The sequence below is a fragment of the Mustela lutreola genome, chromosome 16 (genome assembly GCF_030435805.1).
Source record: "Mustela lutreola isolate mMusLut2 chromosome 16, mMusLut2.pri, whole genome shotgun sequence".
Classification (NCBI taxonomy): Eukaryota; Metazoa; Chordata; class Mammalia; order Carnivora; family Mustelidae; genus Mustela; species Mustela lutreola.
In genome coordinates, this window is record NC_081305.1 from 49,198,181 (window position 1) to 49,267,025 (window position 68,845).

General features: G+C 54.8%; 3 protein-coding genes and 2 long non-coding RNA genes across 9 annotated transcripts in view; 2 read left to right on the plus strand and 3 right to left on the minus strand.

Moving 5' to 3' along the window:
- Window positions 1-2,195: 2,195 nt before the first annotated feature.
- On the minus strand, window positions 2,196-6,025 carry ZSCAN5B (zinc finger and SCAN domain containing 5B). The gene is made up of 4 exons (XM_059151199.1): window positions 5,642-6,025; window positions 4,071-4,277; window positions 3,199-3,349; window positions 2,196-2,641 (listed from the first exon to the last, which is right to left on the minus strand). Exons 1-4 carry the CDS (start codon window positions 6,023-6,025, stop codon window positions 2,196-2,198), a joined length of 1,188 nt encoding a protein of 395 aa, XP_059007182.1.
- A 9,315-nt stretch (window positions 6,026-15,340) lies between these two features.
- LOC131818217 (uncharacterized) lies at window positions 15,341-23,463 on the minus strand. 2 transcript variants are annotated; one of them, XR_009348727.1, is made up of 6 exons: window positions 20,540-23,463; window positions 19,486-19,608; window positions 18,292-18,340; window positions 17,700-17,920; window positions 17,103-17,180; window positions 15,341-15,893 (listed from the first exon to the last, which is right to left on the minus strand). It is a non-coding gene; the product is annotated as an uncharacterized LOC131818217 (long non-coding RNA). The 2 variants fall into 2 exon arrangements; XR_009348726.1 differs by having other exon boundaries at window positions 17,700-18,340.
- Window positions 23,464-34,476: 11,013 nt separating this feature from the next.
- Window positions 34,477-50,762, minus strand: ZNF444 (zinc finger protein 444). 4 transcript variants are annotated; one of them, XM_059152430.1, is made up of 5 exons: window positions 50,622-50,762; window positions 46,002-46,179; window positions 44,967-45,293; window positions 37,612-37,696; window positions 34,477-35,725 (listed from the first exon to the last, which is right to left on the minus strand). In XM_059152430.1, exons 2-5 carry the CDS (start codon window positions 46,002-46,004, stop codon window positions 35,133-35,135), a joined length of 1,008 nt encoding a protein of 335 aa, XP_059008413.1. In that variant the 5' UTR covers window positions 46,005-46,179; window positions 50,622-50,762; the 3' UTR covers window positions 34,477-35,132. The 4 variants fall into 4 exon arrangements, with proteins under 4 accessions (XP_059008413.1, XP_059008415.1, XP_059008414.1 ...); XM_059152432.1 differs by having other exon boundaries at window positions 46,002-46,078; window positions 50,622-50,760; XM_059152431.1 differs by having other exon boundaries at window positions 46,002-46,150; window positions 50,622-50,730.
- A 17-nt stretch (window positions 50,763-50,779) lies between these two features.
- LOC131818212 (uncharacterized) lies at window positions 50,780-55,986 on the plus strand. The gene is made up of 2 exons (XR_009348718.1): window positions 50,780-51,891; window positions 55,387-55,986. It is a non-coding gene; the product is annotated as an uncharacterized LOC131818212 (long non-coding RNA).
- A 6,689-nt stretch (window positions 55,987-62,675) lies between these two features.
- Window positions 62,676-68,845, plus strand: part of ZNF787 (zinc finger protein 787) — a 21,796-nt gene continuing 15,626 nt past the window's right edge. Inside the window, exon 1 of the mRNA XM_059152429.1 lies at window positions 62,676-62,839. The gene's annotated coding sequence lies outside the window, so the exon portion shown is untranslated. The remainder of the gene's footprint in view (window positions 62,840-68,845) is intronic.

Sequence of the window (68,845 nt, forward strand, 5' to 3'; positions counted from 1 at the left end):
TGGGTTTTTTGTGGGGTTTCTTTGTGTATTTTTTGTTTTTGTTTTTTTTTTTTTGAAGTTGGCTCCAGCTTGCTGCCAGATTGGGAAACTGGACTGCAAAGAACCTTTGGGTGAGGCTCACTGGTGGGCATCCCTATGATTAAGATACATGAGCAGGGTGTCCCAGGAAGACGTTTTCTAGGTCTGGTGAAGGAAATCAGGCTTCATCGCTAAGACGGAGAACGGCCTCGTGGACTCCGCTCCAAGACTGCTCAGGGCCTCAAGTCTGGAAGAGACGCGAGTCTGCATGCGTACACTGGGTCACGTACTGGGCACCTGCCCCAGGAAGGACCTTAAACCCTCCTCCCTGGAAACGGGACTTTTGTAAATGGACCCCATGTAGGAAGGGACAGACTCAGAGCCCTGAAGGTTACTGGATCCAAAATCTGCTTTTCTCAAAATCTCCCAAGAGCAGAAGCATCCGTATCCCTTGGGGATTTCTTAAAAGTGCAGATTCCCGGGACATCAAAAACAAGAAGATCGGAGAAACTCACTACCAAGGAGTCTGAGTTTAAGGAGGCAGAAAGAGAGGGATCCTGATGGTGGTGGAGGGGGGCGTAGAGACATGGGGTATTACAGGGAAAGCAAGGAAATCAGTCAAGTGCCAGCCTTTGAGCGTTAATAAACCAGTAGACAGATGTGCCATCCTAACACACAAGGTTAATAGAGGAAATGCTGTGGGACACAGGTGGTCAAGAAAATGGATTCTGAAACTCAAGTTCCTTAAAATGCAGGTTCCCAGGCCCCGCCCCAGAGAGGAGTGTGCGTCCTTCACTGCCGGCTTCACAGAGCCTCCAGGCGATGTCTGTGTACCTCAGTTAAGGTGACCTACTAACCAGTGGCTCCGAACGCTTCTGGAGTCCTGTGGGAAATGACAGGTCACCCAACTTAGCAACGATTCATGGTGCAGAATACAAAGCGGTTCGGACAGGCAGAGCACGGAAGGATTTTAGGGCCGAGGAACTGCTCCGCGCGAGACCCTCACAGTGGGTCCCCGTCCTGCGTTTGTCTAAACCCAGGGAAGGGGCAACACTGAGTGACCCCTCAACCCTAGGCTTGGGGGACAATGACATCAGCAGTGCCTCATCACTTTTGGCCCTGGGAAGGTAAGGGAAGAGAACGGTAAGGGAAGGACGTGGTAAGGGAAGACGATGGTAAGGGAGGACGTGTTTGTGTGGGGAAGGGGCGGGGCGTCCTCCGGGAAAATCTCTGGACTTCTGCTGTTTTGTGAATCTGAAGCTTCTCTAAAAAAATGTCTTTTCTTTTTAAAAGATTTTATTTATTTATTTGACAGAGATCACAAGTAGGCAGAGAGGCAGGCAGAGAGAGAGAGAGAGGGAAGCAGGCTCCCTGCCGAGCAGGGAACCCGATGTGGGGCTCGATCCCAGGACCCTGGGATCATGACCTGAGCCGAAGGCAGAGGCTTTAACCCACTGAGCCACCCAGGTGCCCTCTTTTTATTATTTTTTTTTTAAGTTGCTCAGGAATATGATAAATAAATCAGAATGTGTCTATACTTAAATCGGGTCCGTCTGAAATTCAAACTTCACTGGTTATCTCCTATTTAATCTGGCCACTTGGAACACCTGGGGGGCTCAGTCCTTGGGCGTCAGCCTTCGGCTCAGGTCATGATCCCGGGTCCTACGATCGAGCCCCCATCGAGCCCCACATTGGGCTCTCTGCTAAGCAGGAAGCCAGCTTCTCCCTCTCCCACTGCTTGTGTTCCCTCTCTCGCTGTGTCTCTGTCAAATAAATAAAATCTTAAAAAAAATAATCTGGCCACCCTACTTGGACCATCCCACCTTATAAGGAAATAAAGGATAACAGGAAGACAATCTGCAGCAACAATTTTATTAGGAAATGTCGAAAATAAGACTGGCCTTCATTGCGAGAATAGCAACATAAACCAAAAAGCTTCCAACAATGGGACAATGGGACACGATGAGACGGAAAATGAAAACCAATAGGGAAGACATCATCGTTCCAAGATCCTCATAATTAACGTTCACAGGACAGCTGCTATGTGTCCGGAAACCTTGTAAGTGCTCGAGATGTCCTGTCATTTTTCCAAAATCGGGGACAAACCACCCTTAACCTCCTTCTTGGGACGGAAGGGACTTGGACCTGGTCGCCTTGTCTGCGGAATCGTCAGGAAGTCACTTCATGTGGGTTTTTTGGTGGCGTTTGAAAGTTCCCAGCTGACGAAAGGTGCCGTGGCACTCGGGACACGTGTAGGGTTTCAACCCAGAGTGGGTGCGAAGGTGGACGTTGAGGTTCCCCTTGTGGCTGAAAGCTTTCCCGCAGTCCGCACATGCGTAAGGCTTCTCCTTGGTGTGGACCCGGCGGTGGCTCCGAAGGGTGGAGTCGTGGGTGAAGGTCCGGTGGCAGAGCTCGCAGGAGTAGGGCTTCTCCCCAGTGTGGATTCGCCGGTGCACGCGGAGGTCTGAAGGCTGCGTGAACGTCCCCGCGCAGGAATCGCATCTGAATGGCCTCTCTCCCGTGTGTGTCCTCCAGTGAATGCGAAACTGAGATTTATAACGAAACCCTTTCTTACAGATGCTGCACACGGTTGGTGTCTGTCCCATTGGTGTCTGTTCCGTGGCTTTTCCCCCAACAGGATGGACCGAGCTGGACACAGGTTGAGCTGAGACTTCTCCTTTGTCCAAATACGGGGTCCCTCCTTGAGGTACTTCTTCAGAAATAGAGGTGTTGTCCAGTTTTCTTCTTTTGGGATTTCTTGGGCTTTTCTGAGAATCTCTTCTGTTCTCACTCTGAGGGGAAGTTTGTCTCTCTGAAACGTGGGTGGAGGGTCTGTTGGCGTGCACATCTGTAATACGGGCTCCTTCTTGGAGATTCTTTCCACCCTTTGCCTTCATGGAATCTGTTGAAAGAAAGATTAACACACAACACTTAACAAAGAGCATTTTCAATGATACCAACCTCCTTTGGACCAAAGGCCGCTGTGGGTTGAGAACTTCCCATCAACCAATGGACCTGGGATAGGGTTGTACGTAGGACACTGAGGACAGTCAGGGATAGAGAAGGATTGGTATTTCAGGGCTCTCTTCCCCCAAGAGATGTCAGTGCTGGTTCCCCACCCCCACTTCCCAGCTGAGGAAGAGTCACTACCTCCTCTGAATTCCCATTTTCCAGGCTCACCAGAACCTTCCAGAAGCTGAGGCTCTTGGAACTTCAGTATTGTCCTCTCTTCCAGATCTTCCATCAGATTCTCCTTCAGGTTCCCCTTGGGTCTCAGATTCTCCTGCACACCTTTTCTAGGAATGGTCTCCAGCAGGAGAACGTTCTGTGCCTGGCAATAGGCAAACACATGTAGTTGCCAACGTGCCTAACTTGGGGCATGGGAGGCTCTCATCCCTGTTTTCCCCATCCTGCCCATCACCCTAATCTGAGACACCAACTCTCTCAACATGACAGTGTTGTGGATGTGCCCACACTTCCTTTGGGCCACTCATCACTCCCTCTCATCAATCATGCCCAGCGTGCCTTTAAATCATGTCCACATGTCACAGCCCTTACACTTAATTCTCTAAGCACTTCTCAGGTCACCTGGCTTCCTCTGGCCAATTCGGGAAGCAAGGTGGCTCTGGGTCCAGGTGTCGCTGCTCATCACTACTGATATTTTGTGGGATGATCCCTGTTTGGGGCTCTCCTGTGCATTGTGGGATCATAGCAGCGTCCCTGGGTTCTGACCACTCGATGCAATCCCAACCTCCAACCCCACCTGCATTCTGACAACTGAAATGGTCTTGGGGCATTTGCAAAAGTGTTTTAGAGACAAAAACGACTCCAGGTGAGAACTACTCCCTTAGGCAGAGGGACAAAGGCTGAGGAGTCTTCCTTCTCCACAGAAGCTCAGAGATGTCTACAGGCTCGATGCATCCATGGGGATGGGACAATGGGTGCACTTCTGTGCTCTGCCACTGTCCCAGTTATTCCACAGCTACACCCACCACCACTTCTAGTACCTTCTGCCACCGCTGTCTCGAGATCGGGAAGGGCCTCACACTCACCTGCCCGGCTGACGGCTCGTTGACTCCTGGCAGATTCTGCAGCTCTCTGCTGACCTTCTCGCTGTCCTCTGGATGTGTCTCACTCACAGAAGATCGGGGCTTCTTGGACAAGTCTGCCACAAGGTCCATGTCACTGACCTCTGCTCCAGCCATCTGAGCATCTGAACTTCGTACAAGAAATTCCTGTCCTTGTAAGGTGACTATGGTCTGTGAGGGCAAGAGTCAACCAAGATCAGACTCACTTGAACCAGAACAGAGCTTTGAGGCTCCCTCAATGAAGATACTGCACACTCACACTTTGTTGGAATTACTGGTTTCAAAGGCAGGCTCCCAAGGTGGTAGGGGACTTACCCGCCCTCTTGTGTTGGACAACCACCGGCCTAGCCACAATATCTAATCAACATCAACACCTCCCCATGTCCCAACCACCACCTCAGCTAATACTCAGCCCTCAAGAGTCATCCTAAGGCATGCTTTATCCACTCCTGACTTCAGCACTCGAGGTGGAGCACGGTGAGAAATCAACACCAGGCCCTGCTGAGACGTCACACGTGTGGCTTACATCTCACTCAGCCTGTCTTAAGAATCCCCTTATCTGTCATTCCAGATGACCATCTTCCAGTTCCCATGGCTATTTTCCCACCACATTGTCGAAAGCTTATAATTCCCGTTCTCCACTCACCCCTGGAGAATTTCATCACCTCCCGGAGTGCTCAGGGCAAGGAGGACTGCCATGTTGGATCTAACTCCCTCCTGTCCACTTACAAGATTACCTACAGAGCTCATCTCCCCATGGCTGTTGCTACACCAGGTCCCATTTCCCTCCTAGATCCTTCAGACTCTTGCTTTTTCTACAAAGCCTACAGGTGCACGCCAACCACCACGATGGAAAATGTTCCCATGTAAGGTCTTAACCTGGTCTGGAGAGTCATACCTGTGAGCTGGAGGGATATCCGGCAACCACCAGAGATTTTTTGTTTTTGACTTTCCCAACTGGGGGTGGTTGCCTTTGACATCAAGGATGGCGCTAACACTACGATGCCCAGGAAAGCCCCAAGGTTGGTCCATCTCAGTGTCACTAGTAGATTTGAAAGACCCTCGTGGAGTCGAAAGCCTGCTGTCCCAGCCCCCTTCCTTCCTCAGGGTCATGCCAGGACTCTAGTTACCATGGCAACATAGCTCATTAGGTACTTCACCCAAGTAGGACCACTTTTAAGAGGGTCTCTGGCGATATTAAGAATTGCAAACGTAATGGACTGAACTGGTTTCCAGCTCCTTCCTCCTGGAGCCCCTGGAATGCCCCTTAGGCAGCTGTCCCCACCAGAGGTCGGGCAGGGTGAGTGACAGTAAAGTTCGTAGACTCCTGAAACCGATCAAATGCCAGTGACCTCTTTCTCCTCCCTGTCGTGACAGCTGGAAATGTCTCTAGACACTGCCGAGGGTCTCCTGAGGGGCAAACCGTCTTCCCAGCGGGAACCACTGACCAAGAAAGCCCCCATGTCCTCTCCAGTCCAAGGACACCTGCAGTTCCCACACCAGCTCCCCCTTCCCATCAGGAAGGCCCTGCTTACCCATGTCTTGGGGGTCTTGTTGCTTCTCAGCAGGTCCCTCAAGTCCTTGCAGCTCCGCATACCACTTTCCTTGACTAGGACCTGAAGCTCCGGGGGCATGGAGATCAGGAACTGCTCCAGCACCAGCGCGTCCAGGATCTGCTCCTTGGTATGAAGGTCTGGCCGCAGCCACAGGTAGCAGAGCTCACCAAGCCTCCTCAGGTCCTCAAGGGGGTCTGACGTCTCCGAGCTGGTGAAAGCCCTGAAGCTCAGGTGCCACGTCTCACAGTCGTCGTCTTGTGTCCCGTCAAGGGCTCCTTGCAACAGAGCAGACCGTGGCAGCTCTGTCTCCGGGCTGCCTTGGGGTTTCTCCTGACCCCCTGAGAAGTTCTGGTCTGTAGCCATATCGACCGGAGAACTTTCCGGTATGACTCTGCAGACTTTCTCGAAGCTGGTGCCTAATTAAGAGCCACCTAAAGGGACTGACTCCAGTTTTCTTCAGCAACAGACGCGCCGTTCATTCAGGTCTGTGGGGTGGGGCGGGGGGAGGAACCAGATTGGTTTAATTTCTTACCACCCCCTTCCCTCCAAACCCTTCACCCCAACACTAACACCGTCCCCCACTCATCCAGTATTTAATTCCGTGAAAAGTAACCCCACTATTATTTTTCCAATGTTCACATTTATAGTAAAAGGTGGTTCACATGTCTGAAGGGCCCTTAGATTCTGAGCTCTAAATGTACAGAAGCGGGCTCCGTTTTCTCATCTGTAAGTTGAAACAATATCATCCTTGACTATAAATTATATATAACTACGTGTAAAACTCCTATAATTAAGGGGCACCTGGGTGGCTTGGTGGTTTAAGCCTCAGCCTTTGGGTCAGGTCATGATCTCAGGATCCTGGGATCCAGCCCCAGGTAGGGCTCTCTGCTCAGCAGGGAGCCTGCTTCCCCCTCTCTCTCTGCCTGCCTCTGCCTACTTGTGATCTCTTTCTCTGTCAAATAAATAAATAAAATCTTTTTTTTTTTTTTTTAAAACCTCCTATAATTGAATTTTAACAATGTCAGTCTTTCTATCTTTCCACCAGGACAACCTCCATGGCAAAACTGTATTAGTTAAAATTCTGCAGAATACAGAGAAATATTTACAACCTGAGAATTTCATGTGGTGTGGGGACATCGGAAGTATTAATCTATGATCGTGCCCAGACACATTTCCTTGTTGGTCCCTGGATATTGCTTTGTTCCAGGAAGAGGATTCGAAAGAACCCTAACAGGATTAACAAATATTCCTTACTGTCGTGAGATACAAACAACACAAAACTCACCACTTCAACTCTTTTAAAACGCACAAGTTTGCAGCACTATCACATTTGCAATGCTTTACAACATTCATCTGTGTCTGGTTCCAGAACTCACTCATCCCATGCCCAAAGGAAACTCTGTCCCTCCCCCTTCCCTGGCCACACCCACCCCCAGGGGATCTGTTAATCTCTTCTCCCTCTCTTTGGGTTAAACACTTAATCTCATCCAAGAAAATGGATTAAAAATCCAATGCTCTTTGAAATTTTCAAAGGCCAACGGTCAACCTGAGGATGGGGTGGAAGACTGGGGGGTACTCGGCAGGGCACTGAGAGCCACTTGGTCCTCAGGTAGAGAGAGGGGCTTTTTTTTTTTGAAGATTTTATTTATTTGCCAGATAGAGATCACAAGTAGGCAGAGAGAGAGGAGGAAGCAGGCTCCCAGCCGTGAGGAGAGCCGGATGCGGGGCTCAATCCCAGGACCCTGGAATCATGACCTGAGCCAAAGGCAGAGGCTTTAACCCACCGAGCCACCCAGGAGCCCCGAGAGAGGGGCTTTAATCATGGCTGGGATAGTAGGTTGATAAAAAAAAAAAAAAAAAAAAAAGGTCCATACTCAGAGGTTTGATTTTTACCCTGTGGACAGCAAACACCCAGCGATGTGTTTTTAAGCAGCGGTGTGGGGCATTCAGAAACCTCAGGAGAAGCATGTACCATGCAGAATTCAAGGCGAATTCTACACATTTGCCTAAAACCCGCAATAATCAACCTTTTCCCCTACTTCGGCTCCTTGGGGAAGCCTGCTCAGCTCAGCGCTGATTCGATCCCATATTGTAGCTTTAATTAGCTGTTAGGCAAGTCCACCAGCTCTCGGGAGACCATCATCCTTCTCCATAACACGGGATGAGAAAACACACCTCTTACCCTGTCTGAGGGTAAAATATGAGGATGCAGAGAGGACATGCCTGGCACGTCTTTACACAATGGCATGACCAACATTTGGAGCCATGATTCTCAACCAAGGGTGACTTGCCCTACTCCCCTGGCACCTTAGGACACTGGGCGACATCTGGAGGCATTTTTGGTCATCACAACCCGGGCATGGGGGAGGCAGGTGGTGGGGGGACACGGCTAAAAACCCTGCAGTGCACGGGACAGCCCCCAACCCCCTCCCCAAAACAAAACAACAACAAAATCACCTGGCCAAAAATACCATCAGAGGCTGAAAACCCCTGGTTCAAAGTACAAACCTGACATACTGGGGGGTCAAATCACACCACAACCATTCAGAGTTAATTATGGGGTATATATAGGACAACTCTTGCTTTCACAAGACCTCGGAGCAAATGTGTAGTGGATGCAGACCCAAATCCTCCTGGCACCAACCTCCATCCACATCCCAGGTTCCCAGCACCCAAGGACATCCCCAGCCAGTGACTTGCCTCATTCGCGTCTTTGCGCCGTCCTGCCTCGAGCCTCCTCCAGCTAGGACTGGCTCTCCCACAGAGCTGTGCTGAACACACAGCCGCTTATATAGGGCTAGAGAAAGCCCAGAATTCCAGTTACCTCAGCAGCCCAAAGATTAGTTTAAGGCCGTGGAATGAACCACTTTAAGGTGGCCGTGTGGATCATATTTCCCACTGAAACTCCATCAAGAGGAGAAAAAAAAAGAAATTGGAGCACCTGGGTGGCTCAGTGGTTTAAGCCCCTGCCTTCAGCTCAGGTGGTGATCTCAGGGTCCTGGGATCGAGCCCCACATCGGGCTCTCTGCTCAGCAGGGAGTCTGCTTCCCCCTCTCTCTCTACCTGCCTCTCTGCCTACTTGTGATCTCTGTCTTTCTGTTAAATAAATAAATAAAATCTTTTAATTAAAAAAAAAGGAATTTATTAAATAAAATAAATTGGAAACAATATTGGTTTTCCTGGTCTACTGAATTATTTATCCTATGCCTGAAGCGTTCAAAGGAGTCAGTTAAGCACTTTGGGTCAAGATTTTATTTAAAATGAGCTGACAAGGCAGGGCATGGGAAGTAGGTGTTTAGAAAGCCAGAGGTTGCATTTAAGTAGAGGAAAGTACATCATATCCATTTTGCAGGCCGAGTGAGTATTTCCTAAATGCCAAGGGCAACACCAACCCGTCAAGCCAAGAACATGAGCAGAGCTGGGAGGCTGGTATCAAACGGGTGATTTTATTTAGTTCGGGGACGCCTGAGGAGCTCAGTCAGTTAATCGTCTGCCTTTGGTTCAGGTCATGATCCCAGGTTCCCTTGGGATTGAGCCCCAAGTTGGGCTTCCTGCTCAGTGGAGAGTCTGCTTCTCCCCCCTTTCTGCCCGCTGCTCCCCCTGCTTGTGTGCTCTCTCTCTCTGTCAAACAAATTCTTTGAAAAAATAAAAAATAAAATCTTCGGAAAAAAAATATAGCTCAAGGAAAGCTCTGACATATTAATTCTAAAGTATTGAAAAATGAAAAATAATTATTGATACGTAAGAATATTCGTGATTTTTTAACTCATATTTTTCACTGTCTTGCGATTAATGCCTTCAAGCTTTGCTCAAACTGGGTTAAATCACCCATTTTATATACATCAATTTACTCTTTGATACAAACAGCAGAAACCAGACAGAAGCACGCAGACGCGGCTCTGCCTTCCTTCTCTCCCAGGGTGGGGAAGGTGGTTTTGAGGCTTCTCTGCAGACCTGCTTGTTCCCCTGAATTAGCTTTCACAAATCCTGAAAAGCTGTAACAGTGGGTCCGCCTGTTACCAAGTGAAGTTTAATCAGGGTTGGGCGGATCTGGGTTACAGTTTTGGAAGCTCTCAGTGTCCATCAAATCATAACCAATCCATTCAGATCGTGAACTTTTTTGTGTAACATTTCAGAGGAATCGGAAGGCTCCTGGCTTTGCATGATTCTTGGAGCGCAAGGGAGTCTCTAAACCTGAGAGTGTTCGTAAGCACAATGGGGGCTTTCTGCCCACCCAGACTCGTCCCTTTCGTCCTGAGACCAGCGCATGGGAGACCCGGCACTAAATCTGATTCAGAACCCGACCTCTCGCCCCCTCACTGGTGCCTCTTCTAATCTCTCCGGGACCCGGACCTTTGCAGCTGCTTCCGCAGTGGTCCTTTCTGCCCTCCTGCTCTTAAGGGCTGCGTTCCCCATGGCCCTGGACCATGTGACCTGACCCCAGCCTTACACAGCAGTACCCCCTTCAGAACTGACCCACGGTTTGCTGAACACGGGGAGGAGAAACCTTGTCCTCAGCACCCAGAGGCCTTCAGCATCTGACCTGAGGATGCTCTCCTTCCTCAGCCCTCTCCCCAGCAGCCTGGCACGCTTCTGCTCTGGGAGTCTGACCCCTCGGTCATGCTCCATGGTCTGGAATGCTCTGTCTGCCCCTACAGGGCTGTTAACAGCTTTGGCCCCGCAAATGCTCTGTAAATACTGATAAACAGATTAGACACACAGACAGACAGACAGACAGATCGTTCACAAACAGATGACATGTCCAGGATTCTGCACTTTCTTAAGATCTCATTTTTTCTGTGACTGTAAATGACCTCGTATAACCGAGAATGTGCTTTTCATGAGGATGAACATTTGCCGGGATAGAAAATGATAGATTTACCTTGTTTTCCTTCAATTCCTGGAAGGTCTTTGCTGCTCCGTCGTCCACACTGTGTCACCCAGGAGAGCCATGTGAGCCTTCCTGCAGAAGTGGTCTGGGTGTCTCTCTCTCTTCAGGCTTTTCTGAAATTCATTCTTTTGTGACCGGCTGTAGATTTTTCCTGTTCAGCCTGAAGAACACCACGGGTCCAAGAGCTCTTTCATCTGTAAATGTGTGAAAGTTATCTTCCTGATTTCTTACTAATATTTCTTCCTCCCCCTTATCGTGCTCCCCTCAAGTAGGGCCTGGCCTCTTAGTACTTTCTCGCTTCTGGAAGCATCTCTGATGCTTTGTTCCTCCTCTCTAATTTCTGTTGTGTCCACTCTGCTGTATTCCCACCTGCCGTGTTCGTTCAGCTCCTGCATGTTTTTCTTAACTAATATTCGTTGAATTCAAAAGTTTTTTACCTTCTTATTTCATGCTGCTGATTTGTGTTTATTTCTATTCTATTCCTTTGGACGCCAGTTCTAACACCCCATTTCTGAAGGTAGCTGTAATCTAGCTTTTATATTCTTTGTTGACTTTTTACATTGGCTGTGTCATGGGGTGCCTGGCTGGCTCAGTGGGTTAAGCCTCTGCCTTAGGCTCAGGTCATGATCTCAGGGTCCTGGGATGGAGCCCCGCATCGCATTGTCTCTCTACTCAGCGGGGAGCCTGCTTCCTCCTCTCTCTCTGCCTGCCTCTCTGCCTACTTGTGATCTCTGTCTGTCAAAATAAATAAATAAATTCTTTAAAAACTAAATAAACACATTAGCTGTGTCCTTGTTTGGCCCCATGAGTTAGTATCCTGAACGACAGGAGAGCTTTTCAGTTCTGGTGATTCTGCAGCACCTCAGCGATATGCAGAGACATGTTTGCTCATCTCAGCTGGGGAGAGGCTGCTCCTGCTGTCCTGTACGTAGAGACCAGGGAACTGTTCAACACCCTGTAACGCCCCACATAGTAATGATCCCAACCGAAACATCTGCAGTGCCGAGGCTGAACGCCAGAAGAGGGGTATTGACTCTAGCGGACCAGCTGGCGAAGCCCTGTAAGCCAGAGACCGAACTTTTCCAGCCCCAGTGCCCTCAGTGACAGATTAATCCAAATCTCACCCCCTTTGGTAAAATCCTACCAAGTAAAACCTCAGATCTGGCCCCAAATTTAAGCCCCCCGGTGGACACCAGAGTAAAAGGAAGCCCTTGCGACCCCTGAGGATCTCAGCCAGCACTCACGGGAAAAAGTGAGAGCAAATGAACCCCCCAGGGCTTTGCCCCACCCTCGGGTCATTTGGTCTGAATTACTTGGGTTAGGGTGGGGCTTCACCAGGATTTTTTAGCACCAAGAGATATGGAATATTATTCAGCCTTAAAAGGAAGAGAATTCCGTCACCTCTCAGGATGGGGCAGAAGCTTGAGGCCGTTATGCTATGTGAGATAATCTAGGCACAAAGGGGCCGATGTAGTGACTGAAGACAGGAAGGGGACTGCGGTGGGGTCCTGCGGAGTGGTCCTTTAACACAGGCAGAGTTTCAGATTTCAAGAAGGAAAGCCCTCTCGCGTTGGTGGGGATGGTTGCACAGCGTAACTGAACTGGACACTGAAACGTGGTTTCGATGGTACATTTCAGGGGCATCTGTCTGGGTGGCTCGGTTGGCTATGGCATCTGATTCTTGGTCTCTGCTCAGGTCCTGACCTCAGGGTCCTGGGATCGAGCCCCAAGTCAGGCTCAGCAATCAGCGCAGGTCTGCTTCTCCCTCTCCCTCTGACCCTCCCTCTACCGGCGCCCTCTCTCTAAAATAAGTGAATAAACCTCAAAAAAAAAATTGGTAAATTTCATGTTACATGTATTTGTCACAATTTAAAGGTTTCTTTTAATAAAATTTTTTTGAGATTTTATTTTTAAGTAATCTCTACGTCCAACGTGAGGCTCAAACTCACAACCCTGAGATCAATCAAGAGTCACATGCTTCAGGGAAACTTGATTAAGGAGCGACCACAGCCCCTCTCATTACTCACGTGGGTCCCTCCTCTGATCTCTGGGCAGGCAACTGTCTCCACTCATTAGGGTTCAGTCATTCGCCAGCACGTGTGGAGGGTGATTTGCTCCTGGAAGGAAATCCCTCTCTTTTTCCAAGGACCCACCCCGCTTGCCCAGCCTCCTGTAGGGGAGGTGTGGGGGCAGCTCTAGGACTCTGGTACAGCCTCCCCCTCACTCTGCACACAGCCTACAGCCTACAAAGCAAAGACCAGAGCAGGGAGAGGCCCTTGGTGGCCCTAGCTGTGCAGTGGGGGGAGGGAGGAGGCAACTGAGCTGTGCTCAGAGCCTGGGCAGAGCACAGTCTCCTCCAGCATCAGCCCTCTCCTTCACAAGCCGGGAGATGGAGTAAGCAGTGACGTCTAGCGACAGGACTCTTGATGCCACAGTCGCTCTGGGGAGTGAGCGGCATCCTGGACCGTCGGACCATTGGGTACCAATGGCGCTCCAGGAAGGAAGCTGTCCTGGCTTACATCGGGATATACAAGGACATTTGGATTGAAGATGAATGATGGGGAATCTCGTGGTATGAATATATTGCGATATGAGCCCAGCGTAGTAGGCATTAGGACCAGCTCTCTCTGCAGGGCTCCAAGCCCCTATCAGTAGGGGCGAATTTCCAGCACGTGGACAGGACCCCATCCTTTCTCCCTCACCTCCGTGCTCTCAGACTTATCATCTGTCCTGGGGCCACAAGGGCTGGCCTCAATATATCCTTTACTTATGTTTTTGTCCATTTCCAAAAGAAGGCTACACCTCAGCCCCCAGCCCCCAGGCATAACCTGACTCTGGCTCTCCCCTATGGCAATACCCCCTTGCCTCCCAGCTCCTGAAATGTCTTCTCCCAGGAAAATTATCTCACTCTCAGCCTCCTCTGAATGTCCTTCAGGCATTCACCCTCCCTCCCTGGAGGGCTGAGCTCCTGCCTCTGATGTTACCATTACTGTAGTTCTGGGATATTTCCATACCCCGTGCTCTTGGCCCCATGACATTCTCTCAACCCTCTGCCACACACTGCGTGAACACATACCCGTGAATTTGTCACCCCAACGACCAAGTGCCTCCGCCATCTTTAACCCCACCTCACTTCCTGTTCTCTCCCTTGTCTCTGAATGTCACTGGGACCAGCAATCTATTGAGTCTCCAGAGCTCTGCCCTTAGACCCCTTCTCTCCTCTTCTCATCATCTAAGTACTGACAGTGCTCCAAATTATACACCCAGTCTGCCCCTCTCCTCCGAGCTCCAGATCTGCACATCCAACTCCACGCCCCACCCCCAGCTGCATAACCAGTAGTTATCTCACGCTCACCGGGTCTCAGATTGAACTCCTACCTGCCCCCTGCACGCTTCCCATAACCTTCAAGGGCGACCCCCTCCCTCCATTGCATAGACCAAAAAGTAGGGATTCAGCCTCGACTGCTTTCTCAAATCGCACACCAAGTCTGCTGGGGAGTCCTATCAGCTCTGCCTTGAACTACATCCAGAATGTGACTGGTTCTCACCACCATCTGGGATTATAGCATCCCAAGTGGTCCCAAAGCTGGTTGGAGACTCCTTGCCCTCATCCCTGGTTCTGTCCACGTGCTGGAAATTCACCCCTACTGATGGGGGCTAGGAGCCCTGCAGAGGGCTGGTCCCTGTGCCGCTGCTCTCAAACCTTGTCCCCACCCTGCACCTGCCAACGCATTTGTCTGGTTTCTCCCTTCGTGAGATCCTCAAAGGCAGGCCTAGATCTTTTTTTGTCCCTGAGTCTCTATGCTGCCTCTGTCCTCTCATTCTGTGATTTAAAGTTGCTAATGGCAGGGTCCCTGGGTGGTTCAGTCAGTTAGGTGGCTGCCTTTGGCTCAGGTCATGATCCCAGGGTTCTGGAATTGAGTCCCGAATCGGGGCAGGGGGGCGAGGGGGGCGGCTTGCTCAGCGGGGAGCCTGCTTCTCTCTCTGCCTGCCACTCCCCCTGCTTGTGATCTCTCTCTCTCTCTCTCTCTGACAAACAAATAAAATCTTTGGAAAAAAAAAATAAAGCCACTAAGGGGTTAAAATGTGATTTCTAATTAGATTGCCTACGGCCGGAGATCCAGGAATGTCAGAATCCCACGCACGGAGGTGATGAGGCTTGCCTTCCTGACCCAGAGATGAAGCTTCATGGCCCAAGATGGCAGAGCCCTCCTGCCAGCCCCATACCGCCTCCTTTAGACCATTCTGTGAACACAGGATAATGGTTCTCATTTGAGCTGCTCCATGGTGGGGGATCCCTGTCACAGCAGCTTGGCTGTGATGAATGTTCCAGATAATAAGGCCAGAGCCCTGACTACCATGCAGGTTCTGGGTCAACCATCCCAGTTGACCTCAGCCTCCTACCCACGGTCATCAAGGCACCAGACATGTGACCCCCTAGATTGGCCCAAATACAAAAGGCATCAACAGGGACTAAGGAATGCATCACTTGATGATAAAAAGATCCCTCCAGAAATTTGCAAAATGTATAAACTTATATGAGGACAAAACATAGCTTCAAAATATGTAAAAGTTTGAAAACGAATGAACTAATGAACAGAGAGTAGGTCAGGTACCCAGAGGTGGACAGAGGGCAGAAACCGGAATTGCATGAGGCTTTCTCGTGAGAGAATCCGAGGTTCACCACCTCCAACAGAAGAGAGTCTCCAAACCCCACAGCTGATGCTCTCAGCCGCAACTTGGCCGCTGCCACCAATTCCCATGCTGACACAAGAAATCATGGACCATTTGCAAAGAAATGTTTTATTCTCTCCACTCTGCTCCAGGGTACCCCTCCCCCTTTCGAGCTGGAGGATGCCCAGCGGGGGTGGGGGAACGAGGGAAGGCAAGCCCGCTACTTGGCAGAATCTTTCTGAGCAGACATTGTAGAGGCTTAGATGCAATGGGACATTCATACCATATTAGTCTGCTCGTGTTATGGTTCTGAAAGAAGGCAGTTACTTCGCACAAATGGCAGAAATATTCCCTCGTTATCCCAACTCTCCTAAATGGCCCCAGATTTCATTCTTGGGTTTGTTAACAACACTTTCTACTTATTCAAGGATAAATCAGTGAAACCTGCCACGGTCTGGTGACTTTTAAGAAGTCTCCCAACGCTCCCCAAATTTCCTGCATGAGACTCAGGGACTTAATTTCAGGATCTTAGTCTCAGTGGAGGAAGCGAGACAGGGAGGGGTTCACGAGGAGCTGGACAGAAGGACACGGAGCAGAGGTCTGGAGATCTCTAGGACCGCTGGGCATCGCCCTCCCTGGGGGCTTTCTCGCTGAACTGGCCCAGATCTGTGGGAGAGAAAGAAGCGAATTTGGAATGGTTAAACTCGCCGCCATCATCCAAACCAGCCCAGGCTGGGAACGAAACCGGAGAGGAAGACAGCTTTGGTTCGTCCAATGTTCAATTCCATTTCCCGTTCTCTCTCTCTCTTTCCTTCTCGCTCTCCCTCCCTTCCTTTTCATCTACCCACACATTTCCCTTTTCCATCCCATTTAGGCACGTGGTGGAGATGGGCATTTTCAAGAGCTGGGAGGGTAGCTAAGGTTGGTGTGTGTCACATCCAGCACTGGCTGATGGCCAGTCTGTGCTTTCCAGATGGGTTAGTGGCGCTGGAATGAAAGCCTGGTGTTCGTTTCCAAAACCAGGGTTAAACTGAAGGACAGGGAATTGGGGTAAAGATGCAGCCAGAGGAAGGCAAGCTAAACGGACTGAGGTCATGGCTGGGTGGGAAGCCTGCCTTGGATAGTTCGATTCGTGCCTTCAGCATGTTTTCCACGCACCTACTATGCATCATTCCTTGTGTGTAGGCAGGGAGCCAGGCGTAGAAGGTCCCTAACACGTGGAGCTTGGGTTCTCTGGAGCAGACAGACAACGAGCGGAGCACAGGATGCAGAGAAGACACACTTGCGGACAGACGTCAGGACGAGAATCAGACAGGATGACAAAAACAGAGGAACAGGAGGTTCGTGTCAGGGAAATGGTCAGGGGTAGCAGTGCAGGAGCCGGCTAAATGATTTCTGGATGATGCGAAGGATCTCGCCGTGCAAAGCTCTAGAAACAGAACGTTCTAGACTAAGGCATCAGCTGAGTGGAGGGGACCCTGTGTTCTAAGAAAGCCAGAATTGAGAACGGGAGTAGAAGAACGTGCTTGAGCATGAGTCGAGACGGGCACAGGGTCCAAGAGTTCCAAGGCTGCAAATAAAGACGGAGGTCGGAGCTGGGAGTGAGGCTCTGCGGTCAGTGTTGCAGCTAAAGCTGAGGGGCTGATAGTTGGTAGGTTAAGGTCTGGGAGTGGGGTCATCACATCAGTGCCAGGTTGTGGGGAAACGTCTGGGACTGGCTGGGAAGCATGTGTTGGGCCCGGAGGTGGGGGCAAGACGGAGGGGTAGAGCGCAAAGGAGCCATCAAGGCCAGCATGGGCGTTGAGTCAGCCCTTGATGGCGAGGACGCTCCTGTCCCTGGCTCCTGTCTGTGTCCTCCACATTTCCCGTGCTCACCTGCAGTCTCTGGTTTGGCAGAGTTCTCCCTCAGGCTCCTCTTGGAGGCCCGCCGAGGGCGGGGATGGGGGAGCCCATCTGGGAACGAAGCCAAATGGCAAGGTCGGTGCTTTGTACCATGCACCATGGCCATAGTTCCCTTGTTCCCTTGGCATTTGTGGCACCTAGGGGTTCTCATCCTGGGTCATTCTGTCCTCCTCCCCCGATATCTGGTGACATGCAGGGACATCTGTCATTGTCACAACCCGAAGATGCTAAGGTCACCTAGTGGGTGGAGGCCAGGGAACAGCTAATCATCCCGCACGGGGATGGCCCACAGCAGAGAGATGGGCACCCGTGAGTGCCCAGGGGACACACCACCCTGGACGTGATCAGTGGCCTGGTAGGTGGCAACAGTGGGAAGATTCGGGTCAGGACCAAGGCTGCATTCCTGGCGCACCACTGGTGGTTGCTGTCTGCACCTCTGCACGATTCTTTCCCTCGAGATGTGGACGGGAAGGAGGGGGAGTCTCAGATGTGTCCTGTAGCCAGGAATTGCCTTTCCCCAAGTCCCCGGAGCAGCAGTGGCAAGCGGAGAGGAAGCCCACACTCACTCACCAAGGGCCTTCCACAAGTCTAGGACCTCCAGGGCTGTCTTCTCCTTCCTGCCGCGGTCCGCGCTCTGGGGAAGGTGGAGCACCGGGCAGGGGAAGGGAGGGAAGAGCTGGGCCTATGGTCTGGGACATGACAGCAGTAACACAGGGAATCCAGCAACCCGCACACACTGTTCCCCTCACGGAGCATGGCTGCCAGACCTGCAGGACCGCCAGCCTTCCGAGCTGGCCGGTGAGAAGGCTGTGGCTCTGAGATTCGCATCTGTCTCCCAGCATCACCCACTGCTAAGCCGAACCCGCCTATGTCTGGGCATGAACCCCAGGTCCTCGTTGCTTGGCCACGTGGTCCCCGGGGCCTGGGTTTCCTTGGACCATCAGTGGTCCCCACCCTGAGCATCACGGGGATGTAGGGCTTTAATGGTCCCTTGGTAGCACACAGTGAAAACGCCTTCGGGGAAACGGGGAGCCCTGGACAGAGGGGCCCAGAAGAGGAGGAAGTGACGGCTGAGTGTCACCTGGTCCCCCTCCACCAGGAGTTGTTCTGACCTCCCTGTGCCGCAGGGGGAGTCATTGGCACTGGGAGCGGGCACACTCACCGGGACCCAGCAGGTAGCCCACGCTGTTGAGGGTCCAGCCTCCTCGTCCCTGGACAGAGATCCAAAGATGGAGACTCAGGCAGGCGGGAAGGGCGGTGAGCACCCCATGGGCCTGGGGTCACGGGGCCAGCTGCCACTTTCCCACGGGCCTGACAAGTGGGTTCACTTAATGCACATTTCACCAGTGAGGAAAGTGAAGTCTTCCTGAAATGTAGCAGCTTGGCATGAAGAGGGAGCTTTAAAAACCGCTTACACGTGGTTGCAGACCTCTCTCTCTCTCTCTCTCTCTCTCTCACACACACACACACACACACGGTGCAAACCCAGCCATAGCACCGGACGTCTTCAGGCAAATGGCTGTGTTCCCTTGACCATCACAGCCACTAATAAGCACCGTGGGTTTTCCACATGCCAGCGTCCCCTTCCAAGCAGGACTTAGATGAAAGGTCTCATCTCAAGCATGACAAAAGTTTTCAAGATGGCAACAGTAGACCGCAAAACCTAGAGGGGATGCCTTCTGGGCATGCGACCCTGCAGGGGGGTCAGGTCCTGGCCTGGGGGACAGCCCAGTCCCTGCTCTGGTCCCGACAAGCTCCAAGAAACTTACAGGGCCTGCAGAGAACCCTGGCACCAAGGCAGGTAGCTGGACCCAAACCTGGGGCGGCCTGAGTGCCCAGCCCGGATGTTCAGGGTCTGGTAATGGGCCAGCTAACGCACCTGGCCCGGGACAACTCAGTTAACCCTTGTGGCGCTGTGATTTTACAAAGAACTCGGAGGGACAGAGAGATTAATTGGGCAACTTGCCAGGAGTCATGCAGCTAAAAAGTAACGGAACCAAATTCGGCCGGGTCTCCACAGCCCACACTCCCAGCCGGGGCTCCCTGAATGTGGGCTAGGGCTTGGCAGAAACCCTAGGGGCACGGCCCAGTCCTTGGTGACCAAACAGCGCAGAATGACCAGGAGCTCACCAAAGGCATCTTTTTGTACCATGGCAACGCTGATCTTATCCTTTGGGCATTTTTGCATCCTGACCCCCATGTCTGGTGTCCCACTCCATGCCTGCCCGCACCCCGACCTGGGGCCACGGCGCCCCACAGCCCATGACTCCTAGCTCAGCCAGGACCATCAGGAAGCTCTTCTAGGAGGGCAGGGACTGGGCACGTTGCAGGTGGGGAGGAAGTCAGGAGGTCTCACCTGGCGGACAGGCACAGAGGTGGGAGTCTCCACTAGGCTGAGCAGGATGGCAAGAAGCAGGACCAGACGGACAGGGGGAGCCATCGGAGGGCCGGCAGGGTAGGCGCTGGTTGCTACGGGATGCTGCCAAGAGAGGGTGGCGAGGGTGTTCATGTGTTTTTAGTGTCATTAGGTGTAACTGCTCTACAGAGGAACAGGAAGCAGTGAACACACACTTGGGATGAATCCAGACACACGCGCGCAGCCCAGAGTCCCACGCCGTCGACACAGCCATAAGCATAGCCGCAACTGGCAAACATCTCCTTGCGACTGTCTGGGCACAATGACTTACCGTGGATATAGGGAAAGGGTCTCCTCGGTAAGTCGGGGTAACATTGGTCACCTCGTCTATTTACGACGAAAGCTCCTTTCTCATCGCACTGAGGACTTGTAGGATCTACTCTTCCTAGGCAGCTTGTAAAGACACATGGCAGTGTCCCCTGTGGCCACCAGGCCATCCCTAGCGTCCCCAGCACACCAGCTTCTCACAGCCGGGTGCTGGGCCAGCCCTGCCTCTGCTCAACTCCCCCTCTGATCTCGTTCCCTGAGTGGCTGCTGTTTCCAGATTCCACCCCAGAGTGAGATCATGCAGGATCCGTCTTCCTCTGTCCGACCTGTAACAAACTGTAACGTGCACCATATTCTGGTGCAGAACAGAGACTAACGCCTGGGTCCTCCTGCCTCAAATACATGGTGGAAAAGTAAAACAGACACTTGTGAGTTCATGGCCGATTTTGTGGCGCTCCACTCTGGAACATGTCTATCTAAGCAAAGCGACAGCGCTGGTTGACGGACAGCCATGAAGGAAGTGGGTAAGCGACAGGACACCGCACAGGCAAAACACGGCCCCCCAGAAACCCGGGCGCACCGGAGACGCAGGCTCAAGGTTCGCAGGTACATTTGCCCCTCGCTGTCCTTTGGCCCATGCCTGCCCTGCCTTCCCCATCAGCATGTCCCGATTCTCCGGGTGCCCCCCTCCCCCTTGCTCACCCTCCCCACTCTGCCCTGCTCTCACCTCACTGGAGTCCGCTGCTTTCCTGGGCTTTCTGGAGGCCCAGTGCCTGACTGTGGCTTTTATGCCTCCCGAGGAGGAAGGAGGCGAGGCAGGAAGCGCGGAGGGAGGGAGGGTGTGCGCAATCAGGGGGGCGATGGGAGAGCGTGCCAAGGGTGGAGGTGCTCCTGAGACTTTGTGCACGGAAGGGCTTTCGTGAGCTGGCCTGTGGGGTCAGGACGAGGACGCTGCCGGAGGGGAAAGGTTTCTCTGTTTCACCTCCGTTTCCCCTGCAGGTGCTTAGCTCTGAGATGCACCAGTTGCCCTTCCTCCTGCCTTTCTGCGCCTCCTCTTCGGGACCCAGCCCAAGTCTGCGTACCCCGCTTCCATCCGTGCCCCTTCCTGTCTGGCCCTGCAGTGCTGGGTTCTCTGGTCTCTGCGCACCTTCAGGGCTCTTGCTGCGTCCCTTGCTTCCGTCCTGCACGACGCACCTGCTCGGGTGTTTCCTAGTTCTCCGGGCATCTCCCCCTCCCCAGAACGGGCTCAGCAAGGGTTCTCGATCCTCATGAGCCCAGAGGTGCTCCCGATCCTCATGAGCCCAGAGGTGCTCGATCCTCATGAGCCCAGAGGTGCTCCCGATCCTCATGAGCGCAGAGGTGCTCCCCCAGAGCAGCTCTGCTCCTCTGGGGACATGTGGCCACGCCCGAAGATGTCTTGGCGCATCACAACTTGGGAGCGCTTCTGGCCTCCTGGGGGAGGAGGTCAGGGACGTTGCCCCCAAAGAACAGTCCAGCTCCAGATGTCCAGAGCCCTGAGGCTGGAAAACCGTGCCAGAGTGCCTGGAACGGCGCCTGGCACTCAGTCAGGATCTATGGGGTGGACAAAAACCTGCGTGTGTGTGTGTGTGTGTGTGTGTGTGATCTCCCACTGTTTCTGGTTTTTAATTGATCTGTGTCTTTGTTTCTCTCCCTCTTGGCCCCGGGGATGAGGGAGTTTTCCAGAGGAAGGAACCCCAGAATCAAGGAGGGGCTTGTATGCCTGCACTTTGCTTCCTAAAAGTCCTGGTCCTCGCCAGGCGGCGGGGGGGGGGGGTGGTGGTGTCCCCATCTCTACCAGGCAGAGCCCGGGGCTCACTATACCTTCATGCCATCGCCACATCTCTCCCCCACCCCCGCGGAAGGGAGCTGTCTCATCTCAATTATAGAACAAAAGCCCTGGGACAGGGGTCGAGTGAGAGCAAGACACGGGACCACGAAGATCCTTGCCTGCTACCACCTTCATTTCCGGGCATCCGTCATTTCTCCTCTGGAGGAGAAGGGAGGCGGAAAGTGACAGGAAGATGTAAATGGCTTTGCTGGGAAAGACTGTGAAGGATGAGGGGTGGTGCTTGAGGGGATGGAGGGACAGGTAGGCTGGAAGCCCAGAGGTGGTTACCTGGAGACCGCTGAAGAGTCAGAGCAGAGAGCATCACCAGCCCTCGCTTTCTTACTTAACCCATTCTGGAAAAGTAAATGAAGAGAACCCAACCACATGCCCTCCCACCAAACTGCGTGCAAGAAATGCCTCTTTCTTTGCATTTCTGTGGCTGAGCCCATTGTCTGTCTTGAGCCCACGTGGCTCTTTGTAGTTTGGAGTGTGGACATGAAGACCCCTTCCCTAGTGCACACTGCAGTTCCCATCCCGTGTTTACTTGGTCCTATGGTGAAGAGTCTGCTGGGTTTTTGCCACGTTTCAGCCAGAGTTCTTGTATGTGTTCCAGTGTCGTGGGGATACTCATCCACTCCTGCCCCAGAGGGGATGGCAAGAGACTGAGAAAGTTCACCCTTCCTCCTTCCAAAGGTAGGTTTCGAGAGCCTGAACATGCTGTCCACAAGCCAGTGCGCTGAAGACCCAATTATTCTGGTCACTGAGAGCAGAAAAGATATTTGTTGGGGCTTCTGGGGGAAAAAAGTTCTTCCTTTTAAAACTTTTTATCTTGCTGTCATTTTAGACTTAAAGGAAATTTGTCCAAATAGTTCCCCAGTACTCAGATTCTCTCAACGTTTACATTTTCTGCACTGGATGTCCTGATCCCACACCCACCTCTCTCCTCTGCACAGACATATATACAAACATTCTGAACTGTTCCAGAGTAAGTTGCAAACTTTACACCCCCTCGCCCCTAAATTCTTCCTAAAACCGAGGGCGGTCTTTAATGTGAGCACAGTTAAGATTATCACCAGTGTAACATGGAGACCATCCTCATAAACCACAGACATTAAAATTTCACCCACTGTCCCAATAGCAATTGTCCTTTTATAGCGAAACAAAACAAAAACCCCAAAGAAACACCCCCACTCAATGCCTCTTCAGTGTCCTTTACAACTAGAAGATTGTCTCTATCTTCTCTTTTGCAACCTTGACGTTTTCCTTGGCATTTTTATGAAAGGACCAGTGAGCTGCTCTGTGGCACGCTTCTCCTTCTGGGTCTGTCTGAGACTTTCTTAACGCTAAAGGCGTTGGGCAGGAAAGCCATAGAAGTGATCAGTGTGGTGGTGTATAAATTCCATCCTTGTCCTCCGTGCGTCCCATCCCAGGGACTCAGCACATCAGCTCTTCCTGCTCTCCATGGGGTCAACTTACTGCCTGATTAAGGGGGCATTGGCCAGATGTCCACACAGCAAAGTTAATTTTGTCCCTCTGTTATTGATGTCTTTGGGGAGATACTTTGAGACGATGTAGGTGTAGTTCCTTCAATCTTTTGAGTTTCTGGAAGCGCATCTCTGGATAGACATGCATTGTCGCCACGCCACTGCCACGCCACCGGGAGAGGGAGCGAAACGCAGGACGGACACTGAAGCACAGAAAGCAAGATGGGAAGACGGGGTAACCCTTAGCCATGGAGTCGCACAGATCTGAAAGCTCACCCTGTTCCCACACTTCCAATTATCTGCTCCTACTAAGCAGAGTGTCACTAAACCACCTTGCACTGGAGGGTAAAAGAACAGCTCCGTGGAGGTATACCAGATGTACAAAGGTCTGCGTGTTCAGATGAGTTGGAACGCAGGCAATCGCCCGTAGTGCCATCACCAAATTCCAGGTAACAGAGCACCTCCAGCACCTCCCAGAGTCTCCTGGGTCCTTTTGTATGGGTGTGTGTCGGGAGCCAGTACAGGAGGCCTACTCTAAGAGCTGTAAGGGACTGAATATGATTGGCTGTTCATTTAGGTCCACTCTCGCGGGAGGTGCATGAGCACTGCATTTTGATTGGTTAACACTGCCTGTATAAAAATGCATGCGCCAAGGGTAGAGGGAGAAAGAAAAAAGCGATTAAAGAAGAAGGTTCGCTGCTACGTGAGTCTCCGAGTCGTTCTTGCGGCCGAGAGCGACAAGTGGTGCTGAAACCCGGGAATCTCATCGTGAGAGACGCCCGGAGTCGGCGACGATCAGGTAAAGAGTGCACCTATTTCTGTCTAGTGACAGGGAAAGTTCCTCAAGTCGAGGACGAGCGTAGAAAGCTTTCCGGGATGGGAAACGAGATGGCTGCAAAGTTCCTAGGATAAGGACGAGAGTAAAGCTTTCCGGTATGGGAAACGAAATGGCCACATATAAAATGTTGGGGCCGCTTTCTGATATCCTTTCTGGTACTCCTTTAAAAAATAAAACAGCTCGTTTGTTTTTGAGAGAAGTGGGACAATCGGCTCCCTGGTTTTTGGAAAGGAGCAGAGGAGGGAAATCGCCCAAAAGCCAAAAGGTGAGCAAGATGCAAAAGGAGCTTGCAAAAAAGGAGGAAAAGCTAAAGAAGGCTATGGTGCAGCTCAAAATGCAGGGGGAAGTTATGGCGCAGCTGAAATTAAAAGCGGAAGAAGGAGCTATGGCGCAGTTACAAACAAAGACGGAAGTGGTAGATAACTTAGATCCTATGCCCACGCGCCCAGCCCCAACAGCGCCACCTTACGAGGGGCCTCCTCCGTATAAACCTTGCTGCACCAAGGCCTGCTATTGTGCGAGCTGCACTGCACGAGTGGCTGCCATAGTAGCCTCTCAGGAGTTTGGGTGGGAACAGGATTCTCATTCAGTCCTAAAATCCCCACTTACTCTAATTCCACCTTTTTTGGCTACTCACCAACGCCCGTCTGTGTTAGAGCTCCCTTTCTCTTCATAGTTTTTAATGCTTCTACTATTAACAAGTCATCTAGTCTCCCTTGTGAGTCCCAGAATTGTCTGCTATCAGAATGTTGGAACGCCACGGTGGGAGACTCGGCAGTAATAGCCAAGATACCGACGTATATCCCGATACCAGTACAGGTGAACCTCGACAACCTGCCGGTGCTGCTTCGACATAAACGAGACTTTGGAATAACAGCAGCCATTATTGCAGCTATCGCAGCATCCGCCGCTGCTGCTACTGCTGCCGCGGTAGCGTTGACAACCTCGGTACAGACAGCAGCTGCACTCAACAACGTCACAGGAATGGTCGCTGAAGCATTGGCTACGCAAGAACAAATTAATGGACATTTGCATGCTGGGATCCTTATTGTAAATCAAAGGATTGATTTGTACAGGAACAACTTGATATCCTAGAGTCAATTGTGTCGATAGGATGCATACATAATATGGCCGGACTTTGTATCACCCCTATAGCTCATAACAACTTATCCTTAGCAGCTAACCTCTCTAGACAGTTAGGAAATATGCTTAATGGTACCTGGAACCGTCAATTTCAAAATTTAACTAGGCAATTACGAGCTCAAATTATATCCGTATATTCTACCAAAGTAACTATTGCACCTGTTAGTGAGTGGAAAAAATGTTACAGCAATCTGTTTCGTTCCTCAAACAGTGGGCCGGACTTGGTGCCATGGCTGTTCTCTTAATCACAGCTAACATACTAATGTTACGTTGGGTGTGTGGCCGTGTCAGTCGCAATCAACGACAATAACACCTCATGGTTCAAGCCATGATGGCTCTTGAGGCTGGTACCTCCCCCCAGATATGGCTAAGTATGCTAGATCGGTAGTCAAAGACGGGTAAGACTGATCCCACACCATAGCAACCTAAGACAGGGGCTCTTCGACCAGGGAGAGTACCCGATGATGGGTAAGCATGTGTGCTGAGGATTGGCAACCTAAGACAGGCACGATCTCAGCCATTATAAATAAATAAAAAAGGGGGAGATGTCGGGAGCCAGTACAGGAGGCCTACTCTAAGAGCTGTAAGGGACTGAATATGATTGGCTGTTCATTTAGGTCCACTCTCGCGGGAGGTGCATGAGCACTGCATTTTGATTGGTTAACACTGCCTGTATAAAAATGCATGCGCCGAGGGTAGAGAAAGGTAGAAGAAAAAAGCGATTAAAGAAGAAGGTTCGCTGCTACGTGAGTCTCCGAGTCGTTCTTGCGGGCCGAGAGCGACAGGTGTGTGTGTGTGTGTGTGTGTGTGTGTGTAAGAACACGTGACATGGCATCTGTCCCCTTAACGAGTCCTGACGGGCAAGGCTGTGGTACAGCAGGTCTGCAGAACACAGGATCCGGCACAACCCGGTGTCTTCCCCAACCGCAAGCGTGTAGAACTAGATGAAATGGAGATTTCGCCAACACGTGGAAATGAGACAGCAGCCAACGGGGCAGAGAAGAAATTGAAAGAGAAATCAGAAAGTGTCTTGAATGAGGCTAGGTGAGCCAATTTCTAGAACTTGCACCGACCGTTTCCTGAGAGACCACACCTCCCTCCTCCGCCCTTCTGTCCCCAGTTGTCACCACGTGGGTTAGGTGCCAAAGGCAGCTTGTCCCCTGTGCTCTCATCTGAAGGGGGGAAGAACGCGGGCTTTGGTGATGACAAGCTGCAGGCACTTGAAAGAGAGCAAATGCAGGGAGTGGTTTTCCCCGCCCGCACTCTCCACACTCATTCTGCTTCTGCTGGGAACACCCATTAGCATCCAAAGGAAACATTTGCCCACCCCATCTGTTTCCCACCAAGTACTTGAAGAAATGAGGGAGGACGATTCAGCTTGCCTCCAACTAATAACCTATTTGTGTCTAAAGGATGAGGCTGTAAACTGAGAGACAGAGTTGAGAAAAAATAGAGAATTGGAAATGATAGATAGTAGAGCTAATTGATAGATAAGTATAATAGATAGAGGGATGGATGGAAGATGATTGACAGATGATAGAGATAATTGATAGATATAATAGAAAGATAGGTATAGGTAGGTAGAAAGATAGATATGAAAGATAATTGAAAGTTATCTAGCTAAGTAACAATACAGGGCCTTAAGTGTAACTGCCTCACAGAGTTTTGTGAAGATTAAGTGCCTTAATATTACAGTCCTTAGGGGGTGTCTGGGTGGCTCAGTGGGTTAAGCCTCTGCTTTCTGTTCAGGTCATGATATCAGGGTCCTGGGATCAAGCCCCTCATCGGGCTCTCTGCTCAGCAGGGAGCCTGCTTCCCCCTCTCTCTGCCTACTTGTAATCTATGTCTGTCAAATAAATACATAAAATCTTCAAAAAATATATTTGAAGTCTTTAGAACAGCGCCTGCTACTTAGGGAACACTCAGACACGGGAGCTATGGCTAGGTAGCTAAATAGTTAGATACCTACAGGGGTGGATGGATGGATGGACAGATAAGGCAGACAGAGACACAGAGGGCCAGAAAGGATATTTGCATCTAAGATCAGATTCATACTCCTCCTCAGAGTTCAGGGAACGGAACGAACGTCTGCAGAGCGATGCTGAGTGGATGATAAAAGGGACAGCTTCTGCATCCGACTTTCGCTCCACACCAGGGACTGTGCTGCTGCTATCTTTATATGGATCATTTAATCTGAGAAACGGCCCTAAAATGGGTATGACAGGATCTCATTTTAGAGGGGAAATGTAGGTTCTGAGAGTTGAAGTAACATGCCCTGGAATCACACATGTCCCAGGTCACCGGGGGAAGCTTCTACCACACACTGGCTGGGTCTTTGCCTGGCACCCCTTACCACCCCACTATCATGCCTTCAATCCTAGGAAGCAGGCAATGAGCTTTGCAGAACATAAATATTCCTACACATAGCTGATTAATCCTTTTCTAAATTCATTTTAGAGAGAGAGAAAGAGAGTGAGCGAGCACAAGCAGGGGGGAGGGGCAGAGGGAGAGAATCTCGAGCAGACTCCATGCCGAATGCAGAGCCTGATGAGGGGTTCAGTCCCACGACCCTGCGATCATGACCTGAGCCGAAATCAAGAGTTGGACGCTCAACTGACCAAACCACCCAGGCACTCCATGTCTGACTCATTCTTTAGTCTCAAATCCTAGAAGGAAGGTAACTCAGTCAAAAGTTATACATGTTTTGAAGTTGTCTTTCAGCAAGAGAGCACGAGTCTGTGGTCCCACCAGCACCACGGAGCGTACCCATCTCATCAGAGAGGTAAATGGGGGTGGGGGGGAGGGTCCTGAGAGCTTTGGGCAGCACAAACCACTGGTGTTTCAGGAGAAAGACCCATCTGAATCACTGACCCAGGATTCACTGAATGGTCTGATTTTCAAAGAGGGCTGGGCTGGTGAGGGCTGGAATCATGATACCACAAGATCAAGACACTGAAATGACAGGACAGGAATCTGTGATCAGGAAGGGGAGTTTTGGAGCTGACTCCCCTAAGAATGTTTCTGTGCAAAGCTGAGGGGGAACAGAACGGCATGGGGCCAGTGATCATCATGGTTTTTCAAGGGCAGCAGGCAAAAGCCGCCACCAATGCCTACACAGGCACAGACTGGGGTGGCATGGTTGACTCATGGGCAGAGTCACCAGAGGTGACCAACAAAGGCAGGGAAGGGGAAAGGTGGAAAAGCATGTGAGTAGATATCAAGTTGTGAAAATTTTAGGAGTGCAAAATATGGGTCAGCTTCCTCTGTTTGTGAACTGGAAGGTGTGTGGGAGAGGACGGGCTCCTTCATGTTAGTGGGGTTGGTTGTATCTGTCTAGTTTCTGCTTTCCTTGTAGGGGCATGGATAGTATTAGTGGGATTGAAAATGGACACAGAGGGTGGCTCAGTGGGTTAGGCCACTGCCTTTGGCTCAGGTCATGATCTCAGGGTGCTGGGATTGAGTCCCACATTGGGCTCTCTGCTCAGCGGGGAACCTGCTTCCCCCCCACCCTCTGCCTGCCTCTCTGCTTACTTGGGATCTCTCTCTGTCAAATAAATAAATAAAATCTTAAAAAAAAAAAAAAAGAAAATGGACACAGAGAGAGCTGCTGTTGGGTGAATGCTCCTGCATTCTTCCTTCAGAGTCTGTGACAGAATAGACTGAAAAAGTAGGGTAAATAAAATAAAATAAGCTAAAAGATGATAAAGAAGATGGGGCAAGACACAGTCATGGCGGGATGTGTCTTTCTTGTTATTGACTCGTTACCACGATGGTTTTAGATGTAGCAGGAGGGGACTGTTACATGTTATTACGGAGAAAAGGGTTTCTTTCTAAACATACATGTGAATGTCTTCAAATTTTACCCCTTTTGAGCTAGGCAGGCTCTACAAATCCATGCTCACCTCCAACGTCGTCCAGCAATTTGGCATTCACGAAACTCTCCTGAGGTCTAATTGAGACCCATGTTTGTCTTTTCAATATTACCAAAGAAATCCCTTCACATAGGTAAAAATGGGCTTGGGGGAGTCAGGTCGAATACCTTTTCCCTCCTGGAGCTCAGCTTCAAGCAATCACCTCTGTCCATTGTGCTGAATATTCAGTGCCTCTCAACCAGTTCATTCATGGACAAAAATTAAGGAATTAAGGGATTACAATTAATCTTCTAAAGGACACAGGCATGCTATCACTTGTGGTTGGGAACTTTTTATTTTAAAAGATTTTATTTATTTGACAGAGAGAGATCACAAGTAGGCAGAGAGGCAGGCAGAGAGAGAGGGGGAAGCAGGCTCCCTGCCAAGCAGAGAGCCCGATTCGGGGCTCAATCCCAGGTCCCTGAGATCATGATCTGAGCTGAAGGCAGACACTTAACCCACTGAGCCACCCAGGTGCCCCAGGAACTTTTTTAAAAAATTTTATTTTTATTTATTTGAGAGAAAGAGAGAGCACATGTGAGCAGGGGGAGGGGCAGGAGAGGGGAAGCAGATTTCTCACTGAGCACAGAGCCTAACTTGGGGCTCAGGTGCACAACCCTAAAATCATGACCTGAGCTGAAACCGAGAGATGCCCAACTGACTGAGTTACACCGGTGCCCCATGGGGTTGGGAACGTGGGTTAGGATTAAGACCCCACTCCCTTTCCTGCTCATAACCCAAAGATCAGTGTTTCAACACCTCCAGGTTTTCCATTCCTGTGTCCACCACTGCATCCAAACCCCAAACCCCCGAAAGAACCCTGACTTCTTCCCACATCCTCATAGCGCACTGCCCAGCCATGCAGTTGTGGGAGAGACACTCCACTGCTTCACTGGTAAACTGAGGAATCATATCACATGCGGCAAAGAGGTAGCCCCGATCAGACCTTCGGGCATGCTTTCAGTGCATCAGCTTCTGTTTTTTTTTTTTTTTTTTTTTTTCCATCTGGTTTGGTTCCTCTACAGTGTTTTTAAAGAATTGCAGGCTGAGTCACTGATGTGTAGAATTCAGAAATTTCACATAAAGATCTGGTTCTCTGGCTTCTCTCAGGATGTTGGTCTGTAAACACTAGGTCCAAGTCTCTAGCTGGCAGCCACCAGCCAGGGCCGAAGAGCAGCTTTTGACAGAGCGTGTTCTTTCTGGCTCACCACAGACCTCACCAGTCCCTAGTGTGTACCCCCAGTTCCTTCACTGGCTTCTGCAACCTCTTTGGCCCCCGTTATGCCATTTGGAACTCCCTGCCCTAGAAGCCCACTGATGCTTAAGATTAAAAGAGGAATCTGAGACTTTCCCTTGGGCTCTGTGACGGGAAGGGGGCATGTGCAGGGGGTTTAACTGGCTCCCCACCCCAGGATTCAGCACTTCCCAGTGCCTCAGTGTCCTGGCATCTCTCACTCCCCAGGCTGCTCCGTTATTCCGAACAAGAAAGGGACATGGAAAGAGAACTTCAGAGTCAGATGTGCCTGGGGTTGAATTCCAGCTTTGCCACTTCTAAGTAGCTGTCGACTTCCTCATCTTTAGAGATGATTTTTTAAAAAATAATAAAAATAGTACCTTCAGGGAGTTGTTGAAGTATCGAGACTGCGTATAAAGCAGACTGGGAGGTGACCCATTGAGGAAAGGTGCTTTCATCAGATATTATAATCCTACTTCTAGTAATCGTCGATACTAACTGGGTTCCAAGTAATGTGCGAAAAACATGGTGCACCTGACCTCAGGGAATCCCCGATAACCCTGTGGGGTAGAAATGACCCCCACTGAACCAAAGACAAACACAGGCTCAGAGAGGTTGAGTAACTTCCCCAAGATTGCACAGAGAGTAAATAACTAGAACCAAACCCAGGCATTTGCATTCTGGCACCTATCTGCCTAACCACCATGCAGCCATGCCCCGAAGTACTACTGATCTTCCCCTTTGCAGGACTGGCCAAGAGGGAATATGGTTGGATCCAAGGTCACCCGTGAGGCCGTGAAAGACACTTTGTTCTCTTCCCAGAAGGGATTCACCCTCACTTGCATGTTATCTACGCTGAGCATCGCCTGCTTTCATCCTCTTCCTCTCCTCCACCTGTTCTCCACAGGACAGCCCAAACGTTGTATTTAAAATACAAATGGGATAATGCAGTGCATGCCCCAAACCTTCCAGGGGCTTCCCAGCATGCTGAAAATATAACTAACCTCTCACTTCCGCCCAGACGTTCATGACTCCTCTTTCCCTCCCTCCTCCATCCAGCAGCACCGGCTCCTCCCAGCACCAGGCCCGCTCTGCCCCATGGCCTCACAACTGGCTGTTCCCTCTCCTGTCCGGTCTTCCCCAGGCCTCACCCAAGCCCTTCTTCGGACCTTCCTGACTCTCCAGTCTCCACTGTCTGCCCCCAAACTTGTCCGGGACCATTAGTGTCTGCTCGGCTGGACAGGGACCCATTCTGGTTCACTGCTCTTTCCAAGGGCCACTCCGTACCGGCCTGGCCACAGCGGGTGTTCCTTAAAGATTCCTGAGCAAAGGAGGGTTACTTACAGGAGGGGTTGCCCTGAGGGGCCATACCTCTTCCCACATCCAAACTGTTGGCCATGGGACTCTAGGACGAAATCAGCTGGACATAGGGGCTTTCTCCCACCCTGGGATGTGGGCCCGCTTTGTAGCTTGCTCGCTAAGAAAACATGGCAGAAGGAAGCGGTGCTGACCCGCAGGACAGTCCTGCCCAACTCTGCTCTGCGGGCTCACTCTCGGAACCCTGGCATTGCTGTGCGGTAAGGCCCAGGCCCGTCTGGGAACGGGCCCCTCGTCCTGCGTTGGTTTTGCTTACAGAGAGCTCACTGCCATTCCTGCTGTCCCCGTGAGCCGTGAGGGTTTGAAGTGGGGGGTGAGGAAGATGAGGGAGCAGCCTCGGGGTGTGACCTGGCACTCCTGTGGTTCCCCTCCTCACAAGCAAGTACAGACTTGGGGTTCACCCCGATGGCTGACTCCCTTTAACTGGGGACAAGGGAGGGGCGAGGAGGCAGCAGCCAGGGGGAACCCTGGGAGAAACCGACTCACCCCTGCTGGGTTCCCCACAGAGCTGCTGTGCCAGGACCCCAAGAGATGAATGAAGCAGGAGGGAAACCTGCATGTGGCTGCCCAGAGCCTCTGGCCACCAGCAAGTTCCCACAGGGACCGCAACAGGCCACAGCCTCACTCCTTGTTGCTAAAGAAGGAAGCAGGGAAGTCGAGGCCCAGCCTCCAGAAGCACAACCCAGACCTCCTGGTCAGTGGTGCTGGTGGATGGAGACAGGACTGCAGAGGGGGCTTGTCACGGGGGACTCTGAGGTCACCGGCCTCATCACAGTGGCACGGGTTTTACCCGCTTGCTTCTTCTCACATGCGGAGTCGGTGACCGCCATTCCCTCCCTGCCTCCCCATTATTGCTGGTCTGTGCAGAGCCGTTTTGTTTAGCTCAACGGTGGCCGCCAGCAGAAGGCCGGACCTCGCTGGGAAGAGGAGTGCGAGGACCAGCTGCCAGTGGGAGTGTGGCCGCTGCGCCCACACTGGCTAATGACCCGCAGGACAGTGAACCCTAACTCCTGGGGCTGTCCCGTCCATCAGAGTAACCAAAACTAGTCACACGATCCAGCTCTGGGCACGGTAACCTTGAACTTGGCGAGAGGGCTGTGGCCCAAACGCAGCTTCATTTACAAGACGACCCTCAGACACGACTCTAATACCCTGCGTGATTTCTAAGGAGGCTCTATTGGATGTTCTTATTTCTGAGTTCGGGGCGTCTCCCGGGCAGTATCGGTGCAACCCCCCCTTCCCTACTCTCTGGATGGACATTTAGGTCACCCCGACCCGCTGCCACACAAACAACACGGAGACAGACACCCGTGGCCCCCGTGAGTCTGGGGGTGGGCGGGGGGGGGCACTGGGGGGGGGTTCTGTCAGCAGCACTCCGCACCCCCACCAGCTGGCACCAAGCTTCCTACTGGCCAGGGGAGGTCCTTCTACAGTCTCTGAGGGGGACTTGGCCCTTCATGGCAGTAGATGCTGGCCGGCGGGGTGTGCCCCCTGGTGGATGAGTGCCTAAGTGCTGATGCCCGCATCTCCCCAGCTGTGTCTGGGCTCCACCACCCGAGCCACGAGACCGGCCCGACTGAGGGACAGCAGCAGTCCACACTGACGGAGGCAGCGTGCGTCAAGGGGCTTCCTCAGGGAAATCAGGCTCCGGGGAGCTTGTTGGAAGGGACGGAACCTCCCCAGCCAAAGCCGGGCTCACGCGGGTGGCAGAGGCAGGTAGCCCCAAGTGAGGCAGGAGCCCGAGTCCCGTGATCCCTGCATGATGCGCCCGCACTGGGCCAGCCGGGCTGCAGCCACTCACCCTTCCCGTGCTTCCATTTCCCCCAACTGTGTGCTGGGTACAGCCTCGCTGCACTATGGCAATAAACCAGACGGAGGATTTCTGCACCTGACCAAGGGCCTGACCCACAGCTAGGAGCGCCTAGTACTGTTGTCACGGAACCCCATCCTCAGACAACCCCCCACCCCAGCCCCCCGAGGTCCTGCAGCTGCAGCAGACACGGCTTCTCAAGCCAGTTTCCTCTGCCGGCTGGTGGGCACAGGACACGGCGTTGTGACCAGCCCTCTCTTGGGCTCAGGCCAGTGTGTGGGGCCTCACGCAGGGCAAGCCGGGAGTCTGGGTTCCCTGCCCCACAGCACCTCCGATCCGCCCTTCCCACCTGTCACACACAGCGGGTGTTGTGACCTCAGGGCTGCTCCAGGGCACCCTGGCAGATACATGCCATCCCAGCCTCCCTCAGGGTCTGGGCACTGTCCTGCCTCATGGCTGCTGGAAGGGGGAGCCAGCCTCCAGCTGCAGATGCCGGACGGTCTAGCTCGTGCCCTCCCAGACTCCCTTGCGGCCAGGGCCTGGACTGTGGCCGGGGTCTTACGGGTCAGGTGCAGCAGCACCTTCCTAAAGACAAAACAGCTGGGCTTGAACTCCAGGATTGTGCTTAACAGAGCACAAGGCGGGTGGGGGTCGCAGGAGCTGATGAGGTAGGCCAGGGTCCGCACTCCACAGTAAGCCACTCCGGGGAACCACCCCCTGCAAGGTCCCGGACCGGTGGCCCCCAACTTCATTCCCCATCCTCAGTGAATACTGGATCCCTCTCTTGACAAAATCGGTTTCCCAAGACTTACTGATCTGGTATTTGGGTGTCCCCCATGAATGGGTGCCTCCCCCAAGGAAGACTCTGGCAATGAACGTATGAACCACTGCTGTTTACAGATGTGGACACCGAAACCCACAGTGGGTATGAAAGCTGAGCAGCCAGGAAGCCACAGGCCGAGATTAGAACCCAAGAGGGTCTGTCGCCAAGCCAGTCCCTCCATTGAGCATCGTTCTGGCTCTAAGGACGGCAGTGGAGACACCTGCTCCTGGGCCCCCAGGGAGCTGGATGAAACCCATCTCTGAGAGGCTCCTCTCCAGGCTCAAGGATGAGGAACTGATGCCCAAGGTCCCCCCAGAACACGGGCTTTGGAGGTGAGGCCCACCTTCACAGAACCCGGGACTGCCTGGGCACCTCTCATCAAGTAACTTTATTACTCTCCAAATGGTGAACTGTGGTCTCCGCGATGCTTCCCTGGAGCGGGCATCGCTGTCCATCACGCACCCTCCCAGCCGCAGAGAGGGGCGAGCCCAAGGAGCCCACGAGCAGAGCCCAGTCCATCCTGTCAGAACCATCACCCCTTCCCCCTCCCACCCTCGCCCCGTGGGGAGGGGTCTCCTTCCTCCAGCCTCCTCTGGATCAGGGGCCCGCGCTCCTCTCTTGGGCTCAGGCCAGCCTCGCTGGGCACCCACACGGCAGGTGGAGAGGACGGGGAGGGGGGCGGAGGGGCTCGCGGGCGCACCTGCACGGAGTGGGACAGCCTGGCAGGCCGTGACAACCCGATAGGGCCGTGTGGCCCGGGACAAGAGTAGAGGAAACAGGTTCCGACTGGAGCCGGCGCAGGAGCAGGGGGCTGCAGGCCGGGAGGGGCTGGGCGGCAGGCGCGGCGGCTGCTACCCCAGTGGCCAGGCCGGGAAGGGGCCCCCGCTGCCAGGGCCCGCCGCCGCGCCCGCGCTGCCTGCCGCGCGGCCGTGGATGCGCTGGTGGCGCAGCACGTGCTCGCGGCGCCCGAAACCCTTGCCGCACTGCCAGCAGGCGAACGGCCGCGCCCCCGAGTGTGTCTTGCGGTGGCGCACCAGGTGCTCGCGCCAGTAGAAGGTCTTGCCGCACTCGCAGCAGGCGTGCGGCTTCTCGCGCGCAGGCAGCGGGCGCAGGGCCGGCCCGGGGCCGCCGGGGTGCGTTCCGCGGTGGCGCCGCAGGTGCTCCTTGCGCCGAAAGGCCTTGCCGCACTCGGGGCAGGCGTGCGGTTTCTCGGCCGAGTGGCTCTGCCGGTGGCGCAGCAGGTGCGCGGGTTTCAGGGCGACCTTGCCGCACTCGGGGCAGGAGGTGGTGCCCGGGGCGGCCGCCGCCGCCGCCAGGAAGGGGGGCAGGCCGGGCGCAGGCGGCGCCGCGGGGGCCGGTGGAGGGCTGCCTGGCTCCTGCTTGTAGGGGCGCGTGGCCTGGGCGTCCCCCGTCGCCAGCATCTCCACCCCGGGGGCCGCATCTCCTGCCGGACAAAGGCAGAGTGAGGGCGGGGTGGTGCAGGGCACAGTGTGGGGGACAGGCCGGGGGGCGGGGGGTGGGGGGGTAGGGGTCGGGCCTGTACCAGGAAGGGCCCTGCCCGGGCAAAGCTTAATGCCAGGAAACCATGGGGGCCGGGGTAGGGCTGATGGGTCGCGGGGACCCCGCACAGTGCAGTCAGTGCCCAACAAACGGAGGCGCCGTGCGGGCACGGCTGAGCGGGAGGAGAGGGAATGCGGATGCAGATGAGCCGCGTGTCCGGGAGCGTCAGTGGGTGGATGGTGCAGGAGCTGGCGAGGGGGAGGGGTGGGGGGGGCGGGGCGGGCAGACAGATGGACAGTGGGTCGCCAGGGTGGCTCAGTCCTTTAAGCATCCGCCTTCCCCTTGGGTCATGACCTCATATCCTAGGACTGAGCCCCCCTTTGGGGGCGGGGTCCCTGCTCAGCCGGGAGTCTGCTCCGCCCACCCCCCCCCCCCCCCCCCCCCGCCATGCTCTCTCTTTCACTAAAACCTTTTTAAAAAAGATTCCTGGGGCACCTGGATGGCTCAGTCACCAGGTGTCTGCCTTCAGCTCAAGTCATGATTCCTAGGGTCATGAAATCCAGCTCTGCATCAGGCTCCCTGCTCAGTGGGGAGTCTGCTTCTCCCTCTCCCACTCCCCTCTTTCCCTATCTCTGTCAAATAAATAAAATCTTTCTAAAAAAAAATTTTTTTTAAGTTCCTGGTTTAAAGTAACAGATGGAGGGGCGCCTGGGTGGCTCAGTGGGTTAAGCCTCTGCCTTTGGCTCAGGTCATGATCCCAGGGTCCTGGGATGGAGCCCTGCATTGGGCTCTCGGCTCAGCAGGGAGCCTGCTTCCTCCTCTCTCTCTGCCTGCCTTTCTGCCTACTCTGCCTGTCAAATTAAAAAAAAAAAAAATCTTGAGAAATAAAGTAACAGATGGACAATGGAGAGAGGGAGGGATGGACAGCAGGTGGGGGGGTAGGGGTGGATGGAGGAGAGGGGACAGTAGGGAGACAGAGGCGTGAAAGAGCAGGCAGGCTGGCCACACGATGTGTGATGTGTGGCGTGAGTAGGGATCTGGGGAAACGGATGGGCGGATAAGTCGGGGGACAGGTGAACCTCACACTTCCTTTCTCCAGGTTTTTAAACTGCCCTATGGAGTTCTGGGGGGATAAGCTCCAGCTCATGATCCAATTTACAAGAATGACCCCAGTGCAACTGCGAAGTATGAAGCTCCTGCTCCCATCCACACGCTTCCTCCACACCAGCCACCAGCTCCTACGCCCGGTGTCCTGGCCGTCTTTCCCGGGTGCAGAAAAACCTCCCGTCAGGGGCAGAGGCCACCGTCCCTACCCTGGCTCTGGCCCTGACTTGCTATGTGGCCTCAGGCAAGCTGCTTGAGCTCCTTGGACCTTGGGTTTCCAGTCTGCTGGGCATCGGCTCCCAGAGGGCAGCGTGTACCCAGCAGGCCAGCCAGAGGTGGGGTCGGCTTGGTGCACTGCAATGTGCTTAAAAATGTGAAAAATGTGTGAAAATCAGGCATGTCATAAAAACCCAAACTGTGGACTTTTCTTGAGGACTAGTCTGCTGATATACTGGGTGAGAGTCCCAGGTGGCAACACAGGTAGCAAGAGAGCTGGCAGAACGGTGCCCGGCACACACGCCCAGCTGGGACGCATGGTTAGGCACCGGCTATACCGTCAGGCACACGCTATCGCCGTGCCCTCTGTGAGGGCGTGTCTGACCCATTTCCAGCCCCGGTGCCCAGCTCAGGGCCTGGCACATGGCAGGGTCACCAGGAATGTTCACTGAGAAAATGAATGATGAGGAGGGGGACCCCCTCAGGGTGGGGGAGGGGTGAGCTACTCACCTAAGGGCATCATCCCAACATCATCCTTTCCAGTGCTCACTCCAGAGCCTTCTGTCACATCCTGAGGTACCCTCACTGCTGGTCCCTGGAATGAGAGATACCACACTCAGAAATGAGAAACCACAGTGACAGGCTCTACTTTTTCTCCCCTGCAAACCCCACTACGTTGTCATCAAGCCCTACCACGTGCTCTGGGAGAAGCTGGCCACCAGGCCTCTGGCTGGTTACCAGGTGAGGGACCATCTGGGGACCAGATCCCCCAGCCCCCAGCTAACCCCCTCATGAGTCCCTGAGTCAGATCTGCCCCAAATTCCTGACCCACAGAAACTGTGAGACAACAAGCATTCGTTGTGAAAAGCCTCTAAGTCTGGGGTGACTTGCAAAGGACAACTGACACAGCAGCTTTAAATCCTACCTTAGCTTCACAATTCCTGCCCTCTGGATAAAGTGCAAACCAAACTCCTTGACAAAATACACAAGAAAAACACATAAGCTATCTCTAACTCAGGAAAAAAATAAAGCTCAGGAATGGAACTTTTCCCTGATCAAATGGTAGATCACTTCTGAGCAGACAGTGTCAGTCAGGAACATGAAAGGTTACTGAAAATGTTTTAGACTATTCTATGTTTCAGACATATTTTATGTTCATATTCTTCACGCTATTGTCATTGTTCTTAAGCCCTTGTCCCCAAAGAACAGATCAGAATCTTGGTGCCAACAAAGGAGAGCTGACTCCTGAGTTCCACACACCCAACTTCCTTCTCATATTTACTTCTTTTAAATGCAACGCTTAGGGTGGAAGTCAGTGATGCCTAAATTTCTATCAGCTAGCAAGACGACTCTGCAGGGAGCTTCTGGAGCTTTTCCCAAACGTGCATTGTCTGGGACCTGTGAATGCCCACGTTGTCTGGTGGCGGCAGGATGAATACTTTGTGTGGTCACCTCTTTGCTCCAGCAGGCTGTAAGCGGATTCCTGACCACTCGCGTGGCTCAGGCTGTTATGGTGCCACAGGTGCTGACCCGCTACTTGCTTCTGCTGTGGCCCACAGGCCAGCGTGCCCTGCCACCTCCTCCTCCAGCCCCACCTCTGGCCAGGTCCCGTTCCGAAAGTCCACAGTAGAAAGCTAATGATGCCCCAAGCATGCCAGATTCTCTCAAACCTCCACTCTTCGGCATACTCTTCTCCCTCTCCCTGTCTGCCTCCGACATGTCCTTCCAGACTTGACTGAGCCCCCATCGCTGCTACCACACAAACGTTTATCAGCCTCTGTTACTTAAGAACGGTCCCTATCCTGCTACCTGTCACACTATACTATTCAACATGGAGGTTATATGGATGCACATTACAAATGCATATATTTAGGGGTGCCTGGGTGGCTCAGTCATTAAGAGTCTGCCTTTGGCTCAAGTCATGATCCCAGGGTCCTGGGATTGAGTCCCACATTGGGCTGCCTGCTTGGTGGGAAGCCTGCTTCTCCTTCTCCCATTCCCTCTGGTTGTGTTCCCTCTCTCACTGTGTTTCTATCAAATAAATAAAATCTTTAAAAAAATAAAAGATTAAAAGAATGCATATACTTAAAGTACACGACCCAGTGAATTTCAACACGTACACGCTCCCGCAACTGCCATCAGCGCCGAGATGGTAAGCATATCAGCCCCTGAAAGTTTCCTCGTACCTCTCCGCAGCACTAATCAGCAAACCCTGATGCACGCTTCCCGTCACTCCAGAGCTGTTTTCATGTTCTAGAAACTTCATACGTAGAACCACAAAGTACACAGGTACCCTTGTTCTTGGCGGGGCGGGGGGGGGGGGGGAGTCTTTCATGTGGTACCATTATTTGGAGATTGAGGATGCTGGCCAACAGTTCTCTTTCTCGCAGCATCCTTGGTTTGGCCCGCAGAAGGAGCTGGGAAGTATACCTTCTTCAATTTTTGAAAAGTTTGTCTGGAGCTGGTATCACCTAGTCCTGATATATTCAGGAGACCTCCCGACAGCCACCTGAACTGCCACCGGCATTTCTATGCCTCTGCTGCCCATCTGCTCCCACAGAGTGTGCGCTTCAGGAGGGGAGGGCCTGGCCCACCTGCCTTCTGTGTATCCTGGTGCCAGTCCTTTTAATAACTGTCGCAAGGCATGACTCACCTGCAGAATTCACCTACTGAGAATACAATCCCGTGGGCTTTAGCACACTCACAGGCATACGACCACCCCCGGTTCTAGGATATTTTCATCTCCCACAAACTAAACCACAGACCTAGTAGCAGTTGCTCAGGTTCCCTGCCCCAGCCCCAGGGAACCCGCAGGCTTGCGTCTCTGGGTCTGCCTGTTCTGGAAGCTACATTGATGGAATCTTGCGGTCTACAGCCCCTTCTCATAGGCTCCCTCCCCCTTCCGCATCACATCTCGGACAGTCACTCCAGCTGGCGTGGGTGGCTGAGCAGCGTCCGCTCGCGAGGCTGGACTGTGCTGCTTCTCCATCCCAGCGGGCACCTGGGGCACTTCCACTGTTTGCCTATTACAGAGCCTGCCGCCCGGCTGCCGCATCACTCGCATCAGAGACAGATGTTTGTAGGCTCGTATGCCAGGTGGGGACTATGGGCTCACAGGGTGGCTGTTGTTTAACCTTCACAGGCACTGCCAGACCTGTCCCGGGGCACATTCCCGCCACCATGGAAGAGGGCTGGGCTCTGACTCCCGGTGCCTCTTCTCAGTAGGCGCCAAGCAAGTGAGCGATGGGTGGGGGAAAGGGTAAGGGTCAAACCGTCTGCCTCTGCTCTGATGAAGAAACAGTTCCTAAAGAACAGGGTAAAGTTAAGTGGGTACCGAGGTGTGGAGTCAGGATCCAGCATGAGGCTCACTAGGTCCCTAGGTGCCTCCAGCCACAGACCTGCCTGTGGGACCCTGAGCATGTTACCTCCCACCCTGGGGTCAGGGCGGAGGGGCTGAAGTGGCGCTCGGTCTCACCCCAGGTCCTGACCTGGACTGGCACGGCACAGCCGCCCGGGAGCGGGATATGGGCCAGATGCCTGCCCCGCCAGCCTCTGCTGCAGCTGCGTCAGCCCGCCCGCCCTCGAGCATAGCCCAGGAGCCCAGGAGAGCCAGCAGGCTGTCCTGGTGATTCTAGGGCACACACGTCCTCTGGATGGCCTAGGGCTCTCTGGTTTGGGGTCCCAGGCATGGGATGCTAGACTGTGCACAGAGCAAGACACCCAGGCAGAAGAGCCGTGGGGATGAGGCTTGGGCGCTGGAGCAGGCACTGGGGGCCCCGTCTCTGGGGTACAGCAAGCTTAGAAGCAGAATCTAGAGCCAGGGCCTGTGGGTTCCACTCCTCCCACTGTCCCCTACCTAGCCCCGTGACCTCCGGCCAGTTGCTGACTTCTCTGGGATGCGTGCCATCACCCGGGAGACAGGGTAACACTGTGAGGTACTGACCCCTCAGGGTTGGGTGGAGACAGGCAGGCTGGGCTAACAGCGGGTTTCATGGGGGCCTCTTAGCCTCCAGGGGGCTGGAGACCAGCGTCCGCCTTGTGGCTGTACAGCTGACCTCCAGTAAAAAGCCTGGACACCAAGCTTGGGAGCCTCCCTCGTCAGCACAGTGCTGTCCCCACGGCACCCCTGGGACAGCAGCTTTCCTGGACCCAGCCCTGAGGGTCTCTTGTCTTTTCATTGAAACAAGTCAGAACCGGGAGCACCCCAGCTCTCGTCAAGTCCTGAGTCCTTCTCAGGAATTACTGAACCCAAGTTGGCCCTGGGGAGCCCTGAACCTGCAGGTGGTATCAGGGCAAGGGGTCCTCGGGGAAGCCCTGAGCGCCGCACACGGAGCTGCCCAGTGGCCAGCACTGCTCGCCTGCGGCAGCAAGGACACTTGGGTTCAAGACTGCACTTCCTACCCTGCAGGTCCACCAGGTGGGGGGGCGCAGGGAGCAAAGGCAGGAGGCCCGACCACAGGGTCCCGAAGGGTCCCGCAGGCCACTGCCGGGGCGGGGGGTGTCTTTCTCCCATAGCTTCGCCCTCTGGCCCAAGATGCACAGGCTCAGCAAGCCCTGTGGCCCGCCTTCAACTCTCGGGGCCGCAGCTGGCCTGCCCTCCTGCACACGGGCCCTGCCAGCCTCTCCCCTGCCAGCTGTCCCTGTTCTCTTCCTCCTTGGTCCCAGAACTCCCTGAGCGCTGACCAGGAGGCCCAGGCCAGCGGGCGTTTCCTGTTGTGACTGACTGCAACCCGGGCTCTCCCCGCCTTCCGCCCACCGGCTTTCCTTTGGGTTTCCTGGGCTGGCTGGGGTGGACCCCTGGCTATTGTGTGCCTGCCACCGGAAGCGGGGGGGTGGGGGACTGGGGGGGCTGGGCGTGGCCAGTTCAGTCCCGCCCGGCCGTCTCCCCTCACCTGTGGCATGGACCAGGCTCTCGCTCCACAGATGTGACCCGCACTGCGCACTGCGCACTGCCCACTGCACCAACGGAGGCGGCCTGGGGGGTCACCCTCCGCTCCCCGGCAAGCCCCTTTCCGAGCACCCACCGCGTACAGAACTGAAGGCACCAAGGACACAGCCGTGAACGGGGCAGACATGGCCCCTGCACTCAAGGACCCACGCTCTAGTCACTGCCACATGCGTCACACCACCAAGGGATTTCCACGAGGCTGGCTCGGCCAGGCAGGAATTTCCCTCGGCCCCTGGGGATCCCAGCAGCCAAGAAAAGTCCTCAGAACCACAGAGGCCCAAACGCTGCCGGTGGCCATGCCAAGTGCCACCGCCACCTCAAGAAGTAGCTGGGAGGCTTCTTCTAGAATCAAACACACCCTCCGCAAAACCCAGCCCTTGCACTCCAGCCACCCCTCCAGACAAAGAGCACTTGTGCCCACATGGACAAACACAGCTCGGTCCTTATGGCAGCTGCACTCAAAACCACCCAGCACTGGAGACCACTTCTGGGTCCTTGAGTAGGGGAGGGACAGAGAAGCTGGCGTGTCCCCACCACGGCGCGAGAAAGGAACCACCCACCAACCCACACGACTGCATGCGTTAGCCTCAAAGGCACGGTGCGGAGCGAAGCCACAGCTCGCACACGGAGCTCCTCTCTGGGTTTCCCCAGGTGACGCACCGCACGTTGGCGGCCCGTGGGGCCCTGCAGTGCCAGCACAGGTCCCTGTCCTGACTCCCCATCCCCACCACCAAAAAGTTAAAAGTACATGGAAGCCAAGCACCTGGCTGGCTCAACAGCTGAGTGTCTGCTCAGGTCACGATCCCAGGCTTCTGGGATGGAATCCCTCCTCTTCCGTCCCTCTGTCCATCCATCTGTCCATCAGGCTCCCTGCTCAGCGGGGAGCCTGCTTCTCCCACTCCCTCTGCCCTTCCCTCACTTACACGCCCTCTTTCCTAAATAAAATCTTAAACAAAAGCAGCCCACGGAGGCGGTGGCACCTGCAGCCGGTGGTAACAGCAAGCTCCGCGCCTGAGGGAGGCCCGGGAGCAGGGCTCTTTGGAGCTCCTGGGGGCCCTGGCAGCCGGGTCTGGGGCCACACCAGGGAAGGCTCTGCCCGCACACGGAGGACCCTGGCCCCATAGACACCCTCGTCCCAAACACATTTCCGGGACTCCAGCTTTCTGGGTCCCTCTGCCACAGTCTGAGGGCAAAGGCCTGATGCCAGGCAACCATCGCTCTTCATGCCTTTGCTTTAAACAGCTGTCCGTCCCACAGCAATGGGGAAGCAGCATCCAGGGGCCAGGGATGGTGCGGCGTGACCCCACGGAACAGCATCACCCCGTCCAGCGATGCTCTGCCTGGCTCCCCGCCCGAGGCTGTTCTCTTACCAGAGGAGGAGAAGGACGCCCCGGCAGACAGGGAAGCTGTCAGAGCATCCCCGGGAACCATGGCTCGGCGAGACTCTGACACCCTTTCCACACCCTTTCCGACTCCTCAGGCACCCACCTGCATCCGCGGCGGACACAACGGACTCTGCTCCCCGGGCTTGGGATGCTGACGTGTGGGGACAGCCCCAGCATCATGGGAAGAGTCGGGGTAAGGAAAGGACATGGCCTTGGAAGCGGAGGCTGAGCAAGGCCCAGGGATGGAGCCCTCCCTGGGCTCCAAGTGGTTCTGATGGCCACTTGGCATGGCCACTGGCAGCGTGCGGGCCTCCATGGTTCTGAGGACTGTTCTTGGCTGCTGGGATCCCCGGGGGCCGAGGGAAATCCCTGCCTGGCCGAGCGGGTGGTGACCCCAGCCTGGGACCCCGTGCTGCACACACTCCGGGATGCCAGCTTAGCCGCCTCGCACACCACTGCCAAGACACTAAGAGCTTGGACACACTGAGTTCAATAATTAAATCCTCTGTTCCTTTCTACTCTTTCTATTATGCTACTGGATGGTTCAGGACTACATACAGGCTCACGGACTACTGCTCCCCGGACAGCGTGGCTCTAAACCGGGGGTCTGCAGGCTGTTCCTGTGACGGACCAGGAGTAAGGGTTTCCAGCTTTTTACGGGCCATCGGTCTGTGTCCGCACTGCCCCGCTCAGGCCTTGTGGCAAAAGAGCCACAGGAATCGTGTAGACAGATAGGCCTGGCTGTGCCCCTCTCCACAAAGCTAGAGGGCAGGGGGCAAGCCTGGTCCATAGGCTCCGGTCGGATGACCCCATCTCAGTAAAGCATCTGGTCTCCCACAAAGAGAGGGCTGGCGTCTGCTCTCAGCCACCAGGTGGTGACCTGTAAGGCCTGGGGGCACCCTGCCTGACACAAGTGTCTGCGTGCCTGGTGGCCTTGGGCCACACTGGACAGTCCCACGGTACAGTTTGTATCAGAGACTTCCAGACACCCAGGGTCTGCCCGGCCTCCACAGGGGCTGGAGGGGACAAGGATCAGGCCCGCACACTGGGGCCCAGCAAACTCCGGGCACCGAGGCTCAGGGAGCCACCCCGGCTGGTGACACTGCAGGCACAAGTCACACACCATGGCCGGGAGGACTTCAGGCTGTCCATGCACCCCTGTGAGAGGGCGGCCGGAGGCTCTGGGCCAGGGCTGGGGCCCTGCAGCTCCTTCCTCCGCCGACCCAATCTGTGCCCCTCGGCCATGACAAACCCCAGTGTGAGGGAGGAGACGGCTTTTGGGTGGCTCTGAATCCTTTCCCTGAATGCAACTGGAGAGCAGTCCCGGAGACCCCCAAAGGTGCCGTGAGAGTCAGAGGGAGGGCAGTCTTGGGGACCCCTCTGCACGCACACACCCGCCCCAAAGCCTCCCGCTCTCCCTTGTGCCCCTTGTGCCCCGAGGCCGGGCAAAGAGGGGGAGGCCGATCTCCAGTCAGGTGAGGGGAAAGCTGGTCCTCCCACTCCACCCCAGCCCCCGCCAGCCCCGCGCTCACCCAGAGCTCCTCCAGCAGGGCCACGGCCTCCTCCCCGCTCTGGGGCCGCCGGCTGCACACCCAGGCCTGGACGTCGGCGGGCAGTGCGCTCAGGAACTGCTCCAGCACCAGCAGCTCCAGCATCTGCTCCTTGGTGTGCAGCTCGGGCCGCAGCCAGTCTCGGCACAAGGTGCGCAGCAGCCCCAGCGCCTCGCGGGGGCCTGGCGCATCGCCCAGGTGGAAGTGGCGAAAGCGGTGCCACGGCGAGTCCAGGGTCAGGCCCTCGGCCGTCTGGCCTTCCTGCTTCACGGGCTGGGGAGACAGGACCTCCATGGGGGTCTGTGAGTCCTGCGGGGACAGCACAGTCAGAACCCAACTCAGTGATGCAGGAAACCACCGCCTCCCGCCGGCTGCACCCCAAGCACACCCAGGTGGGAACCGAGGGACCTGGAGTAAGTGGTGGTGCCTCTCTGCACCTCAGTTTCCCCTCCAAGGCTGAGGGTGAGTGCCTGAGAAGGAAGGTCCTGGAGGAGGGGAGATGGGACCCTGTCCAGGGACAGCACGGGCTCTGGCCCTGTCTCTGCTCCTTCCCTGCAGGTGACCGCAGGCCCCACTGCCCCTCAGTCTCCTCCCTCGGCTTTGTGTGATGAGCGAACACACAGACAGCCGGGAACAGCACGGCCCGGCCGGGCTCAGAAAGCCCGCAGCTCTCGCCAGCACCATCGCCACCGTGACTGCTTGCCTGATGACACACAGACCCTGCGCCCCCCTGCAGCACGGGCTCTAGCATACCCGCTCCAAAGCTACCCCCCCCACCGCTTCCTTATTCACATCCCCAAACCCACACCTAGCTCTAACCCAGCACCCCGGTGTCCGGAGGTGGGTTTGGATGAAGCTGGCACAAGCTTCTGTTAGAAGACACGGGGGCTCTAACGGGCAGCTGGGGCTCCCAAGATGGCGCTGTCCGCTCGGAACTGCTGGGAACAAGCTTACACGTTCTCACCACAGCAAGGACAAGGCTGACGACGTGAGTTGACAGATGTGAACCGCACTCACCATGGCGACCGCGTCACAACGTACCCACGTCAGATGGTCCCGGGGTAACTGAACACAACGCTCTATGTTGATGACGTCTCAGTAAAAACGGAGAAAGAGATGAAGAGAAGCCATGAGGCTGGGGTCCGAATACGAGGGGATCGGTGCCACTAGAGGAACAGACATCCCTGGACGTGCTCTGCCACATGAGGAGACAAGCAAGCTGCCCCCACAGCCCAGACACAAATCTGCCTGCACCCGACCTTGGACTCCAGCCCCAGAACTGAGAGAAATCAGTGTCTGTTGCTGAGGCGCCCATTCAGTATTCCCATGGCTGCCCACGCCATCCGACACATGGATGGGCCCCCAGTCATGTCCAGGGATTGGGAAAAGAGGCGGACTCTGGGACTTGGCCCACATCCACTCTCCCCTTCCTCCTATGTGCAATACCCCCACCCTCCAAGGAAGCCGTGTGCCCTCCACTTCCTCTTCCCTGTTCCCGAAGGAGGGGACCCAGACACGGCAGCGTCTCCACCGGGAGACAGCTGGGAATGTCTGGAGACTTTTGACTGCTGGATGGGGGTAGGGGAATGGGGCTGTGAGTGTCCAGCAGTGGGGAGGCAGCTGGTGGTCCTAAGGCCCACAGGGCAGCCCCATGGCACAGAATGGTCCAGCCCCGAATGTCGACAGCATTAAGACTGAAAGACTCCGGGCTAGAAGAGAGATCCTCCTGTGGTCCAGGGACCCCCAGGGTACAGCAAGGTCAGAACTGTTCCATCATGACGGTAAGATGGTATCTGAGGGTGCGCCGGGGTCTTCCACAGGCTGCACACACACAGGCCGAATGGAGAAGCCATCTTCTTTCAAGTCAGGGATTGGAGATATTTGCAGAAAAACAAGGCCATGTTTCCAATTTTTTGTTTTGGAAAACACAGTTATTTTCCATTAAAAAAAAGGTTATTTATGTCAACATATGAAATGTTGATTACTTCTATTCTTATAGGCATTATTAGTAAATACTTTGAAATTTCTTTGGCCTTTGCTTTAATAGGATACATACCCACAAACACAACTGCTACTGATAAAGATAGTTCGGGATCTCCAGTAACTTTTAAGAATGTAAAGGGGCCCCGAGATCACGACACTTGAGAACCACTAGGACTGGGTCAGCAAACAGCCGCCTGTGGGCCAGATCTGGCCTGCAGCCCATCTTTCCTTTTGTTTTGTTTTTTAAGATTTTATCTTTTGGTTGTGGGGCTTGAACCTACAACCCCAAGATCAAGAGTCGCATGCTCTACCAAGTGGGCCAGCCAGTTGCCTCTTTCTTTTTTAAAAATTTTTAGAAGATTTCTTATTGATTTATTTGAGAGAGAGAGAGGTAGCAAGAGAAAAAGCAGGAAGCAAGGGGGAGAGAGAGAAGCAGGCTCCGCTGAGCAGGGAGCCAAAAATGGGGCTCTATCCCAGGACCCCGGGTTCACAACCTGAGCCAAAGGGAGACCCTTAACTGACTGAGCCATCCAAGCACCCGCTTTTTTTTTTTTTTTTTTCCATAAAGTTTTATTGGTACATGGCCAAGCCTACTTGCTCGGGCACCATCCCTGGCTGCTTCTGAGCTCGGAAGACAGAGCTACGGACATCTGGCAGACTTTAGAGCTGCAAAGCTGACACGTGGCTAAAGCTATCTACTGTCTGGCTCTTCCAGAAAAAGTTTGCCAACTCCTGATGGTGGGAGACCAACACAGAAGGCATCCTGGATGGCCCCGTGGGTATCGGCACTGACCCACGTCGTAACACCCTGCACTGTCAGGAAACCAGTTTTTCTACTGGGCTTGAGCCACTGTGTTTCAGGGCCGCGTTGCTGCAGTAGCTTGCTCCTGATCAGGACTACAGAACAGCTCTCGCGACCCAAGGCAGGAGGCAGATGAGGGCTCTGACCAGTGAGAGTCAAGAGAAGGTCTGCATTTGAACAACTTTCCTCATGATGAGAAACTCCTGTGGCCACCCTCATTTTGCAGCAAAGGAGGTCGAGACAGGAATCCTTGGCTCTGGGACACAGGCTCTGTGTGGCTGGGCTGAAAGGTCCCCAGGGTAGCCCAAGTCCAAAGCCCTGGCTCTTAAGTATTACGCACTGACCATGGACATCATCTCACTGTTGGGCCAGCCACCACACCCTCCCACATCATCTCCCTGCTCCTGAACCTGCCACCCTAGATGCAAATCATCCCACAACAATCAGAAGCGGTTTTTTTCCCTCAACACAAATCACATTATGTCACTTCCCCACTCAAAACCCCCTGGCTGCTTCCTTGCTACAGAAGGTCTCCCATCTGCCTACTTTTCTTATCTCTCACTGTTTTATCCCTGGCTCTCTCTACTCCAGCCACACCAGCTCCTGGATTATATTCTCAGACTCAACGCTAGTCCTACCCCAGGGCCTTTGTACCTGCTCTTCCCCCCTTTACTCAGCTGACTCCTTCTCTTTTTTGAGGCCTCCATGCAATTTCCCCTACTCAGAGAGCCTCCTCAAGCTGTCTGATTAATACAGCATCCACACACCCTACCCTGCAGTTACTATCCCGTCACCTTTACTAACTTCCTTTAGTGTTTAACAAGACAAGGGCTTTCTTTGTGTGCTATCTTCCTTCGTGAGAACTGACGCTTTAGGAGAGCAAGAGAACACATTCACAGAGCCCAGCGTGCTGGCTGGCACTCAAAGAAAATTTATGGGATGATCAGTGCTATGGGATTTTAGTATTATTGCCTCCATTTTGCCAATGGAGAAGATAAAGACACTTGCCTAAAGTCACTCAGCTAATAAGTCACAGAGCCTAAACTCACACCCCTGTCTGCCTGGTCCACAGCCAGCCTGCAACATCACCTCCCGCCCACCCATCTCTCCATTCAAGGGCTGGTGAGCCTGGGGTGGCAGGGAAGGCTTCCCAGAAGACCCAGGCCAGAGCTGAGACTCCAAAGACACAGAGAAGCCTGCTTGCTCTGAGACAGATCCCCCTGGATTGGACTGGAATCTGACCTGAGAGAGCCAGGGCTCAGGCATCATGCTGAAGGGTCCTGCAGTCTTGGGGGGAGGGGGCTCACGGGTTAGCCACCAGCTGTCCACAGTGAGTGGAGAGCAGGGCCAGCTGGACCTTTCTCTGGGTCCTGGGGTCACCACCCAGGAAGCAGTAAGGAAGTTCGTTCCACCAGGTGAACCAATCCTTACCCTCCACTGCGGTCCAGTGCCTCCTGCCGCGGCCAGAGTGCTGTGCGCTACCCTGGAAGCCTCAGGAGACAGCTGCTGAGCAGGCTCGGCCTCACAATGCCCCACCCAAGCACCCCAACAGCCCTGCAGGTTGGGCACCACAATCAGAAGCCCACAAGATCACTCAGAGACAGGATTCAAACCTGGAACTGTGGGACCCCAGAGCCCATGCTGGTCGCACCCAGCACCTCTGCACAGCCCACTGGGTTAATCAAAGGGTTATGAGGTGGGCTCCGGGCCTTGGCTGCTTCCATTTCCAGCTCGGCCATTTATCCAGTGCCTGACCCTGGACCCCTGACTTGCCCTCTGTGGACTGAATTTCTCCACCTGGAAACCAGGACTGATAACAGCTCCTTCCCCACACGGGGTTGCCACGATCCTGACCGAGAAGTGGTCCAAGATCCAGTAAGCGCTCAGGGAAGACTTGAATGTCCACTGCAGGGTTTCCAAACCTCAGTACCAGTCCCACATGGGGCCCGATGCTTCTGTGATGTGGCCGCCGTCCCATGCCACGCGAAATGTCTGTCAGCATCCCCGAAACCAGCGGCCGTTTCCCCAAACCCCAGCTGTGACCGCCACACAGGTTTCCAGATACCGCTGTCTCCCCAGAGAAGCAGAACACGGGCTCCCAGCCCCGGGGCTGAGAGCCGCGGGCCCACGGGACATACTCGGGGCGCAAGGGCTCTGGGGCAAGCCCCAGCTCTGCAGCCGCCCAGCGGTCCGTGCTCACACACGGTACACGAGCACCTGTTACACGGGGTCCCCATCACCCGGGCTGTAAAATGGGCCGGAAAACCCGACAGGGGCGAGCGTCGCCGCGTGAGGGCGAGGGGCGAGGAAAACAGATGCGGAGCGCAGCGGCCGCGCCAGCAAGGGCTCGAGCACAGGGAGCCCCAGGCGCCGGCACCCACACCTCGCCAGCCTCAGAGGAGGGGGCCTGCAGGGTGACGGGAGTCGGCCGGGAGCAGCTCCCACAGACGAGCCCAGCTTGGAGCCCGGGCGAGCCGCGGGCCAACAGCCTCCCGCGCACCCGGACCCGACGCGGGCACCCAGCACGCGAGAGAAGAGCGCGGCGGGCGGCCTCAGCATCCGACGCCCCGCACCCCACCCCTCCCCCTTCGGGGCCCTCCCCCGCACCCCGCTTCTCCACTCCCGCCAGCGTTCCCCATCCCGCGGGGCCGCAGCCCTCTCCCACTTCCCGACCCTCCCCTGGCCCCTCCCCCTCCCGTTCCCGCTCCCATCCCCCCCACCTCCCGCTTCGCTCAGCCCCCCTCTTCTCCCCTCCCCCCGCTTCTCCACCCCTCGGTCCTCCGGCCTCCAGCCCCCCTCTCCCCAAAGCGCATCCAACCGCCCCCCTAACCCTCCCTGCCCACCTCGCTCACCTCAGTCTCCCAGACGATGCCCCCCAAGCCCCCTCACTCGTCGCACATGCGCACAAAGCTCACCGGGACTCCATGCCCCGGCAGGCTTTGCGCCAAACTCATCCGTCCCCTTCCCCCCAACACTCAGACACCTAGCCTTCCGTTCCTCCTCCGCCCCCCACCGGCCTCACCCGGAACTACGTTTCCCAGGAAGCATCGCGGCAAAAGGACGCGTCCCTTTAGCAACTCGCCGTGACGAACTTCGCACGCCGGTCTCCAGATAGCTCTGAACTACGCTTTCCAAGGGGTGTCGAGGATGGCCCGCGGCCTACTAGCCCAAGCAAACAGGGCCTCTCAGCGCGCCAGGCTTGGAACTACATTTCCCAGAATGGCTGCAGGGTTCCCCCCCCCTCCCAAATTGGCTCGCGCGCAGGCATGCGCAGACGTGCCGACGGGGAGGCCGAGGTGGGGAGGAGGAGTTGTCGTGGCGGCATCGTCCCGAAACCGGTGGAGGTTGGACGCCGGCGGGTGCTCTGGAAATGAAATCCCCGGTCCATAGGGCAGGCAGGCGAGGAGGAGGGGCCTCGCCAGAGTTCGGCGCCCCTCAGGCCTGTTGGGTGCGTCTCCTTGAGAACGGGTCTGCCTGGGCGGCGCTACCAAAGTCCGAGGCCGGCGCGCAGCGGATCGCGCCTGGCTGGGGCCTACCTGCGCGCCCTGGTTCGGCTTCCCCGGCGGGAGCCCGGCGCACAGCGTCTGGCCTCGGGGTCCGCTCCTGCGTGAATCGGGAGAGGGTGCTGCCGGCCACACGTCGTTGGCGTGCCCCCATCGGACAGGGCCCTGCCTTAGTTTCCGCACCTCGGAAACGGTAGGGCGGGAGGAAACGCGAGGAGATGGGCCGAAGCTCCCACGAGCCGCGTGGGCCGGGGGCAGCGCTGGACGTCGTCCTACCTCCCATTGCTTGAACGAACGGTGACTTCCCCCCAGGTTTACCTGCGGTCGGTGGCTGAATGCGAGCTTCCCGCCGGGCCCACCGGTCTGCCCCTCGCTCCTGTCCTTCGTGAGTGCCAGCTCTCCGGCCTCCTTTCTGCTCCAGGAGCACCGCTGATCCGTTCCCGCTCACAGCATCTCCAGAACTCCCTTCCTCTCGCAGATCTGAAAGTCTGCCCGGTTCTCCCTCCCACCCTCTGCCCCAGCCCCGCGGTACCCCGTATGGGTGGCATTAGGCTGTATGTCTTCTTGGGACGGGCTGACTGCATGTAGCACAATGTTCTCTGCGTTCACCTGTGACGTGGTGCGTGTCCGAATTACCTTCCTTTTTAAGCTGGTTAATAATTCGTTACGTATATGGATATCGCATTCTGGTTTTCCATCCATCACAGGGCTCTTAAATCTTACAGGAACATGTTACCCTTGCTTAAAACCCTTCAGTGCAGAGGTGCCTGGGTGGCTCAGTGGTTTAAGCCTCTCCCTTCGGCTGGAGAGTCGTGATCTCGTGATCGTGATCTCAGGTCGTGATCTCAGGTCCTGGGATGGAGCCCCACATCGGGCTCTCTGCTCGGCATGGAGCCTGCTTCCTTCTCTCTCTCTGCCTGCCTCTCTGCCTGCTTGTGATCTCTGTCTGTCAAAACAAACAAACAAAACCCTTCAGTGCAGACTCTTGACCCTGGCCTGCAAGATTCGGTATTCCTCTAGTTTATGTGGTGCCTTGGTGCACATCCGAAGAGGGTGCCCTCAGAAGGACTGCGGCCCGAGTGGGCCCGAGCCAGGGCATGGGCCTGGCAGGGAGATGGAGGGCGGGATGCAGCAACTTCTCCCAGATAGCAGCCACTTGTAGGGAGCAGGTTCACCTCAGCTTCACCACAGTACCACGTTCCTTCAGGCATGATCGTGGTTCTCCACCACAGTGGCCCAAGGGTTCTGAGTCAGGTCCCAGACCAGCCACACAGCATCACCTGGGGGCTGCTTGGAAATGCAAACTCTCGGCCCCCACCTCAGACCCACTGATTCAGAAACACTGGGGGTGGGCCCTGCATTTTGTTTTAACAAGCCCTCCAGAGGCAATAGGTCAGAATTGGCACCCCTCACAGGGTCCTTGTGCAGCTGCATGGGTAGATTACATGCAAAGCCCTTACATCCTTCTGGGTGGAGAGGAAGGAGTTGATAACAACCACTTTTTTTTTTTAAACTTCTCCTTCAGTTAATGTAACTGATAAATGCAAGCCCAGCCCCCATGCCTCCCACTCCATATAATAAAAACAGCTTACTTTCCCACAGAATGTCATCTACTCATGTCTTGCATAATTCATGTGTACAGGTCACCTTTTTTTTAAGATTTTATTTATTTAGGGTTGCCTGGGTGGCTCAGGCAGTTAGACATCTGCTTTCTGCTCAGGTCGTGGTCCCGGGGTCCTGGAATTAGCTCCTCCTCAGGCTCCTGCTGATCCTCGCTGTCCCCCTGCCTGTACTCTCTCTCTGCCAAATGAATGAAAATAATCTCAAAAAATTAAATTCTATTTAGTTATTTACTATTTTAGAGAGAATGTATGTGTGAGCAGGGGGAGGGGTAGAGGGAGACTGAAAATCTCAAGCCAACTCTGCTGAACTCAGAGCCCAGTGCAGGTCTTGGTCTTAAGTCCCTGAGATGAAATCAAGAGTCCCATATTTAACTGACTGAGCCACCCAGGCGCCCCAAGCCCTTTTAAACGTGGAGCTCTGCATCTTCATCCTGCACTGGGCCTCACAGATTAAGTAGCCATTCATATCACACCACCTCGATAACCAGTGTAGTGTCGGCACATAGCCCTGTTCCTCCAACACCTGAGTGCACCATAAATACTGGTGAGGAATGGAAAAAAGGAATGACTCCCTGGATGTCCTTCTTCCGCTTTTTCACCTGGTAACATCATACATTCCTCAGCAATCCATTTAGATGCTGCCTCCTCCAGGAAGCCTTCCTGGATAACTCCCACCCCAATAAATCTGGATGAAGCTCCTCATCTGAGCTTCCACAGTACCCCTTTTCCTCTCCGTCTTGCGCTTGGACTAGTTTTTTATCTGCCCTGCTTATCATCTGGCGAGCACCTCAATCACAGAGACGCAGTAGTCAGAGCTCCCAGCTTGGGGCCTGCCTGGGTGAGTGAATAAGGATTGAAGGAAAGTGGTTCTTTCTTTCTTTATTTATTTATTTGACCTTCCCAAGGCAGAGGCTTAACCCACTGAGCCACCCAGGCGACCCTAAGGAAAGTGGTTCTTAACCTTACTTCCCAGGCCTGAGGGCAAAAATTCTTTTGGCAGCAGATCTGGCCCTTATCCTACCAAAGCTCCTGGGCTGCTTTGTAGCACCGCTATAATTATTACTCAAAATAGTAATTAACGTTTTCTCTTTTGTATGGTGCTTTAAAGTAGGAAGATCCTCCAGGGTGGGGAGGGGATTTGGTTCATGCCTGGAGTCCAGCCCCTGGCACCGGGAGGCTCAGGTGATGTTTATTGGATAAACGGGTGATGGATGAGTGAGTACGGAGCCAGCCAGCCAGTCTGCACCCCAGCTCCTGGGGGCTGGATTGTGAGTCTGAGTCACCTTCGCCAGGCCCCAGGAAACCCTCAGGAATGAACAGTTAAATTATGAATGAATTGCTTAATGAGGGGCACACACTGCCTATTATGTTATTCCGCCCTACGCTCTCTCTGGAGCTGCAGAGCGGATCAAAGCATCAGCCCATTTTACAGCTTGGACAATCGAGGTTGCCCTAGGAGACACTGAGAGAGGCACAACCAGCAGCGGGTGCAGCAAGCCCACTCTTCCCGCCCCGTGGCCCTTGCATGGCCCAGGTGGCAGGTCTTCCACTGGCCGGGAGAGCCTGGACAGGCAGATGGTGAGCAGGCCGCCAGCTCAAGGGAGCCAAGCAGACCTCACCTGCCAACCCAGAGAATTCCCTGGGAAGTTCTGCCCAGCTCCGTTTCCACACATCTGCCCAGAGCAAACGCAGCCTTGGAGGCCACAGCTGTGGGCGGTTCTCTCAGCTTTCATCCCCCGTGCCTTGTCTCAGAAGGCTAGAGGGTTCTGGGGGTGAAGTCAGTGAGCTGCACTGGGCGAAGAATTGGAACCAGAACACCTGCTGTCAAAGTCAGGCTGATTGAAGGTTCTGGAAGACTGGTCCCAGGGCACCTCAGGAGGGCTGGAAGGTGAGTGCAGCACAAGGTGGCCAGGGGCTGAGGAAGCATGATAAAGGAAGAGGGTCACTCATGCGCTGGGGCTGTTCGTGATTTCTGCAGTTGTGGTGTGTGAGTCCGCGGGCGCCGTCCCAGGCCTCGGGGCTTCAACAGCACAGTTATTCCCTCCCAGTTTGGCCAGAAACCCAAGATCAGGGTGTCAGCAAAGTTGGTTTCGCACAAGCACTAACCACTCTTAGCAAGAAGGCCAATTCTCTAGTATGGGATCCATCTTTCTTTTCTTTTCTTTTCTTTTTTAAAATAATTTTTAGTTTCATTTTTCAAGAAAGAATTCCAACCAAGCTTGAAAATAACACTCTTGGGACCCCTGGGTGGCTCCGTCGGTTGGGCATGTGCCATCAGCTCATGTCAGGATCCCACGGTTCTGGGACTGAGTCCTGCATGGGACTCCTTGCTCAGCGGGGAGCCTGCTTCCCCCTCTTCCGGCCGCGCCTCCTGTGTGCACAATCACTTTCTCTGACAAATAAATAAGATCCTTAAAAAAAAAATTAAAAATAAATAAATACATACATAAATAAATAAGAAAATAATTTTCTTGTATAAATATGGAATACAGGTTGCTGTGTGATGTGGCCTTTCCCCAGTGTCCCTTATCCGGGGATCCTGAGGACCTCGTGTGCCGTTTTGTGCCATGCTACAGACGCCTGCCGAGGTTTGACGTCTCTCCTCCACGCTGGACATCCTCAAGGAGGAGGGCCGAGGACTAGGGCGGGGGCATCCTGAGTCGGGGGCAGTGCCCCTCGAGTTCTCCGAGACTGGGTGCCACCCTCCTCTGGCCCCAGAAGTGGGACCAGCCACTCGAGAAACATCTGATGTCCTGCGATAATACCAGGAAAAACTGCCTGCGGTAAATACACTGTCATTGAAAACACGAGTCCTGCAGCAACAGGGAGTGTTTCTCAGAACCTTACACCCACTTGGCATTTATGATGAGCTTTTATGGCTCTGAGAACAATTCGCTGCCGGAAGAGGAAAGTGAGCAGGCTCTAGAGCTTGTTCATACCAACAACCGCTCACCCCTTCTTGTTAATGTACTCTTCCAGCAGGTTTTACTTGAAATGGATGAAACCCAGGGAGTCAGAATATGTGTTTCTTATTAAACAATAAAGTCATTGCATATATTTAAATCAAGTTCATTAAAAGCTTTTTGGCTTTACAGGGGTCTTTATGTTTTTATTTATTTGTTTATTTATTTATTATTAATTTTGATTTGTTTTATTTTGGTTGGTTGGTTGGTTTTGGTGTGTGTGTTTTGTTTTGTTTTTGGTAATCTTTTTCCTCTCTGGGTGTCAAGAGTGTTCGGAAATAAAGCACAGTGTAAAGCCAGTCCCAGCTCAGCAGGTCTGGGGAGAGGTGGAGGCTGGGAGGGTAGGACAGAGTCTGGGGCAGAGGCCTAGGAGTGGCGGAGGGCTCAGTAGCAGCTCTCAGATCCCCGTTCCCACTTGCTGCCCTCTTGACCATACTATCTGACGTATCAGCGTCTCAGCTTCTCTGGGCTGAGCATCTCCTGCCCCCTTCCAGCCCCATGGAGAGTGTGAAGATGAACGTCTTTGAACACATGAAAGTTTTGAGCGGCCCCATGAGCACAGAGCTGCCCCAGACTGAGCGAGGAGAGAAATGACTACCAGTGTGGCCTTGGGTGTCGAACGAAACTAGACTTAGGCAGCAGGCTGGCCTGGGGCACGATGCTCCCCTCCTCTGTCACCAGTTTTCTCCTGCGTGAAATAGAAGCAGCGAGAGTTTCTATCTGTAGTTGTTGAGATGCATTCAGTTACCAGTCCTGAAAGCTTGGTTCCAATTTACTTAAGCTTAAGGAAGGGTTTATCAGCCGGCAGGGAAGTCCTGAAAAAGGGACCAGCTCCAGAGTCCCTTTGATTTAAAGGTACTTAAAGACTTAAAGATGTCACAGGGCGCTGGGGTGGGGCAAGGGGACATCTGGGTCAATCAGTTGGTTAAGCATCTGCCCTCGAGGCTCAGGTCATGATCCCAGGGTCCTGGGATCAAGCCCCGCATTGGGCTCTCTGCTCAGTGGGGAGCTGCTTCTCCCTCTGGCCCCTCCCCATGCCCCCCATGCTTGCGCACGTGGCCCCCCCCCGAAATAAATTAATAAATGCATCTTTTCTGCTGCCTGTGGTGTGGATCTGTCCTCAAACTGGTATCCCTTGACCTGGGGCCACAAGCTAATGTCCAAGAAGAAATTCGTGAGATGTTCTTGGCGCACAGGTGTTTTTATGGCAGTACAGGGACAGGACCTGTGAGCAGAAAGCGCAGTGCATTGGCTGCAGGAAGCTGGTGCTCCAGGAGGAGGGGATGCGCAGGGAGGAGGTGATTGTAGACTTCTCATTCGAATTCCTACCCGTGAAACTACTTTGACCAGATTTCTCTGGTCCTTACCATTCAGTTCGGTATTAACTGTGAGTAAGATGTGCGGACAGTCATGAGACCCATTAAGAATGCAGTAGCGAGGGCCACCTGGGTGGCTCAGTGGGTTAAGGCCTCTGCCTTTGGCTCAGGTCATGATCCCAGGGTCCTGGGATCGAGCCCCGCATCAGGCTCTCTGCTCTTTATCGGGACTATGAAGGCGATAGGTCAGCCTTCCGGGCTAGAGGTGAACATTTCTCTGCTTCGAACTCTCAGCCACCCTCACGGTGACAAAATGACTCATCCCCACCCCAAGCATCGCATCCTGTATTCTGCCCTCTGGGAAGAGAGCCAGGACAAACTTACCTGTCCATACCCCACTGAAAACACCTCTTTATCCTGCTGGCACGAATGGGGCTACATCTTACCCAGAGACAGAGGCCACAGGACGTGATTCTGCTTTGATTAGCTTGGACCTATGGCAGGTATTCCTCTCACTTCCCAAAGCCCAGGGGTGGAACTGTCCCCTTCAGTCCCATGCACCCCCACCCCTGCGCCTGAAATGCAAGGAGGAAGTGTGGAAATCTGGGGAAGCCCGTGGCAGGGAGGGTGTCTGGTGTCCTAAAAGCGCCCACCGGGTCCTCTACGCAGGGTCGCCAGATACAGCAAAGAAGAATACAAGACACACAGTTCCATTTGTATTAAACCACAAATAATTTTTTGTGGGTAAATACCGGCACATTTTCATCCTAAAAAATAACTCGTCGTTTCCCTGGAATTCAAATTTGACTGGGCGTCCTGTAGTTTGTTTGATGCTAAGTCTTTGCAAACTTTCTCGTGGGCCAGACTCGCTTATGCACGGAGTTAAAGTTCCCATTCTGACTCGTTGAGTGGGGGGAGGGGGGTGGGACTCTGCATTTCTCACAGGGTCCCGGGGATGCGGTGCGGCAGGCTGGAGGCTCACACCTTGAGGACGGATCTGCAGGACCTCACCGGGGTGAGATGGCGAGGAAGCCTAGAACAAAGCGCACAGCCCTGCGCCCAGCCCAGGATGAGGACTCAAGCCGGTTGCTCAGGTTGCTCATTATCACAATGATCTGGGTGCGTGTGTCCTTCTCCCTGACTCAGGACACTTCTCAGTGATGGTACAGAAGCTGCAAAGTCTCCATCCACCCTGCAGCTGTTCTGGCCGCTCAGTGGCCAGGGAGGTTTCATCAGGGGGGACACGAAAGGGCTGGCACCTGGGGCTTGAGCCCCGGGACCCTTACGTTTCTGCGAGCAGAGCAGTGCTGGGGGGCTCACCTGCCACTTTGCCCAGCCCATCTTTGTTCACTCACGTTGACCCAAATGAGGTTTGTGGGTGCACCGTGCTTTGGTCACAGCGACACAAACGCCAAAATGGGGATTTCCTGGAAGGAGTCGGGAGGGACTCACATTGTGGAAGTGAGAGCCCAATGACCAAACCTCAGGGGGGCTAGGGAATGCTGGGGACACCTGTGCTCAGTCCTCACCTCTCATCTCTCAGAGGTGGACATTTTCTCCTCCTGCAAACTGGCTTCCTCCACAGGGTGCAGAAGCAAAGCTTCTCCATCCCAGAGAGAAAACTCCCAAGGAAGGGCACGAATTGGCCTGGCTCGGGTCAGATAGTCGCTGTCTGCTTCCTTCTCGATAGGCACGCTCCATTCTCTCTCTCCCTCTCTCACCTCCTGCACCAACTTATTCGGTCCCGTGGCTTTCAATTCCATCTAGGTGCTGAGGGGCCCCTGAAGGGGAGCACGGCCATTGCGTTCACTGCCTCACATCTGGAAACCCCGCACTAGTTAGGGTAGAGGAACCTTCCAGAAGAAAGAAACTCATGTGATTTAGTCTGTAATAAACACTGTGGCTGGGGGGCTTATGAACATCAGAAATGTATTGCTCATAGTTCTGGAGGCTGGGAAGTCCAAGATCAAGGTGCCAGCAATATCACCTTCTGGTGGAGGCCCTTTCCAGGCTCAGAGTTGGCCTCTCCCTACACCCTCACTGGTGGAAAGGCTAGAGATTTCTCTGGAGTCCCTTTTATAAGGGAATCAATCCTGTTCATGAGGGCTCCGTCCTTGTGACCTAATCACCTCCCAAAGGTCCCCATCTCTTAATATCCTAATATTGATATGTGGTATCACTTTGGGAGGTTACATCTCACCACGAGTTCTGAGGGACATAAACATTCAGACCACCAATATACATTATATATCAGCGATATGCAATATCATGGCATGTCATATTATTCACTTTCTTACTTAGAAAATTTTTAAGTGTGATAAAATAGATAGAGCATAAAATTTACTGTTTTTTTTAATAGATAAAGGGTATTTTTTCTTAAGATTTTATTTATTTATTTGATAGACAGAGATCACAAGTAGGCAGAGAGGCAGGCAGAGAGAGAGGAGGAAGCAGGCTCCCCTCTGAGTAGAGAGCCCGATGCGGGCTCCATCCCAGGACCCTGGGATCATGACCTGAGCCGAAGGCAGAGGCTTTAACCTACTGAGCCAACCAGGCGCCCCAAAATTTACTGTTTTAACCACCTTTTAGTTCACATTGTTGTGCAATCATCACAATCTGTCTCCAGAAGTCTTTGCATCTTGCAAAACTCAATCTCCAGACTTGTGAAACCCTCCCTCCCACCTTGCTCCAAGACCCTGGAAATCACCCCTTCTCTATGAACTTGACTCCTCTAGGCACCTCGTGGAATCATATAGCCTTTGTCTTTCTGTCTTCTTTCACTTCGCATCACACCCTCAAGGTTCAACCAGACTGCACTGTGTGTCGCAGTTTCCTTCCTTTTTAAGGCTGGATAACATATGAACCACATTTTCTTATGCCTCAACAGCCACTTGTTTCCATCTTTTGCGATTCATGCTGCTATAAACATGCATGTACAAATTAGATGCTTACTTCTTGATGATTTAACAATGTTGGGTGAGCATTGGGCACTGGGAGAGATGGTTGTGGAGGGACCCCATCTTTTCTGGGCTCTACCATGCCCTAGGACCTGGGTATTTTCTGTATCCAGGGAAGAAGGCATGGAGCAAGCATGCTTGTTTTTCAGAGCCGAGGCTTGGAAATGGTCTGTGTCCCTCTGCCTGCCCCCATCTTAGTGACAAGTATGATCATGAGGCCACACTCAGATGCCAAGACTGGTACCTGCAGTCCCTGGAAGGGAAGACGCACTCCAGGGGTGGCTCTATACTTTGGAAGGGAAGGGCAGGTTTCTCTGACCACTCACCCATTGCTACTTCATCCCCATCCTATGCTTTGGACATATCCTGTTACTGGTTGGGCAGTCTTTTTTTTTTTAAGATTTTATTTATTTATTTGACAGAGAGAGTGAGCACAGGCAGATAGAGTGACAGGCAGAGGCAGAGGGAGAAGCAGGCTCCCTGCTGAGCAAGGAGCCCAATGTGGGACTCGATCCCAGGAGGCTGGGATCATGACCTGAGCTGAAGGCAGCTGCTTAACCAACTGAGCCACCCAGGCGTCCCAGTTGGGCAGTCTTAAGAGAGACTCAGAAGTATCGATGGTTTCAATCAGACAGAAGGTCGTTTTGCTCACGGAGGCACAGAACCTGTTTTTCACTACTCCAACAAGTGTCTGTCTAGAACCTCCTAGCTTACTACTCCACCATCCTCAACACACAGCTTCTGTCCAAGATAGCTGCTCCAGGTCTCGCCAGTCTGGCCAACTGGGAAGGTGGAAAGGGGAGAGGGAGGAAGCTGTGCCCCCCCGCTTGGCCCTCATCTGGCCACTGCAGACACACACTGAATGATCTGAGTCAGAGGACACAGATGTGTCTCAGCTCTCATGATGTAAATAATAATAATAAAATAAAATAATAAATAAATAAATAAATAAAATAATAGTAATTAGTTTTTAAAAATTTACTTTTGTGGTACTTCTGAAGATGAGACAGTCATATCTGACCTTTTATGTATACATTTAGTACAGTATTTTTTTTCTGAAGGGATGTTATTAGATCAACAATGCACACCTTACTATTGATGCAGACTGAGACGTGACCCAGACAGTGGACAGAGCGGAAGTAACAACACTAGTAAGTCTTACTGATCACTACCATTTTCACCGAGACTTGGCTATGAGGCAGGTCCTGGGCTGAGCACACTTGCACAGATTATTTCACTAAATTGAGTCTGTGAGAGGTGTCATTCAACAAGGGATTCGGACGTCCCCATCCTCCTGACTCCCAAGCATGGTGACTGTTTCTTTTAATTTCGTAACGAAATTAAAAGAAGTATGGATGGTTTCAATCAGACAGAAGGTCGAAACAGATATGACTGTTTCCATGAGGACGATCATAAAAGGGTTACAGTAACCCTGGTAAGTCATCCTTAAATGAGAGCCAGAGGGGCTTAGCCTATGAGGACACAGTGGTGTAAACAGTTATATTAAAGTAGCGACTTTGTGTGAGGACCCCGAAATGAGAGCCAATAGTCGGTGGGGGGGTTCCTAAGTGCTGGCCTCCCATTAGGGAAGCAGGCGAGGCCCCCGCCGCTGGGGCCAGTGGTCTACTACGGGAGGCGGTATGTGTAAGCACTTCTGGAGCCCAGGCTTTGCATTCCGGGCGTGTGGCTTTCGGCAGGTGCCTGAGCTCGGTGTCCCTTGTTATCTGCAAAGTGGGAACAGGTTATTAATGGGACCTAAAGCATGCAAAGCCCTCGCAGGCGCCCAATGTGAAAAAGGAGGGCACTGAGGCTAAGAGACAGGCAAGGCTTGCTCTGGCCCTGGAGCTCTGGCAGCTCCAGGGGTGGCTCCGAGCCCCGGGGACCTTCCCAGACGAAACCAGAGCCCAGCTCCCGTCTCCGACCCAGAGGAAAGTGGACCGGGGAAGGAAGAGGCTGGCCGCTCGGAGTGGCAGGCGGCAGGTGCAGGAAGCGAGGGCACTTGTGGGGCTTGCCTCGGGGCCAGGAGGATCCCCGTCCTAGAAGTTCAGCCCGGGACCGGGCAGGGCTCGTCAGGGCTGTGCCCCGGAGCTGTCCCTGCGAGCGGACGCCGCACCCGCCACGAACCCCGGCACGGAAGGGGTTACGATGATAGAGACGACCGGAGGACCCGGGGTGGCATGAGAGGCCCTCGACGCCACTCTCCCCCACACCTTTCCGTCCCAGGCTCGCGCGGGGCGCCGACCGCGCAGGCGCGAGCGGCGATCGCCGGGCTCGGGGTGGGGGGAACCTCCCGAGACACCCGGAAGTCTCCGCCTAACGGGCCGGGCTCGCGCCTCCTGTCCTGGAAGGGGGCGGGGCCCGGAGCCCCTCGGCGCGCGGCGCCATAGAGCGGGAACGGAGGACCCTTGTCCTAGACCGTCCGGAAGTGGCTCCCAGGGGCGCCCGCTCCGCACCATAGAGCTGAGGGGGGTGGCGGCTAGGGGGTCTCCGGGCTCGCCTTCCTAGAGCGGCGAGGACGGGGTGGAGGCCGGCGGGGGGGGGGTGGGAAAGGAGGGGGAGCAGCGCGGGCGGAAGCGGCCGGGAAGGTCACTTCCGGCCTGGGCGCCCGTCCCCCTGACCCCAGGGTCTGAGTCGCCGCTGCCGCCGCTGCCACCATCCGCGAGGGAGGAGCGAGGAGGAGTGCGGCGCGGCGGCCCCGGGACCGAGGAGGTGAGGGGAGGGCGCGGAGACAGTGGGGGCGTGAACCCGGGGCCGGGGTGGGCGCGCGCCTCTGGGAGCCCCACTGCGGGCGGGGGGCGGGCGGGCGAGCGCGACTGGGCGGGCGAGCGCGACTGGGCGGGCGAGTGCGCGTGCGCGTGCTGGGGGGGCGTGAGTGGGCGCGCGGCCGGTGACGCGGGCGGGCGAGGGCGCGCCTGGCGGAGCCGCGGGGAGCGCGCGTGCGCGCCGGGGCCGCGCTGGGGAGGGAGCGCGCCTGCGCAGCGCCGGGGATCGGGCCGGGGGCTCGGGGGTGGGGACGCCGCAGGCTCCCCGGCAGGTCGTGGCCGGAAGTGGTGGTGATTCCCGGGGGAAGTTGAGGCCCCGGTGGGGGAAGGGGACGCGCGGGCCGGCCAGGCCTGACCGGAAACGGCGGTCCGGGGGGCATGTCTGGGTCCCCGGCTTGTTCCCCCTCCTTTGCCGCTCCTTCTCGCTTCCCGAGAAGCCCGGGTTCCGCTGCCGCCGCGGGCGGGCTGCGTGAGGCCTTTGATCCGCCGGTGATTACGGCCTGGGTCCCCGCGGGAGGCTCATTCATTCGCCCCGGCGCGGGCGGCAGGCAGGAAGCGCGTGCGCCGGAGGGGAAATGACTGGGCCAAGGTCAGGCACCGCGTGGCCCGCTGGACCGGGGCGGACGGGGGCCGGGCCCCAAGGCCACCCCGAGGGCTCCCGGGCGCCAAGCTGTGCTGCTTGATCTCGCCCACCACTCCCAAACCCGACCTCAAGAAGGGACACCCCAGTTCGTGGAGACGGGGGTTGGGCAGCCACAGGATGGTGGCGTCCCACGACGGAAAAGTGACCCAGAGGCTCTCCCAGTGCCCGGCCCCATGCTGGGCACCGGGACAGGGTCAAGAACAAGGTCCCGGAGCGGACGGGCAGAGACGGGGACCTGGACACGGAGTACCTCCTCCCCCAGAGCAATTGTGGGAAGGTCTCCCGGCAGAGCCCCGTCCAGAGGCGTTCAGGAAGAGGTCACTTGTTGTGTGGCTGCCTGCTGCCTGGCTGTATTGGGCAGTGCTGAGAACACAGTTGGGAGTCAGCCGGCCTCTGCTCTGGGGAAGCACGGTCGCTGTTGATCCCCGCTTATCCCCTAAGACGTAAGCCTCTTGGGCTAAATGCAGGTGGCATCCATCTGCCTGCTTTTGCTGCGGTTCCTTGTGGTCCTGCCTCAGCCCTGAGAGCATTGGGATCAGATCCCCACGTTGTTCTCTCTTGTCTTAGCTTTTTCCCCTGGAGGTTTTCCAGATCTAACCCCCACCCGCACACCCGCTGAGCTGAGGAATGGGAGAACCCCAAGGGCTTATCAGCATGCCTGACCCATGAGCAACCGTGTGGCCTTAGAAGTGCTGGGGTCAGACAGAACCGAGTTCAGATCCCAGCTCCATACCTGGTGCTTTGTGACCTTACAGCGTAAATGACTCTCACATCTCAGTTTCTGCCTGGATGAAGAGGAATGGTGGTAATAGCTTTGACTTGGTAGGGAAGCTGTTAATGCATGTCCCCTCCAGAGAGCTGAGCGGAAGCTATGTGAGAAAGGCTCTGGAGCCAAGCATTCCTCGTAGGCCAGGCCTTGCCTCCTGTCTCTTCCAGCATGGTGACCATGGACCTGTCACTTTCCTCTTTCCACATTCCCTGTGGTAGAGAGCACAGTCCAGCATTTTCTGGATAAGGCTGGTCCTGTGCTGGGTCCATGGGCACAGTGGTCCTGGCACAGTGCTCTACTATGGGGTGGGAGAGAAGGGTCCCTCGGTGCACGTTTCTTGAGGATCCCCTGTGCCAGACCCAGAGCTGGGTGACACTGGGTGGCAGTTCCTGTCTGCAGCAGCTTGGAGGCCTGTCGGGGACACATATACAGAGGACCAGGGAGAGGGCTGGGGGATTTCCCAGAACATCCCTTCCCAGAACTGTAGGTGCCCAGAGGGAAGCTTGTCCCCGTGGGAGGTGGTGTATCTTGTGCCTTGAAAGACAGGGAGGGATTGGCTAAGAGGACCCTGGGGCTTGGGGGAAGGTGATGGTGAGCTCTGGACTCACCACTCTGGCCTGTGGCTGCAGTGAGGGCAGCAGTAGTCAGTGCTGGGGACACAGCTCCCCGGGCACCTGTGCTCAGACGCATGTCAGCCTCCAGACCTTGCTTGCTTGCCCTCCATGCTGCCCAAAGCCTCACGTGTACTGGGGCCTCCAGGAGCCAGCTGCGGCTTTGGCCTCTTGGTGACAGATTAAATTTAACGGCACTTGCTTCCTGAGCACTCGGCAGGCGCCTGGTCCTGTGTCTGGTCCTCGCTGTCCCAAGCTCTCTGAGGTCTTGGGATGGGGTTGGTTGCCCCCAGTTCAGGGGCGTGGGATGGAGCCCCGGGCCCCATGGTTGCACCGGGAGCACTGGCCTGCACATGATTCCAGAGCTCGGCCCTTCACTGTAATGCCACGGACTCTGATGACTTCTTTCTTTCAGCCACCGCTGGGGTCTGGGGGAGATGGAGGCTATCCTCAAGGCCTTTTCAGTGTCCCATCATCGGGTAGCAGGGAGTGCGTTGCATGAAGGGTCACTGGCTGGTTCAGGGCACCCTAAGCTCCAGCCTTTCATTTCGGGGATGACTCACGCTGGTGGCATCAGTGGCTTTGTTGTAGTAGCATGGAGAGCTGTGGCCTCACGACCATCGAGCAGCCAGCCACAGGAGTCTGGATGGGTGGCCAGGGGCCCTGAGCTGCTCCCGCCGGCCACCTGGGGCCACAGGCCGCGACTATAATGATGGCGGTTGAGGGAGCCAGTGCCAGGATCCTGAGGGTGAGGAGGAAAGGAACGATGACCTTGGCGGCTGGCCGACCTGGCTGGAGTCTGGTGCCTCTACTTGGTGAACTTGTGTGAACCCCAGCTTTAACAGTTTCTTGTCAGGGGTTGCCAGGCACATCCTGGGCACCTGGCTTCTGGCTGAGGGCTTCACACACGTTACCTCTGATCTGGATGCGGGGCCAGGAGGGTCAGGAGGCACAGAGGCCAGAGCACCTTGTCCAAGGTCACATGGCTGCGGGGTGGCAGGGCTGAGTTGGCAGCCTGCCCGGAGAGCTTGTTCTCTCCTCTCTGACGGTGGTTATGGGCTCGGGACTGTAAACCCATTGCAGTGGGTATGAGGGTCTGACATGTAGTCTGTGCTTTGAAAAGAGAGGACACTTGAGCTGAGGGAAGGGAGAAGTCTGGGAAGGTTTTCTGGGGGAGGTGCTACTTTCACTGGAGAGAATGGGCAAAGTGGAAGGACGTAAACACCCCCCCCAAGAATGGGGGTCCGGCCTGATTGAGGGGTGACAGACAGAATGTGGCCTGTAGGCGTGGTTCCATCCTTTTTTCCCCCTAGAGAATATTTTTGTTTGTTTAAGCAGTTTTCAGTTACTTGTCCAGACTAAGGAATGAGGAGCATTGACTGACGTGTCTGAAGACCTGGATGCTGGGTGTTCCTGGACAGTGGCAGGTGGCCTCCGGGCTCCTGCCGCACCTGCCCGCATAACTGTACAAGGAGGCTCTAGGAATTCTCGATACTGGTTTATCTTGGAGATAGCGGGGAATGGGGACCAGGGCCTCTGGAGTTTGCCGCCTGCCTGCACCCCCGGGAGGGGCACACAGTGTTGGAGGGGGGGCCGGCTGGTGCCCCTGAGGATATGGGGACAGCGGCAAGGGTGAGGCCTGTGTGGCTGGGTGAGATGGGAGAGAGCAAGCCATGAGGTAGGCTTACCGCGAGGCAGCCGGTCAGTGAAAAGAGGAAGAAAGTGGGGTTGGGGGGCAAGGGAGCAGGATCAGAAGAGACTGCTTTGGTCAGCTCTTTCGGTGTGCTGGGAAATCCGAACAAGGCACAGATTGCGTTCTGGGGAAGTACGGCCTACCAGCCGACTCTGGGAAGATGGAAGAAGTCTGAGCAGACTGTCATTGTAGAGGAAATGGGGAAAGTTGACAGAGGCCCCCGTCTGCCCCCCAAAAAAGTACTTATGGTTCTGATGGTGTTGCTGAATTGGAAGAACAGGTGGGAGCCTAGCAGCATCAGCTATGGGTGTGGGAGGTGGCCTGGGTGGGAGGTAGAGGAGGGAATGGACGGGTATTTGGGCCTGAGGCTAAGGGTGAAGCCACCCACAGAAAAGGGAAGTGGGTGGGAGCTGGAGAGGAGAGCGTAGGGGTCTGCCTGCACCGCCAGTGGGGCTGTGGAGTGTCACCACCCAGGCTGAAGAGGGTCTGCGGTCTGAGTGGCCCCCAGCCAGTCAAGGACGCCAGGGCCAGCCAGGCTGCTTCCCCTCAGTGAGTCGCGTGGGCTGGGTGGATGGTTCCAGGTGGCTGTGTGGGCTGGGGAGGAAGGAAACTCAGTCCTGGGATGCGGGGCGGGGTTGGGGCGGGGGTGGCCCTTGGGAGGGGAGAGGACTCAGGGCAGCTTGAGGACTGGCTGCAGGTGGGAAGGTGGGCAGTGGGGCTGGGGGGCTGGGGGGCTGGGTTTGGATTTGGGCAGGTGCAGCACGGGGTTCAGGTGGGGCAGGGATGTGAACCCCAGCAGCTCATGGAGGCGTGAGTCTCCTAGCACATGACCCCCCCCTTGGGAGTAGGTGCCCCCATCCCCACAGAACACTGTCATCGCAGAGGGAGACTGTACTGGCTCCCCTTCCCCTGCCCTCGGGAGTCACTCATCTCTATCCTGTCTCTGCGGGTTTGCTGTTTTTCATGCGTGACGCGGTCTCTGTGTCTGGCCCCTCACACCGTGAGATGTATTCAGGGCTTGTGCTGTGTCGCATGTCAGTGCCTCACCCCTGTGTGACGGAACAGCGTTCTCTCCAGTGGTCGGGGTTCACCTGCTGTTGGGCGGTTGTGTCGTCTCCAGGTTTTGGTGATCGTGATTTATGCCTCTGAACGTGTGTGTGTGGATTTCTGCGTGAGAGTGTTTCTGTTTGTCTTGGGTTTGCGGCCATGAGTGGAGCTGCTGGACCCCGTGGTCCTTCTGTGCTCCACCCTCTGGTCCCCCATTTCACATCCCTGCCAGCAACGCCGGAGGTTCCAGTTTCTCCACAGACTTGCTAGCACTGGGTGTTTTGTGTTTTCCTGGGGCCTCCTGTGGTTGAGGTCTGTTTCTCTGTTGGTGGAGGAAGTCCTCTTGTTAGCGCCTATCAGCTCTTCATGTTCTCTTCTGAGAAGTGTCTGTGCAGAGCCTGCTCCCATCTTTACCTGGACTGTTTGAATTGAGTGACTTAAGAGGATGAGTGGTCTGTGATATGGGGGGGCGAACTTGAAAGGGGCGTTGGAAGGGGGTAGGCATGGGGAGGCGGGGGAGGGTGGACGGGGAAGGGAGAGAGTGCTGGACTCTGCCCCCTGCCAGCACAGGGGTTAAAGAGCCACTGGATTTGGTGACCAAGAGGCTGGGCAGGGGGAGGTCGCAGATGGGTGGAAGGTAGGAGGAGGTAGAAGTCGCAGCTCAGCTCTGAGGGAGAAGGGGAGGGGAGGACGGGGTGTGGGTGGAGGATGGGTGTGTGTGTGTCCCGGGAAAGGGAAGGGAAGGGAAGGGCCTGGGGCATAGGTGCTGGAGGGGCCCTTGCTCTGCAGGTGTCTGGTTGCTGGCACGGGGGGGAGGGGAGGCGGGGAGATTGGCAGCGGAAGAAAGAGAGGGGCTAATTGGTGGGCTGGCATCCAGAGGAGGTGGGCGGGATCTAATAACAACAATAATAACAATAATTTGTCTCAAGCTTAATAGCCGCCGGCCTCTGTCAGCCCCTGTGTTAATTGGATCGCTCAAAGGCCTGGCTGGGGTGGGCTGGGGTGGTTTGGGGCAGGCCCTCCATCTTGGAGAGTGGAGGTCGGAGCTGGGCAAAGTCACAGAGAGTGGGGCAGAAACTGGGGAGCTGGAGGAAAGATGGGCAAGGCAGGGGTTCCGAAGGTGTCAGATTGCATAGTCAGCCTTCATCCAGAGCAGGCTGGGGGCCTCCTGGTTGCCAGACACGGTCACG

What these genes read in the sequence shown, in the direction of transcription:
- ZSCAN5B (XM_059151199.1), bottom strand. Translation starts at nt 6,025, where the DNA reads ATGGCTACAGACCAGAACTTCTCAGGGGGTCAGGAGAAACCCCAAGGC. An exon ending in ACAAGACCCCCAAGACATGG is followed by an intron (nt 4,278 to 5,641) that starts GTAAGCAGGGCC and finishes TTGCCCTCACAG; the next exon opens with ACCATAGTCACCTTACAAGG. An exon ending in TCAGCTTCTGGAAGGTTCTG is followed by an intron (nt 2,642 to 3,198) that starts GTGAGCCTGGAA and finishes TTGGGGGAAAAG; the next exon opens with CCACGGAACAGACACCAATG.
- ZNF444 (XM_059152430.1), bottom strand. An exon ending in CCCTGCTGGAGGAGCTCTGG is followed by an intron (nt 37,697 to 44,966) that starts GTGAGCGCGGGG and finishes CTCTCATTCCAG; the next exon opens with GGACCAGCAGTGAGGGTACC. An exon ending in TGTTGGGATGATGCCCTTAG is followed by an intron (nt 35,726 to 37,611) that starts GTGAGTAGCTCA and finishes TTTGTCCGGCAG; the next exon opens with GAGATGCGGCCCCCGGGGTG.